Consider the following 72,089-nt stretch of genomic DNA (forward strand, 5'->3'; position numbering starts at 1 on the left):
ACTAACTTGTGACAAAAAATAAAAAATTCTAGGAACTCGCCATACCCCTCACGGAATACCTTGGGGTGTCTTCTTTCCAAAATGGGGTCACTTGCGGGGTAGTTATACTGCCCTGGCATTCTAGGGGCCCAAATGTGTGGTAAGGAGTTTGAAATCAAATTCTGTAAAAAATGACGAGTGAAATCCGAAAGGTGCTCTTTGGAATATAGGCCCCTTTGCCCACCTAGGCTGCAAAAAAGTGTCACACATCTGGTATCTCCGTACTCAGTAGAAGTTGGGGAATGTGTTTTGGGGTGTCATTTTACATATACCCATGCTGGGTGAGAGAAATATCTTGGCAAAAGACAACTTTTCCCATTTTTTTATACAAAGTTGGCATTTGACCAAGATATTTATCTCACCCAGCATGGGTATATGTAAAAAGACACCCCAAAACACATTCCCCAACTTCTACTGAATAAGGAGATACCAGATGTGTGACACTTTTTTGCAGCCTAGGTGGGCAAAGGGGCCCATATTCCAAAGAGCACCTTTCGGATTTCACTCGTCATTTTTTACAGAATTTGATTTCAAACTCCTTACCACACATTTGGGCCCCTAGAATGCCAGGGCAGTATAACTACCCCACAAGTGACCCCATTTTGGAAAGAAGACACCCCAAGGTATTTCGTGAGGGGCATGGCGAGTTCCTAGAATTTTTTATTTTTTGTCACAAGTTAGTGGAAAATGATGATTTTTTTTTTTTTTTTTTTTCGTACAAAGTCTCATATTCCACTAACTTGTGACAAAAAATAAAAACTTCCATGAACTCGACATGCCCATCAGTGAATACCTTGGGGTCTCTTCTTTCCGAAATGGGGTCACTTGTGGGGTAGTTATACTGCCCTGGCATTCTAGGGGCCCAAATGTGTGGTAAGGAGTTTGAAATCAAATTCTGTAAAAAATGACGAGTGAAATCCGAAAGGTGCTCTTTGGAATATGGGCCCCTTTGCCCACCTAGGCTGCAAAAAAGTGTCACACATCTGGTATCTCCGTACTCAGTAGAAGTTGGGGAATGTGTTTTGGGGTGTCTTTTTACATATACCCATGCTGGGTGAGAGAAATATCTTGGCAAAAGACAACTTTTCCCATTTTTTTATACAAAGTTGGCATTTGACCAAGATATTTCTCTCACCCAGCATGGGTATATGTAAAAAGACACCCCAAAACACATTCCCCAACTTCTACTGAATACGGAGATACCAGATGTGGGACACTTTTTTGCAGCCTAGGTGGGCAAAGGGGCCCATATTCCAAAGAGCACCTTTCGGATTTCACTCGTCATTTTTTACAGAATTTGATTTCAAACTCCTTACCACACATTTGGGCCCCTAGAATGCCAGGGCAGTATAACTACCCCACAAGTGACCCCATTTTGGAAAGAAGAGACCCCAAGGTATTCGCTGATGGGCATAGTGAGTTCATAGAACTTTTTATTTTTTGTCACAAGTTTGTGGAATATAAGACTTTGTAATTAAAAAAAAAAAAAAAAAAATCATCATTTTCCGCTAACTTGTGACAAAAAATAAAAAGTTCTATGAACTCACTATGCCCATCAGTGAATACCTTAGGGTGTGTACTTTCCGAAATGGGGTCATTTGTGGGGTGTTTGTACTGTCTGGCCATTGTAGAACCTCAGGAAACATGACAGGTGCTCAGAAAGTCAGAGCTGCTTCAAAAAGCGGAAATTCACATTTTTGTACCATAGTTTGTAAACGCTATAACTTTTACCCAAACCATTTTTTTTTTACCCAAACATTTTTTTTTTATCAAAGACATGTAGGACAATAAATTTAGAGCAAAATTTATATATGGATCTTGTTTTTTTTGCAAAATTTTACAACTGAAAGTGAAAAATGTCATTTTTTTGCAAAAAAATCGTTAAATTTCGATTAATAACAAAAAAAGTAAAAATGTCAGCAGCAATGAAATACCACCAAATGAAAGCTCTATTAGTGAGAAGAAAAGGAGGCAAAATTCATTTGGGTGGTAAGTTGCATGACCGAGCAATAAATGGTGAAAGTAGTGTAGGTCAGAAGTGTAAAAAGTGGCCTGGTCTTTCAGGGTGTTTAAGCACTGGGGGCTGAGGTGGTTAAAGTGTTTGATATGCCATCAAATACTCATTAAGGGGTTCTGTATACCTGTTTACACAAAGTACTCATAGAGCGGATAGATATACCGACTTCCACCAATTATTGATTGAGGCCTGCGATACACCAGCTTCCACCAAATATTGATTAAGGGGTTTGATATACCAGCTTCCAGCAAATACTCATTAAGGGGTTCTTTATACCTGTTTCCACAAAATACTGATAAAGGGGATTGATATACCAGCTTCCACCAAATATTGACTGAGGCCTGCGATACACCGGCTTCCACCAAATATTGATTAAGGGGTTGGATCTACCATATTAGCTTCCAGCAAATACTCATTAAGGGGTTCTATATACCTGTTTCCACAAAATACTAAAAGAGGGAATTGATATACCGTCTTTCACCAAATATTGATTGAGGCCTGCTATATACCTGATTCCACAAATACTGCTCTTCTATAGGGACTTTGTCACAGGGTCATTTTGAAAATAACAGGCAGAGGAAGAGGCAGGCCATTCCACAGGGGTAGTAGGGGTCGGGAATATGCAGGCTGGAGCCTAAGTGGGAAGTTGGAGAAGGTTGCGCGATTACGTCAAAGGACGCACCAGAGTTGGTTGAATGGTTCACTCAGCCATTCGCTTCTGCACCCTCCTCCTCCTCTGTATCTGAACCCTCCTCATTCTCTGCTGTGTTCACCCCAAAAGACACTTATGTACAAAAATATTATACCTCAATGCACCAGGTACGTGTGTGCAGAGATATGTCGTACCTCCTATAAATTTATTTACCATATGTAGACTGATTATATCGTGGTCTTATTAGGTGGCATAGTAAGTGTTTATATGTATGTAAGTCTATTGTTTTTGTCTCACTGCTACCACCAACGTATTTTAAGTGAAATCATAGTAAAAGTTAAATTTTATATATACTCAGTCTACACCCCAAAAGACACCACCACCACCACCACAGCCCCTCCACTCGAGACACAGGAATTATTTTGCCATCCATTCACAGACATTACCGATGCGCAGCCATTCTTGGCATCGGAACAGGAAGAGGAGATAGCAACAGCCGCCACCCAGCGGTCTGACGACAGTACCCAGATCAGCCCAAGGACGGAGGTCCCCACTGTTGCTGCCTAGTCCAAGATCTCTAATGTCAGTGGTGGTAAAGGTGACAATGATGACGTGTCGATGGATGGCACGTGGGTGCCTACAAGAGAGGAAGAGTAGGGGAGTTCAGAGGGAGAGATGGAGCAGCAGATAGGAAGGAGAAGGAGGAGAATCAGGCAGAATTCGCAGTGCACAGGAGGCAAAAAGCAGACTGCAAATGTATCTGGAGCGAGCCATCCGCCACGCACGTTCACATCTGGCGCTCCCAAGACGCCGGCACATGGTTCCGCAGTGTATGCTTTTTTAAACTTGTCAGCTGCTGATAATAGTGTTGCCATCTGCAGCCAGTGCTGTCAACGCATAAGTCGCGGTAATCCCAACACCGTCAGAACCCACAAAGCCACACACCCGGCGCTCCATGTCCTGCCTCTTCTCCTTCTCCTCTCTCCTCCCATTTGTCCTCCACTCCACTCCTTTAAACTTTTCGGGGATCCCTGGTGTTGTCCGTGGCTGGGGGGAGGAGACCGAGGAAGACATTCTCCTGGGCGATAAGCAGGAGCCAGGGCGCTTCACCGCTTCCAATTTGGTGCAAATGGGGGCCTTCATGCTCAAGTGTTTGAAGAGGGACCCCGTATAAAAAGCATAAAGGTCAAGGGCCTGTACTGGGTGGCAACATACTTAGACCCCCGGTACAAACACAAAATGGCTGACATGTTACCAGCATCACAGAGGGCTGTCAGAATGCAGCATTTCCAGGCTTTGCTGCGAGAGATGCTGCATTCTGCTGTTGTGGGCACTGGCAGAGGAATTTCCTCCCACAGCGAAACAGGTGCGGGTACCAATCCTACCGCGCCTGCAAAAAGAGGACGGTTTGAAGATGTGATGGTCACTTCGGATATGAGATCATTCTTACAGCTAACCTATCTGCTGCCGCCCTCCGGATCCAGCCTCAGGGAATGCCTAGACCGACAGGTGTCTAACTACATCGGGTTAACGGCCGATGTGGACGTTCTAAAAAGCGAGGAACCCCTGGACTACTGGGTGTGCAGGTTGACCTTTGGTCAGAGCTGGCACAATTTGCCATGAAACTCTTGGCTTGCCCCTTGTCGAGTGTCCTGTCCGAAAGGACGTTCAGCGTAGCAGGGGGGATCGTGACAGATAAGCGCACTCGCCTAGCTCACGACAGTGTGGACTACCTCACATTTCTAAAAATAAATGAGGCATAGATCTCAGAGAAATTCAACAAATGTGACGACCACGTTTAATTGAATTTCCTCATCCCAGCCCACACATATCTGCCACCACCCAGAACAAAGAATGGTCCCTGTCTTATGTAAATACAGCTGCATAAAATGCCTTTTCTGTCCGGTGAATGCCCAATGATTGGGGCCTGTACTCCACTAGCCTGCAGTAAAATTGTTATCCATTGACCGTCTAAAATACCTCCAGCCACATAATCACTTGATTTTTTCTGTACGGTGAATGCCTAATTGTTGGGGCCTCGGAGGAATTCAACACCTATGACGACGACGTGTTATCGATTTTCACCTATTATCATTTGGGGTTTATTCAAGAGGGGGGATTTCATTAGTAATGTTTTTAATCCAATTTTATATTTTTAGTTCTTTTAAACATTTTAATTTGACATTTATTTGTACTGGCCTACATTAAAATTGTTATCCAATGACCGTCTAATATACCTCCAGCCACATATTCACTTGATCTTTTCTGTCCGGTGAATGCCTAATGTTTGGGGCCTGTACTCCACAGGCCTGCAGTAAAATTGATATCCAATGACTGTCAAATTTAAATCCAGCTAAATAATCACTTGATGTTTTCTGTCCGGTAAATGTCTAATGTTTGGGGCCTATACTCCACTGGCCTGCAGTAAAATTAATATCCAATGACCATCTAATATACCTCCAGCCACATAATCACTTGATCTTTACTGTATGGTGAATGCATAGTTTTTGGGACCTGTAATCTAACTGGCCAATAGAGTTCAACGGACACCTGGATGTTCGGGTTCGACGGGTTCGGCCGAACTTCGGAAAAAAGTTTGAGTTCGGGACCCAAACTTGACCACGAACCTGAACCCTATTGAAGTCAATGGGGACCCGAACTTTTGAGCACTAAAATGGCTGTAAAAATGTAATGGAAAGGGGCTGCAAATGGCGTCAAAATGTGGTTAAGAGCATGGCAAGTGCTCTGCAAACAAATGTGGATAGGGAAATTACTTTAACATAAAATACGTAAAAATAAAAAATAATAATCTTGATCTAGGAGGACCAGGTCCAAATGGAGTAGGAGGTTGAGGAGGCGGTGGATGTGGCGGTGTAGGTGAAAGTGGCGGTGGAGGAGGAGGAGGTAGCCTACACTGCTTTTTGGTTTCAAATTTATTTTTATTTTTTTAAATTAGGGTACACCCCAAAACATTGGGAAATATAACCCTCCAGTCGTGCTAAACACACGTTCAGACAATAAACTGGCTGCAGGGCAGGCCAGCACCTCCAAAGCGTAAAGGTCAAGCTCAGGCCATGTGCCCAATTTGGAGACCCAGAAGTTGCAGGGGCTGACCCCTGTCAGTCAGTTCGTGTAGGCATGTGCACACTTACTGCCCCACCATGTCGCACGGCCCCGTGATGTTCACGACCCAAAAATTTGTGAATTTCATCAGAAAATGTAACAGACAATTTTTTTTTTTTTCGGTCTACTAGTTATAGGAGTGTTACATCACACCAAAAATTTTTAGAAATTCACCTGAATATATAACTGACAATTTTTTTTTTGTTTAACCTGTCTACTAGGTACAGCAGTGGTACTATACACCCAAAAATTGGTAAATTTCACCAGAAAATGTAAATGACAAAGTAGTGAAATGATATAAAATAAAACACGTACTAAACGAGATAGACAAGGCGGCAAATCATAATGAGGTGGTTATTATGGGGGACTTCAACTACCCAGATATAGACTGGGAAACTGAATCTTGTATATCTCAATAGGGAAACAGGTTCTTGGCAATAACCAAAGACAATTACCTCTCCCAACTGGTTCAGGACCCGACTAGAGGGACGGCCATACTGGACTTAGTATTAACCAATAGGCCTGACAGAACAACAGACGTGCAGGTTGGTGGACACCTGGGAAATAGTGACCATAAAGTAATAACCTTCCAATTATCATTCAAAAGAGCGTTTCTACAGGGAGGAACAAAAATACCAAACTTAAAAAAAGCTAAATTTAGCCAACTAAGAGAGGCCATAGGCCTAACTAACTGGGACAAAGTCCTCAAAAATAAAAATACAGCCACAAAATGGGATATCTTTAAAAGCATCCTAAAATCTCACTGTGAGAGGTACATACCGTATGGGAATAAAAGGTAAAGGAACAAAAAAGAAACCAATGTGGATAAATAGAACTGTAAAGAAAGCAATAAATGACAAAAAGAAAGCATATAAATCACTAAAACAGGAGGGTGGCACGGAAGCACTGAAAAACTATAAGGAAAAAAATAGAACATGTAAAAAACAAATAAAAGCGGCCAAACTAGAGACCGAGAGATTAATTGCCAAAGAGAGTAAAACTAACCCTAAAATGTTCTTCAATTATATAAATGTTAAAAAGTATAAATCTGAAGGTGTCGGCCCTTTAAAGAGTAATGAGGGGGGAGTCGCAGAGAGCGACGAGGAGAAAGCAAAACTGTTAAATATTTTTTTCTCCATTTTCACTGAGGAAAATAAACTGTCAGATGACATGCAGAATGTAAAAATAAATTCCCCATTAAAAGTGTCCTGTCTGACCCAGGAAGAAGTACATCAGCGACTTAAAAAGATTAGAAAAGAAAAATCGCCAGCACCGGATGACATACACCCCCGTATCCTAAGGGAATTAAGTAATGTCATAGCCAGACCCTTATTTCTGATATTTGCGGACTCTATACTGACAGGGAATGTTCCACAGGATTGGGGCATGGCAAATGTGGTGCCAATATTCAAAAAGGGTCCAAAAACAGAGCCTGGAAACTATAGGCCGGTAAGTTTAACATCTGTTGTGGGTAAACTGTTTGAAGGTTTTCTGAGAGATGCTATCTTAGAGCATCTCAACGGAAATAAGCAAAAAACGCCATATCAGCATGGCTTTGTGAGGGATCGGTCATGCCAAACTAATTTAATCAGTTTCTATGAGGAGGTAAGTTCTAGACTTGACAGCGGCGAATCAATGGATGTCGTATATCTGGACTTCTCCAAAGCATTTGACACTGTACCACATAAAAGGTTAGTATATAAAATGAGAATGCTCGGACTGGGAGAAAACGTCTGTATGTGGGTAAGTAACTGGCTCAATGATAGAAAGCAGAGGGTGGTTATTAACAGTACACACTCAGATTGTGTCCCTGTCACTAGTGGGGTACCTCAGGGGTCAGTATTGGGCCCTATTCTCTTCAATATATTTATTAATGATCTCGTAGAAGGCTTGCATAGTAAAGTATCAATTTTCGCAGATGACACTAAACTGTGTAAAGTAATTTAGAGGACAGTATACTACTACAGAGGGATCTGGATAGATTGGATGCTTGGGCAGATAAGTGGCAGATGAGGTTTAACCAGGGGCGTAACTAGAAGTGACTGGGCCCCACAGCAAATATTTGTAAGGGCCCCCTCCAGCGCGCTTCGCACCTCCATCCTCCTGTGTAAACCCCACTCCTTTGGCACAGTGTAGCGGTATACTGTATATTGTGTGGCACAGTGGATGCTATATGTGTATAACATAAACATATTTCACATGAAAACTTACAGTTACTTGGCCCTTGGGGATCTCGGACGCCACTTCAACCACTTCAACACTTTGGCCGGGGACTCGGCGGAGCTGATGTGCTTTATCCTAATGAGAAAGATTTCATAATAAGGATTTGGAGAAGGGGCAGAGGGATAGCAGAGCAGGGAGAGGCTGGTGCTGCTACTAGGGGTCATACCATGGGGGAGTAATAAAGCCCACCATAATGCCCCCCCCAGTAGTAATAATTCTCCTTATAATGTGACAGTGCAAAAATACCCTCTTGTAATGCCCCCAGTTGAGCTAATGTCCCCATAGTGCCCCCATAATGTCCCAGTATAAAATACCCCTATATAGTGCCCCCAGTAAATTCCCCCATAGTGCTCCTCTCCCCCCTTCCTGCTAGTGCCCCCCATAATGTACCAGTATAAAATGCCCCATATATAGTGCCCCAGTAGATGCCCCTCTGTGTCCGGCCTCTGATAGGCTGCCGGCCTAATGTCCCCCATAATGCCCCCCAATAATGTGCCAGTAAGTGTCCCCATAGATGCCCCCCAACATGTGCCAGTATCAAGTGCCTCTCTCCTCCCCCCCACATGTCCCAGTATCATAGTGCCATCTCCCCCCCCCACAAAAAAGTGCCAGTATCAAGTGTCTCTCTCCCTCACCCCCCCATGTGCCAGTATCAGGTGCCAACCCCCCCTCCCCCCAGGTGCCAGTATCAGGTGCCAACCCCTCTCCCCCCCATGTGCCAGTATCAGGTGCCTCCCCCCCCCCAGGTGCCAGTATCAGGTGCCTCCCCCCATGTGCCAGTATCAGGTGCCTCTCTCCCCCCCATGTGCCAGTATCAGGTGCCAACCCCCCCTCCCCCCCAGATGCCAGTATCAGGTGCCTCCCCCCATGTGCCAGTATAAGGTGCCTCTCTCCCCCCCATGTGCCAGTATCAGGTGCCAACCCCCCCTTCCCCCAGGTGCCAGTATCAGGTGCCAACCCCTCTCCCCCCCATGTGCCAGTATCAGGTGCCCCCCCCCCCCCCATGTGCCAGTATCAGGTGCCAACTCCCCTATCCCCCCAGGTGCCAGTATCAGGTGCCTCCCCCCATGTGCCAGTATCAGGTGCCTCTCTCCCCCCATGTGCCAGTATCAGGTGCCAACCCCCCCTCCCCCCCCAGATGCCAGTATCAGGTGCCTCCCCCCATGTGCCAGTATAATGTGCCTCTCTCCCCCCCATGTGCCAGTATCAGGTGCCAACCCCCCCTTCCCCCCTAGGTGCCAGTATCAGGTGCCACCCCCCATGTGCCAGTATCAGGTGCCTCTCTCCCCCCCATGTGACAGTATCAGGTGCCAACCCCCCTCCCCCAGGTGCCAGTATCAGGTGCCAACCCCTCTCCCCCCATGTGCCAGTATCAGGTGCCTCTCTCCCCCCCATGTGCCAGTATCAGGTGCCAACTCCCCCCTCCCCCCAGGTGCCAGTATCAGGTGCCTCCCCCCATGTGCCAGTATCAGGTGCCTCTCTCCCCCCCATTTGCCAGTATCAGGTGCCAACCCCCCTCCCCCCCAGGTGCCAGTATCAGGTGCCACGCCCCATGTGCCAGTATCAGGTGCCTCTCTCTTCCCCCCATGTGCCAGTATCAGGTGCCCACCCTCCCCCCCAGGTGCCAGTATCAGGTGCCTCCCCCCATGTGCCAGTTTCAGGTGCCAACCCCCCCATGTGCCAGTATCAAGTGTTCCCCGCTCCCCCCATGGCAGTAACAGTCGGGTATTAAAAAAAATAAAATAAACACTTCTACTTACCTCCATGTCAGCGATGCGATGCAGCCTCTTCCTGTGTCCCGCCCTGTATGTCCATATATGGAGTCAGTGCTTGTATTTCAGAAAAGTTGCTGCTGGGATTCGAACCCACAACGTTCTGTATCAGAGGCAAAGCATTTAACCACAAGACCATAACAGCTGCCTTGCTGATGACTGAAAAAAATATGAGACTTCTACTGTTATAGCTGGCTAAGTGTACATCTATACACATGACAGCTGCTCATATATAGAGATATAGCAGAGCTGAGTGTGCTGGGACAGCTGTCATATAGAGATATAGCAGGGCTGGGTGTGTTGGGCAGCTGTCATGTGTATAGATGTACACTTAGCCAGCTATAACAGTAGAAGTCTCATATTTTTTCAATCAGTTATATTGCAGCCTTTATGGTTGTGAGGGTAAATGATTTGCCTCTGATACACTGATACATTAGGAAGACTTTAGGAGACAGTAAGATTAGATGACATTAGCGAGGGGGCCTGGTCAGCCGCCGCTGCTGCTGTGAAGGGGCCCTGAATAGTAAGACATCGATATTTAACGAACTTGAAAATAAACTGTCACACACGCTGCCGGGGTGCCGGGCCCCCTTGGCAACCCGGGCCCCGAATCAGCTGCTTCCCTGGTAGTTACGCCACTGGATTTAACAGTGACAAATGTAAAGTTATGCACATGGGAAGGAATAATGCAAGTCACCAGTACATACTAAATGATAAAACACTCGGTAACACTGACATGGAAAAGGATCTAGGAATTTTAATAAACAGCAAACTAAGCTGCAAAAAACTGTCAGGCAGCTGCTGCCAAGGCCAATAAGATAATGGGTTGCATCAGAAGGGGCATAGATGCCCGTAATAAGAACATAGTCCTACCACTTTAAAAAACACTAGTCAGACCACACATGGAGTACTGTGTACAGTTCTTGGCTCCTGTAAACAAGGCAGACATAGCAGAGCTAGAGAGGGTCCAGAGGAGGGTAACTAAAGTAATAACTAAAATGGGGCAACTACAGTACCCTGAAAGATTATCAAAATTAGGGTTATTCACTTTAGAAAAAAGACGACTGAGGGGAGATCTAATTAATATGTATAAATATATCAGGGGTCAGTATAGAGATCTATCCCATCATCTATTTATCCCCAGGACTGTGACTGTGACGAGGGGACATCCTCTGCGTCTGGAGGAAAGAAGGTTTGTACACAAACATAGAAAAGGATTCTTTACGGTAAGAACAGTGAGACTATGGAACTCTCTGCCTGAGGAGGTGGTGATGGTGGCTCTGCGCGACCATCGCCTCTTCCTCCGAATTACATAGGTCACTCGCATGACCTTGATTCCATGTGGGATCGAGTACCTCATCGTCCTCCACATCATCTTCCACCCAGTCTTCAATTCTGCCTTCCTTGTCGGTCTGCACACTTTCGAAAGCCCCAGCAGTTGGCACCTGTGTTTCGTCATCATCCGAGACGTGCTGCGATGGTCCTCCCATGTACTCGTCTTGAAAGATAAGTGGTTGGGCATCGGTGCACTCAATCTCTTCCACTTCTGGGGCAGGGCTAGGTGGATGTCACTGGGAAACCCTGCTAACAGAGTCATCAAAAAGCAGAAGAGACTGCTGCATGACTTGGGGCTCAGACTGCTTGGCTGATTTGCAAGGGGGTGAGCTGAAAGACTGATGGACATGGGCTGCAGGTGCCATCTGTGGTCTTTAAGCAGGAAACTGGGTAGGAGACAATGTGAAGGAACTGGATCCACTGTCAGCAACCCAATCTACTATCGCCCGTACTTGTTCAGGCCTCACCATTCGTAGAGCAGCATTAGGCCTGATCAAATACCGCTGCAGGTTTTGTCGCCTACTCGCACCTGAGGAAGGGGTTTCACTTGTGCGTGTAGCTGGCACAGATCAACCATGTCCTCTCCCTGCAACAGGAGCTCTACCAGCAGCACCACGACCTGGGCCACGTCCCTTATTTGACGCTGTCCTCATATTTTTCGAATTTAGGATCTTTAATAGTAGAATAGAACGACAGTATGTAAGGGTGTATCTCACACGGTCTGAACCAGTGTACGCCTGAAGTAAATATTTCTTTGCCCAAAATGGCTGTATTTAGAATGGCTGTATTTTAAATGCCTGATTCAAACCCCTGTATGTAGAGGGAGTATCTCATAGGACCTGAACCAGTGTAGGCCTAAATTCGAAATTTCTTTGCCCAAAATGGCTGTATTTCAAATCCCTGAATCAAACCCCTGTATGTAGAGTGAGTATTTCACAGGGCCTAAACCAGTGTAGGCCTAAATTAAATATTTCTTTGCACAAAATTGCTGTATTTCAAATGGCTGTATTTCAAATCCCTGAATCAAACCCCTGTATGTAGAGGGAGTATCCCACAGGGTCTGAACCAGTGTAGGCCTTAATTCAATATTTCTTTGCCCAAAATGGCTGTATTTAGAATGCTGTATATTAAATCCCTGAATCAAACCCCTGTAAGTAGAGGGAGTATCTCACAGGGCCTGAACCAGTGTAGGCATAAATTAAATATTTATTTGCACAAAATGGCTGTATTTCAAATGGCTGTATTTCAAATCCCTGACTTAAAACCTCTGTATGTAGAGGGTGTATCTCACACGGTCTGAACCAGTGTAGGCCTAAAGTAATTATTTCTTTGCCCAAAATGGCTGTATTTCAAATGGCTGTCTTTCAAATCCCTGAATCAAACCCCTGTTTGTAGAGGGATAATCTCAAAGGGCCTGAACCAGTGTAGGCCTAAATTAAATATTTATTTGCACAAAATAGCTGTATTTCAAATGGCTGTATTTCAAATCCCTGAATCAAAACCCTGTATGTAGAGGGGGCATCTTACAGGGCCTGAACCAGTGTAGAACTGAATTCAATATTGGTGCACCAAATGGCGGTATTTAAAATCTCTGTATGTAACCCAAATGTATTAAGGGGGTATCTCACAATGACATTTGCATCAAAGGCTGCGAGCTAAAGTGTTTATTTAACAACTGAATTTGACAGCTGATGCTGCAAGGCCTGAAAATAGTGTTTTTGTCAAAAAAGTGTGTTTTTTAAACCCCCGAAAATGATGGGTGTATTTCTACCTTAAATTGCACACTGACTAATCAAGATGTTGTACAGTATATTGCCAAAAAAGTATTTTTTTGGTAACAGAATATGAAAGCTGTATATATTAAACTTGAATTTAACAATTGCACATATGGAAAATACAGTTTTTTGAAGAAAAAAAAAAAGTGTGTTTTTCAAACCCCCGAAAATGATGGGTGTATTTCTAGCTTAAATTGCACACTGACTAATCAAGATGTTGTATATTGCCAAAAAAGTGTTTTTTTGGTAACTGAATATGAAAGCCTTATATATTAAACTTGAATTTAACACTTGCAGATCTGGAAAATACTGTTTTTTGGCAAAAAAGTGTGTTTGTATGTTTCAAATGCTTTATTGAAAATTATTTTCATCATCATAAAAGCATCTTGGTATATTAAAGAATAATTGTTGAAATACGTACAATTTGTTCATACAGTAAGTATAGACATACAAGGAAATAAGAAATAAGAAATAATATGAATAAAACAATAACAATTGTCACATGGAGATCCTCTAATAATCCTTAGATGGAGAATAGCAAGTGATTTTAGATGGCATCATGAATATGAACAGGCTGCTCATTTCTAGTTTGAGGTAATATCACACAGGATAATGCACATTACAGTGATAAACTATGTTGTATTCTGGCGGAGTAGGTTGAGGTGACCCAGGGTTCCCATAATTTTTCGAACGCTTCAAAAGTGTCTGCTCGAATTGCCGAGAGCTTTTCATAAAGAAGTATCCTATTAACTCTATCCAAAACTGCTTGGAAGCTTAAGACACTTGTTTTCCACTTAAACGCTATATGAATTCTGGCTGCCATTAAAATGTGTTGTGATAATTTGAATTTGGCAAAAGTTAGTTCAGGAGGCTTATCCCCCAAGAGGCATAAAGCTGGTGTAATTTGGTAGGGACATCCTAATATTGTAGTAAGCAATTTGCCAATTTTGGACCAGAATAGTTGAACATGAGGGCAGGCCCACCAAATATGATAGACCGTACCATCTTCAGTACAACCTCTAAAGCATAATGGAGATACATCTGGGTACATACGGTGCAGCCGAAATGGTACTAAATGAGTTCTATGAAGGACCTTCACAGAGGTCTCGGCTAGTGTGGTCTGCCAGGAAGTCTTGGTCAAAGTCTGGGAACGAAGAAACCACTCAGATAGTGGACATTCTTCCTGGGTGTCCTTCTCCCACTCCACCATGTACGGAAGACGAACCCCCTCAGGTGTGAAGTCCAGCATACTATATAGTCTAGATAATAAACCCCGTCTACACAAAGAGAAGTTAACAAATCTTTCAAAGGAAGAAAAGTCTAATATTCGATTATCAATCTTCAGGGAAAGAAGGAATGAGAAAACTTGATTAGCCCTGAATGATTCACCGCTAGGGAGGTCAACTTTATCTCTAAAATCGCTCAGGGCAATCAATTTCCCCCTAACCAGGAATCTGTGCAGGGTTGTATAATTGTTGTCAATCCACCACTTAAAATTGGAGTATCTCAATCCCGGTGGGAAGGCAGAATTGCCTATTAATTGGAGGAGCGGAGAAGGCTTTGACTGTAATAAAAACTTAAATCTAACCGACCTCCATAACAGTATGGCCTGGTATGATAGCGGTGAGTCGGAACAAATTCTTTTTGGAATGGGAAGTGTAGACCAGATTAAAGCTTTCCATGACCAAGGAGACAAAAGGGACTGCTCCAACGAGATCCATAGTGGATGAGTTTCATATTTGGTGTGTGTCAAAAAAAGCTGGGCTTATCTAGCCGCTTTGTAATATTTTATGAAATCAGGGACTGATAGACCACCTTGTGTTTTGTGTCGGCACATGGTAGCCTTAGCTATACGGGCCCTTTTATTGCCCCATATGAACTTCATTACATCCCTTTGTAGACCTTGAAGATCTCCACTCGGGACTGGGACTGGTATAGTCCTGAATAAGTAAAGGAGTTTGGGTAAGACAACCATCCTGATAACATGTATTCTTCCTATCCAAAAAGTGTGTTTTTAAAACCCCAGAAAATGATGGGTGTATTTCTACCTTAAATTGCACACTGACTAATACAGATGTTGTAGTTTGCCCAAAAAAATTGTGATTTGCAATGTCCCAAAAGCTTAGATGCAGTGCTGGTGCACTGAACATGCATAAAATGGCCACCACTGCCACCAACCTAACTAACAGAATTCTAAAAGTTAGGATTTTTGGTCAATGAGCTCAGGGCAGGGTAAAACGATTGTGCCCTGCACCCACACAACTATTTCTCTGTAGATCGCTGATTTAGATTCTCTCCTATTCTCTCCCTGAAATCACAAGTCCAGCAGCATCCTCTCCCTACACTTGTAACAGCAGAGTCATGTGCAGCACTACATGACTCAAGCTTATATAGAGCCTGGGTCACATGCTGCTCTGGCAAATCACAGCCATGCTATTAGTAGGCATAACTGTGATGGTTTCTAAAGTCAGACAGTTAACCGCTTGTTAATTGGCTGCTGTGCAGCCTTTCAAAAAGCGCAAAGAAAGCGCCGAACACCAAACCCAAACTTTTACGGAAATGTCCGGGTCCGGGGTCCAAAAATCCTAAAGTTCGGTACGAACCCGAACTTTACAGTTCGGGTTCGATTAACCCTACTGGCGAACAGTAAAATTGTTATACTGTGACCGCCTAATGCACCTCCAGCCACATAATCACTTGTTCTTTTCTGTACGGTGAATGCCTAATGTTTGGGGCCTATACTCCACTGGGCTGCAGTAAAATTGATATCCATTGACCGGCTAATATAGCTCCAGCCACCTAATCACTTGTTCTTTTCTGTACAGTGAATGCATAATTATTGGGGCCTATACTACTGGCCTGCACTAAAATTGTTATCCAATGACCGTCTAATATACCTCCAGCCACATAATCACTTGATGTTTTCTGTCCTGTGAATGCCTAATGTTTGGGACCTATACTCCACTGGCCTGCAGTAAAATTGATAACCATTGACGTCTAATATACCTTCAGCTACATACTCACTTGATCTTTACTGTACGGTGAATGCATAATTTGTGGGGCCTGTTATTTAACTGGCCAACAGAAAAATTGTAATACGGTGACCGCCTAATGTACTTCCAGCCACATAATCACTTGTTCTTTTTTGTACGGTGAATGCCTAATAGTTGGGGCCTGTACTCCACTTGCCTGCAGTAAAATTGATATCCATGGACCGTCTAATATACCTCCATCCACTTAATCATTTGATCTTTTCTGTACGGTGAATGCATCATTTTTGGTGCCTGTAATACATTGGCCTGCTGGAAAATTGATATCCAATGTCTGTGCAATCTACCTCCAGCCACATACTTACTTCTTCTTTTATGTAAGCTGAATGAATAATTGTTGTGGCCTCGGAGGAATTGAACACCAGTGACAACCACGTCTTATCGAATTTCAACTATTATCATTAGTTTTTTTTTCAAGAGGGTGGATTTCGTTAGCCATCTTTTTAATCCAATTTTATATTTTTAGTTCTTTTAAACATATGTATTTGACCTGTATTTGTACTGGCCTGCAGTAAAATTGATATCCATTGATTGTGTAATATATCTCCGGCCACATTATCACTTGATCTTTTCTGTCCGGTGAATGCCTAATGTTTGGGGCCTGTAGTTCATTGGCCTACAGTAAAAATTTTATCCATTGACCGCAAAAAGTACCTCGAGCCACATAATCAGAATTTCTTTTATGTCAGGTGAATGCCTAATTTTTAAGGCCCGTACTCCAGTGCCCTAAAATAAAATTAAAATTCGGCTCCAACAGGGCACATTTCAGAGAATTTCCCTTTAAGATGCATAAAAATGTCCCTTGATTAAGACACATATTTTTTGTTGAAATTTTTTTCATTGATCCCCCTCTAGTATTTCACTGTCCATGTTGTGGGACTATTTGTACACTTCTACTAAGTATTTGGGGGCTGAAAATATGAGCTGAAGGTTTTTCAGGTTCGCCTGCCATTAAAGTGAATGTGGCCCGCCGCAAACTTGCGGTTCGCGAACATTTGAGCGCTTTCACTATCGTGTTTGCGAACCGTCCCGGTCGATATTCGTCTATCACTAATTGTAATTACTATTTGTTCTTGGTCTTAAAATGTGTGGAAATGAAACAACATGGATTTCAGCCTATTATTTCACGTTATTACTCAGCCTGAGATAAATATGAATCCCTAGTCCGCTACCCTTTGCATTGTAAGACACACAAATATGCTATTTTCCCAAAACTGAAACAAAATAAAATAGAAATATTAAATATCGGGAGATGAAAAAACACAGATTTCATTCTATTATTTCACATTAGCACTCAAACTGGTAAAAATAAACCTTTAGTTTTGTAAGAAAAAAATAATATTCTATTTCCCAAAACTTAAACCAAAAATAAATAAATTAGAAGTGCTTGCAGATTAGAGTTGAGCGAACCCGAACTGTAAAGTTTGGGTTCGTACTGAACTTTAGGTTTTCGGCACCCGGACCCGAACCCGAACATTTACGTAAAAGTTCGGGTTCGGTGTTCGGCGCTTTCTTGGCGCTTTTTGAAAGGCTGCACAGAAGCCAATCAACAAGCGTCATACTACTTGCCCCAAAAGGCCATCACAGCCATGCCTACTATTGGCATGGATATGATTGGCCAACTGCAGCATGTGACCCAGCCTCTATTTAAGCTGGAGTCACGTAGCGCCGCCCGTCACTCTGCTCGGATTAGTGTAGGGAGAGGCTGCAGCTGCTGTGAGGGAGAGATCAGGGAGAAATCTTATGAAGAACTGCTTTTTTACTCAGCGATCTACAGCAAATGTTTTTTGTGGGTGCAGTGCACAATTTTTTTAAGCCTGCCCTGAGCCAACTACTGCTGAAAACGAACTTTTTTTTACTTCAGTTTGTCAATATCAATACATAATCGGCAGCCACTTTATGCAAAGATAGTGCACCAGCACAGGATATCTGCATGTCTGCAAGTCCAGAAATACAGCTTTTTGCTTATTGGGGTTAAAAAACCCTCTGATATACTGAACATCTGGGATTAGACATGCATAAGTGACTGTGAAATTTAGGCCACAAATATGGCTTCCTCATACTGGGGTATACTGGAGTGAAAAAAAACCCATCTGTTTCATTTAGTGCACATCTAGGATTAGACGTGCATAAGAGCGTGTCACATTTTGGCCAGAAATACAGCTTTTTGCTTACTGGGGTGAAAAAAAAACCCATATGTTTCATATACAGGGAGTGCAGAATTATTAGGCAAGTTGTATTTTTGAGGATTAATTTTATTATTGAACAACAACCATGTTCTCAATGAACCCAAAAAACTCATTAATATCAAAGCTGAATATTTTTGGAAGTAGTTTTTAGTTTGTTTTTAGTTTTAGCTATTTTAGGGGGATATCTGTGTGTGAAGGTGACTATTACTGTGCATAATTATTAGGCAACTTAACAAAAAACAAATATATACCCATTTCAATTATTTATTTTTACCAGTGAAACCAATATAACATCTCAACGTTCACAAATATTTCTGACATTCAAAAACAAAACAAAAACAAATCAGTGACCAATATAGCCACCTTTCTTTGCAAGGACACTCAAAAGCCTGCCATCCATGGATTCTGTCAGTGTTTTGATCTGTTCACCATCAACATTGCGTGCAGCAGCAACCACAGCCTCCCAGACACTGTTCAGAGAGGTGTACTGTTTTCCCTCCTTGTAAATCTCACATTTGATGATGGACCACAGGTTCTCAATGGGGTTCAGATCAGGTGAACAAGGAGGCCATGTCATTAGATTTTCTTCTTTTATACCCTTTCTTGCCAGCCACGCTGTGGAGTACTTGGATGCGTGTGATGGAGCATTGTCCTGCATGAAAATCATGTTTTTCTTGAAGGATGCAGACTTCTTCCTGTACCATTGCTTGAAGAAGGTGTCTTCCAGAAACTGGCAGTAGGACTGGGAGTTGAGCTTGACTCCATCCTCAACCCAAAAAGGCCCCACAAGCTCATCTTTGATGATACCAGCCCAAACCAGTACTCCACCTCCACCTTGCTGGCGTCTGAGTCGGACTGGAGCTCTCTGCCATTTACCAATCCAGCCACGGGCCCATCCATCTGGCCCATCAAGACTCACTCTCATTTCATCAGTTCATAAAACCTTAGAAAAATCAGTCTTGAGATATTTCTTGGCCCAGTCTTGACGTTTCAGCTTGTGTGTCTTGTTCAGTGGTGGTCGTCTTTTAGCCTTTCTTACCTTGGCCATGTCTCTGAGTATTGCACACCTTGTGCTTTTGGGCACTCCAGTGATGTTGCAGCTCTGAAATATGGCCAAACTGCTGGCAGGTGGCATCTTGGCAGCTGCACGCTTGACTTTTCTCAGTTCATGGGCAGTTATTTTGCGCCTTGGTCTTTCCACACGCTTCTTGCGACCCTGTTGACTATTTTGAATGAAACGCTTGATTGTTCGATGATCACGCTTCAGAAGCTTTGCAATTTTAAGAGTGCTGCATCCCTCTGCAAGATATCTCACTATTTTTGACTTTTCTGAGCCTGTCAAGTCCTTCTTTTGACCCATTTTGCCAAAGGAAAGGAAGTTGCCTAATAATTATGCACACCTGATATAGGGTGTTGATGTCATTAGACCACACCCCTTCTCATTACAGAGATGCACATCACCTAATATGCTTAATTGGTAGTAGGCTTTCGAGCCTATACAGCTTGGAGTAAGACAACATGCATAAAGAGGATGATGTGGTCAAAATACTAATTTGCCTAATAATTCTGCACTCCCTGTAGTGCACATCTGGGATTAGACGTGCATAAGTGAGTGTCACATTTAGGCCAGAAATCCAGCTTTTTGCTTACTGGGGTGAAAAAACCCTCTGATATACTGCACATCTGGGATTAGACATGCATAAGTGACTGTGAAATTTAGGCCACAAATATGGCTTTCTCATACTGGGGCATACTGGAGTGAAAAAAAACATCTGTTTTATTTAGTGCACATCTAGGATTAGATGTGCATAAGTGAATGTCACATTTAGGCCAGAAATACAGCTTTTTGCTTACTGTGTTGAAAAAAATCCATCTGTTTCATATACTGCACATATGGGATTAGACGTGCATAAGTGAGTGTCACATTTAGGCCAAAAGTACGGCTTTTTGCTTACTGGGGTGAAAAAACCCTCTGATATACTGCACATCTGGGATTAAGTGCATAAGTGAGTGTCACAATTAGGCCACAAATACCGCTGTCATATAGAGTTAAAAAAAATAATAATTTGAGTGCAATACCCTACATCAGGGATTTTATTGGCGGTTAATTATTTTTAACAGATTTAACCACTTTTTACTTTGCTTTGTGAATGCTAACTATGAGGCAAACATCTAATAATGGACGCGGTCATGGTCGTGGTGTTGGTGGAGCCACTGGTGCAGGGAGAGGACGTGGCCGTTCTGCCACAGCTACACATCCTACTGAACCTACTACCTCAGGTCCCAGTAGCCGCCAGAATTTACAGCGATATTTGGTCGGGCCTAATGCCGTTCTAAGGATCGTAAGGCCTGAGCAAGTACAGGCGCTAGTCAATTGGGTGGCCGACAGTGGATCCAGCTCGTTCACATTATCTCCCACCCAGTCTTCTGCAGAAAGCGCACAGGTGGCGCCTGAAACCCATGCCCATCAGTCTGTCACATCACCCCCGTGCATATGGGGGAACCTGTCTGAGCCTCAAGTCATGCAGCAGTCTCTTATGCTGTTTGAAGACTCTGCTGGCAGGGTTTCCCAAGGGCATCCACCTAGCCCTTCCCCAGCGGTGGAAGACATAGAATGCACTGACGCACAACCACTTATGTTTCCTGATAAAGACATGGAAATACCACCTCAGCATGTCTCTGATGATGACGAAACACAGGTGAAAAGTGCTGCGTCTTTCTGCAGTGTGCAGACCGAAAAGGAGGTCAGGGAGGAAGACTGGGTGGAAGATGATGCAAGGGACAATGAGGTCCTAGACCCCACATGGAATGAAGGTCGTGCCACTGACTTTCAGAGTTTGGAGGAAGAGGCAGTGGTGAGACCGAGCCAATAGCGTAGCAAAAGCGGGAGCAGGGTGCAAAAGCAGAGCAGCCGTCGCCAAAACAGTTCGCTGGCTGCTGGCCACTGTCACCAGAGACCGAGCACACCAAAGGCAGCTTCAAGGAGTTCCCTGGCATGGCACTTCTTCACACAATGTGCTGACTACAAGACCCGAGTGGTTTGCACGCTGTGCCATCAGAGCCTGAAGCGAGGCATTAACGTTCTGAACCTTAGCACAACCTGCATGACCAGGCATCTACATGCGAGACATGGGCTGCAGTGGTGTAAGCACGGTCAAAACCAAGAAAGGGCTCAGGCCCCTCCTGCTCCCTCTTCTGCTGCTGCCTCGGCCTCTTCCTCCACCTCTGGAGGAACGTTGGAACCTGCTGGAAACAGAGGATGTGCCACCAACAACACCACCTTCGTCACCAAGCATCTCCACCATGTCACACGGTAGCGTTCAGATCTCCATCTCACAAACCTTTGATAGAAAGTGTAAATTCCCACCTAGCCACCCTCGATCCCTGGCCCTGAATAACAGCATTTCTAAACTACTGGCCTTTGAAATGCTGTCATTCAGGCTGGTGGAGAAGGACAGCTTCAAACAGCTCATGACGCTTGCTGTCCCACAGTACGTCGTTCCCAGCCGCCACCCTCCCTGCACAACCAAGTATCGGATAAAATCAAGTGTGCACTGCGCAAAGCCATCTTTGCCAAGGTCCACCTAACCACAGATACGTGGACCAGTAAGCACAGCCAAGGACGCTATATCTCTCTAACTGCACACTGGGTAAATGTAGTGGCAGCTGGGCCCCAGGCGGAGAGCTGTTTGGCGCACGTCCTTCCGCCGCCAAGGATCGCAGGGCATCATTCTTTGCCTCCTGTTGCCTCCTCTTCCTACTCGGCTTCCTCCTCCTCTTCTACCACCTCCTCATCCGGTCAGCGACAAACCTTAACCACCAACTTCAGCACAGCCAGGGGTAAACGTCAGCAGGCCCTTCTGAAACTGATGTGTTTGGGGGACAGGCCCCACACTGCGCAGGAGTTGTGGGGGGGTATAGAACAACAGACCGACGAGTGGTTGCTGCCAGTGAGCCTCAAGCCCGGCCTTGTGGTGTGCGATAATGGGCGAAATCTCGTTGCAGCTCTGGGACTAGCCGGTTTGACGCACATCCCTTGCCTGGCGCATGTGCTGAATTTGGTGGTGCAGAAATTCATTCACAACTACCCCGACATGTCTGAGCTGCTGCATAAAGTGCGGGCCGTCTGTGCGCGCTTCCGCTGCTCGGCTGTCTGCTCTACAGTGTAACTTCGGCCTTCCCGCTCACCGCCTCATATGTGACGTGCCCACCAGGTGGAACTCCACCTTGCACATGCTGGAGAGACTGTGCGAGCAGCAGCAGGCCATAGTGGAGTTTCAGCTGCAGCACGCAGGGGTGAGTCGCACTGCGGAACAGCACCACTTCACCACCAAAGACTGGGCCTCCATGCGAGACCTGTGTGCCCTGTTGCGCTGCTTCGAGTACTCCACCAACATGGCCAGTGGCGATGACGTCGTTATCAGTGTTACAATACCACTTCTATGTCTCCTTGAGAAAACACTTAGGGCGATGATGGAAGAGGATGTTGCCCAGGACGAGGAGGAGGAAGAGGGGTCATCTCTAACACTTTCAGGCCAGTCTTTAAGAATCTTCAACATTTTTGCAACAGCAGAGGCCAGGTACAAATTTGGCCAGCCAGGGCCCACTACTGGAGGACGAGGATGAGGAAGAGGACGAGGATGGGGATGAAGCATGTTCCCCCGCGGGGTGGCATCCAACGCAGCTCTGGCCCATCACTGGTGCGTGGCTGGGGGGATACGGAGGACGCAGACGATACGCCTCCCACAGAGGAAGCTTGTCCTTACCTCTGGGAAGCCTGGCACACATGAGCGACTACATGCTGCAGTGCCTGCGCAACGACAGCAGAGTTGCACACATTTTAACGTGTTCTGACTACTGGGTGACCACCCTGCTGGATCCCCGTTACAAAGACAATGTGCCGTCCTTAATTCCCTCACTGGAGCGTGATCGGAAGATGCGCGACTACAGGCGCACGCTGGTAGACGCGCTTCTGAGAGCATTCCCGACTGACGCCGGGGGACAAGTGGAAGCACAAGGCGAAGGCAGGGGAGGAGGAAGAGGTCGTCAACGCAGCTGTGTCAGTGCCAGCACCTCAGATGGCAGGTTTAGCATGGCCGATATGTGGAAAAGCTTTGTCACCTCCCCGCAACAACCGGCCCCAACTGCTGATATGGAGCGTGTTAGCAGGAGGCAGCATTTGAACAACATGGTGGAATAGTACCTGTGCACACGCCTACACGTACTGACTGATGGTTCTGTCCCATTCAACTTCTGGGTCTACAAATTGTCCACATGTCCAGAGCTTGCCCTGTATGCCTTGGAGGTGCTGGCCTGTCCTGCAGCCAGTGTACTCTCTGAACGTGTATTTAGCACGGCAGGAGGCGTCATTTCAGACAGACGCAGCCGCCTGTCCACAGCCAATGTGGACAAGCTCACGTTCATTAAAATGAACCAAGCTTGGATCTCTCAGGACTTGTCTGTACCTTGTGCAGAATAGACAGTTCTAACAGCCTCAACCATCCATCCTTGTACTCAAGTGCACTTATTCCTTTTTTTTTTTATACGTCCCAATATTTTGGGGGATACCCCTATGTAAAAATGCAAAATAACACACATCTGTGTTGGCTACCTATTCCTCCTTCGCCGCCGCTTCCACCTAGACAGCCACGTGAGCCTACATGGCCCATCCACCCATTCACCGCCTCCTCAACCTCTTCCTCCTATATCATTAAAAAATATATATTTTTTTAAGGTCTTTTATGTTTTTTTAATTAATTTCCCTATCCACATTTGCTTGCAGAGCGTTTGCCATGCTCTTATGCACATTTTGCTGCCTTTTGCAGCCCTCTAGCTCTTTCCATGACATTTTTACAGCCATTTTAGTGCTCAAAAGTTTGGGTTCCCATTGACTTCAATGGGATTCGGGTTCGGGTTTAAGTTCAGGTCTTGAACCCACATTTTTTTTTTCAAGTTCGGCCAAACCTGCCGAACCTGAACATTCAGGTGTCCGCTCAACTCAAATGCAGATGCAATGACACAGATTTTGGCCTACTATTTCACGTCATCACTCAGACTGGGATAAATAGCAACCGCTAGTCCGTTACCCTTTGTATTGTAAGACACATTAATACATTATTTCCCAAAACTTAAACCAAAAATAGATAAATTGGAAGTGCTTGCAGATGCACTGACATGTATTTCTGATAATTATCTCACGTTATCACACAGATTGAGATTAATATGAACTGCTAGACCGCTACCCTTTGTGCTGTAAGACACACTAAGACTACTTTCACACTTGCGTTTCACGGATCCGTTTGAAATGCATTTGAAACGGATCCATCAAAAAACTGACTAAACAGAGACAAACGGAAGCCATTCAGACGGATCCGTTCAAACGGATCCGTCTGTATTGCGGATCCGTTTGTCACGTTCGTTTCAGTTTTGCCATCCGTTTAGCGGATCCGTTTTGGAATGAGTAGCATCTCTAGGTTCCATCTTCATATATTCAGATCCCCAGGGTTGACATGCTCCTATATTTCTCCAGGGCTATCTTGTTGAAATTCAAAGTTGGTCCGGCTTTGATAATGGACCACACCTTTCAAACTCTTGTACATGACTACATGCACTTAAAGATGTATAGTGTTCGTTAGCGGGCCATATGTCCCTGATCGTCATTGATCGTGCGTACTGGAGTACAGAGCATCATGATGCTAACCATGTTGTGCCGCAAACTGGGCTATTGTCCCGCACTCATATGATCTATTAGTGCAAGACTATATCCCGCGGGCAGCTCAACTTGCACAGAATCATTGTACACTATGATGCTGTGTACTCTCGTGCACACGATCAATGCCACTACGGGACATATGGCCCGCTCACGGACCGTATGTCTCTGGGGGCATACAGTCGTGTGCAAGAGGCCTTAAAGGGGTTTTCTCATGTCATACAATGGGGGCATACCACTAATATATGCCTACATTGTCTTATAGGTGCGGGTCCCACCGCTGGTACCCTCACATATATTGAGAACAGAGCCAAGAAAGTGGATGAGGTCGCACTGCACTGCCGCCCTCCATTCATATCTATTGGAGAGGCGGGGATTAGCGCTTGGTGGTGGACGTACCACGGGAAATTTCTTGTCCTCCAGCAACAGTGCTCTCTGCTCCGTTCTCGATATAGGTGCGGGTCCTACCAATGTTACCCACACCTATCAGACAATGGGGGCATATTCAAGCGAAATCCCCCCATTGTCTATGTGAATACCCCTTTAAAAACTGTATGTCCCTTGCGTGTACCTTGTGGTAATCACACTAGTTATATTAGAGCGTCATCGGGAAATCATTAAACGGTAAAATTACAATTTATTAATGAATTCCTGATGATGCTGATGGATGATGCTGATGGACTCCCACAAGGGCTCATATGAAAGGGCACAAGATTGAAAAATGAACAAGCATTTGCTTTTTCATGTGCCAATCATAGGGTCTATGATCAATAAAGAGCCAAAAGATAGCTCATTATTGATGGTCATGTTAATGGTTCTTACAACATTGGCACTAATGCTGTTTTGAAATAAAAACTACCAAGGGTGTTATAATAAACACACAGTAGTGAGACTAGGGTAATTTTAATTTCAACACAGCTGTAGTGCCAAGGTTATCCTGTACAGGACAATAAAAACACAGACACAGTGAAGTAAACTATAATTTATTTTTTATTTTTTAAACAATAAAAAAAAATATATATATAAGGCCTCATGCACACGACCGTATTTTTTCACGGTCCGCAAAACGGGGTTCCGTTGGTCCGTGATCCGTGACTGTTTTTTCGTCCGTGGGTCTTTCTTGATTTTTGGAGGATCCACGGACATGAAAAAAAAGTCGTTGTCCGTCTGGCCGTGTGGAGCCAAACGGATCCGTCCTGATTTACAATGCAAGTCAATGGGGTCGGATCCGTTTGACGTTGACACAATATGGTGCAATTTCAAACGGATCCGTCCCCCATTGACTTTCAATGTAAAGTCAGGAGTTAATATACCATAGGATCGGAGTTTTCTCCAATCCGATGGTATATTTTAACTTGAAGCGTCCCCATCACCATGGGAACGCCTCTATGTTAGAATAAACCATCGGATTTGAGTTACATCGTGAAACTAAGATCCGACAGTATATTCAAACACAGAGGTGTTCCCATGGTGATGGGGACGCTTCTAGTTAGAATATACTACGAACTGTGTACATGACTGCCCCCTGCTGCCTGGCAGCACCCGATCTTTTACAGGGGGCTGTGATCAGCACAATTAACCCTTCAGGTGCCGCACCTGAAGGGGTTAATTGTGCATATCATAGCCCCCTGTGAGAGATCAGGGGCTGCCAGGCAGCAGGGGGCAGACCCCCCTCCCTCCCCAGTTTGAATATCATTGGTGGCCAGTGTGCGGCCCCCCCTCTATTGTAATTTCATTGGTGGCCAGTGTGCGGCCTCCGTCGGCCCCCCTCTATTGTAATTTCATTGGTGGCCACCAATGATATTAATACAATAGAGGGGGGGGGCCGGGGGGGCCGCACACTGGCCACCAATGATATTACAATAGAGGGAGGGGGGGGGGCGGGGGAGGCCGCACACTGGCCACCAATGATATTCAAACTGGGGAGGGAGGGGGGTCTGCCCCCTCCTGCCTGGCAACCCCTGATCTCTTATAGGGGGCTATGATATGCACAATTAACCCCTCAGGTGCAGCACCTGAGGGGTTAATTGTGCGGATCACAGCCCCCTGTAAGAGATCGGGTGCTGCCAGGCAGCAGTCATGTACACAGTTCTCAGTATATTCTGAGTAGAAGCGTCCCCATCACTATGGGAACGCCTCTGTGTTAGAATATACTGTCGGATTTGAGTTTTCACAAAGTGAAAACTCATCTCTGAAAAAGCTTTTATGCAGACGGGTCTTCGAATCCGTCTGTATGAAAGTAACCTACGGCCACGGATCACGGACGCGGATGCCAATCTTGTGTGCATCCGTGTTCTTTCACGGACCCATTGACTTGAATGGGTCCGTGAACCGTTGTCCGTCCAAAAATTAGGACAGGTCATATTTTTTTGACAGACAGGAAACACGGATCACGGATGCGGCTGCAAAAAGGTGCATTTTCCGATTTTTTTCACGGACCCATTGAAAGTCAATGGGTCCGCGAAAAAAAAACGGAAAACGGCACAACGGCCACGGATGCACACAACGGTCGTGTGCAGGAGGCCTAAACATAATTTTTATTTATAATTGTTCATAACGGTGAGGGGAGGTGGACTGTCGTGGGCTTGATGGTCTGGAGCTGGCAATGGTAGCCCCCTTGTCCTGGTGATCTACTGAGATGAAACTACGGGCCACAGGAAAGGATGCAGGGCGTAATTGTGGGGTGTGGAAAAGGAAGGGTCGGAGGAGGAGGGGACCCGCGTGTGTAGAGGTGGAGGGAGTTTGAAAAGAAGTAGTAGGAAAATACTGGGCAGGAGAAGAATAAGAGACAGAAGGTAACACATGCTCGGGGGGGGGTGGGAAGGGAAAGGTTGGCGGTACTGGCCACTGGTGTAGTATGGGGGGTAGGTGTGGGATGGGGGATAGGTGTGGGATGGGGGGGGTTGGGGGCGGTGCATAATTTCCCATGACCCGTTCTCTAGCATGATCTTAAACTCATGCAACTGCTCGGGCGTCATTGAGTCCATCAAACTGATCATGCTTAGCCCATAATGGTAGTTTGGGCTGCATTGAATCATCGACTCCGCCCCCTCCCAGCGGCGAATCAAGTCAGCACTAAACTCCTTCTGATGTTCGGCAAAACCTTCTAGAGCGTCGAACAAGGTTCGCATAATTAATTCGATTTGGCCTACCGGATCTCTGCCTGCTCACCAGGGCTCTCAAATTTTGGCGAAAACGGAAGAGCCTCTGTTGAGCGGAGGGATCCGGTAGGGGACCCGTATTATCCTGAGCCAATACATTAGGGACAGGAGGGCTGGCGCAGGGGATCTGTTACGGTTCCGCCTCAGGAGGTTGTTCAGGCTCCCGAGTGCTGCTGGCACTTCTGTAGGAAAAAAATAAGGAAAGTTAGGAATTTTTCTTTAAATAAAACATCCATGTTCTATGCTATGTCTACCATATACCATAGGGGGCTGAATGGAAAATCCCAGCAGACGTGACTTGGATGCTCATAGAATTTTATTGTCATATAGCAATATGTCCCATATTTTAGGACGCGTTTCGGCTAGACTGCCTTTTTCAACAAGTAGATGTACATTGTGGGTAACAGATATATATACACACATCAATGATTGAGGATAGGAAACCTCCCAGTGACGTCGACGCCCAAAGAAGGCGGTACATTCATGGTAACATAGTAACATAGACAATCCAGAATCAATCAATCAAGAAGACGGCACAGGTATCAGAACACATATTAATAGTTATTAAATGTTATTAAATACCAGCACAGCAGAGAAAATCCTTCATTAGGTGGTCGATGTCTAAAAAATAATGATACATAAATTAATATTTGGTGGTAAACAGAAAATGCACAGGTAAACAGAACCAGACCTCATATATGCATAATTTCATAATCTTTATTGAGACCCCTTGAATGTAGGGTATCTAGGGTATGGATCCAGTAGGCCTCCCTACGCAGTAATAGTTTTTTAATGTCACCTCCCCGCCTGGGTCTGGTGACCCGCTCTATGACCTGAAACTTCAATTGAGCAATTGTATGGTTATATTTCTCAAAATGGGAGGGGATTGGTAAAAGTAAATTCTTGGTCCTGATAGTGGACTTATGCTTTCCAATGCGATCTCTAATGCTCTGCATTGTTTCCCCAATATATAGCAACCCACATGGACATTTTATCAAATATATAACATTGGCTGATTCACACGTGAAGAAGCCATCCACTGGGTATGTAGGTCCAGTGTGTGGGTGATAGATATTGGGCCCTTTACATAGAAACATAGAAACATAGAAACATAGAATGTGTCGGCAGATAAGAACCATTTGGCCCATCTAGTCTGCCCAATATACTGAATACTATGGATAGCCCCCGGCCCTATCTTATATGAAGGATGGCCTTATGCCTATCCCATGCATGCTTAAACCCCTTCACTGTATTTGCAGCTACCACTTCTGCAGGAAGGCTATTCCATGCATCCACTACTCTCTCAGTAAAGTAATACTTCCTTATATTACTTTTAAACCTTTGCCCCTCTAATTTAAAACTGTGTCCTCTTGTGGTAGTTTTTCTTCTTTTAAATATGCTCTCTTCCTTTACCGAGTTGATTCCCTTTATGTATTTAAAAGTTTCTATCATATCCCCTCTGTCTCTTCTTTCTTCCAAGCTATACATATTAAGGTCCTTTAACCTTTCCTGGTAAGTTTTATCCTGCAATCCATGTACTAGTTTAGTAGCTCTTCTCTGAACTCTCTCTAGAGTATCTATATCCTTCTGGAGATATGGCCTCCAGTACTGCACACAATACTCCAAGTGAGGTCTCACCAGTGTTCTGTACAGCGGCATAAGCACTTCACTCTTTCTACTGCTTATACCTCTCCCTATACATCCAAGCATTCTGCTGGCATTTCGTGCTGCTCTATTACATTGTCTTCCCACCTTTAAGTCTTCTGAAATAATTACTCCTAAATCCCTTTCCTCAGATACTGAGGTCAGGACTGTGTCAAATATTCTATATTCTGCCCTTGGGTTTTTACGCCCCAGGTGCATTATCTTGCACTTATCCACATTAAATTTCAGTTTCCAGAGTTCTGACCATTCTTCTAGTTTTCCTAAATCCTTTTCCATTTGGCGTTTCCCTCCAGGAACATCAACCCTGTTACATATCTTTGTGTCATCAGCAAAAAGACAAACCTTACCAGCGAGGCCTTTTGCAATATCACTTATGAAGATATTAAACAAAATCGGTCCCAGTACAGATCCCTGTGAAACTCCACTGGTAACATGACCTTGTTTTGAATGTTCTCCATTGACTACAACCCTCTGTTGTCTGTCACTCAGCCACTGCCTAATCCACTCAACAATATGGGAGTCCATGCTCAATGACTGCAGTTTATTGATAAGTCTTCTATGTGGGACAGTGTCAAAAGCCTTACTAAAATCTAGATATGCGATGTCTACTGCACCTCCACCGTCTATTATTTTATTCACCCAGTCAAAAAAATCTATAAGATTTGTTTGACATGATCTCCCTGAAGTAAACCCATGTTGTTTTTCATCTTGCAATCCATGGGATTTTAGATGTTCCACAATCCTATCCTTTAATAGGGTTTCCATTAATTTGCCTACTATTGATGTCAGACTCACTGGTCTATAGTTGCTCGATTCCTCCCTACTACCTTTCTTGTGAATGGGCACGACATTTGCCAATTTCCAATCTTCCGGGACGACTCCTGTTACTAATGATTGGTTAAATAAATCTGTTAACGGTTTTGCCAGCTCACCACTAAGCTCTTTTAATAATTTTGGGTGTATCTCATCAGGCCCCTGTGACTTATCTGTCTTCACCTTAGACAGCAAACTTAGAACATCTTCCTCTGTAAAGATACATGCATCAAACGATTTAATAGTCATTCTTTCTAGTGGAGGTCCTTCTCCTTTTTCTTTTGTAAAAACTGAACAGAAGTATTCATTAAGGCAGTCGGCTAGCCCTTTATTCTCTTCTACATACCTTCCGTCCTTTGTTTTTAATTTAGTTATTCCTTGTTTTAATTTCCTTTTTTCATTTATATATCTGAAGAATGTCTTATCCCCTTTTTTCATAGACTGAGCTAGTTTTTCTTCTGCCTGCGTGTCATGGTCTTACCTGCTTGCTGCTCTCCTTCATTTGACATGTGCTGGCGGCCATCTTGGTTTCTTGTAGCCTTCCACCCTGCGGCTCCTCCTTCCCCTGGGAGGAGCTGGATGCCTAGCTCATATATATAGGAGGTCTGTGGCTTCAGTTCCTTGCTTGGTCCTCTTGTGTTCACATGCTTCTAAGACTGCTGCTGCTTCTGGTTCCTGATCCTGGCTTCGTCTGACTACCCTGCTGGTTCCTGATCCTGGCTTCGTCTGACTACCCTGCTGGTTCCTGATCCTGGCTTCGTCTGACTACCCTGCTGGTTCCTGATCCTGGCTTCGTCTGACTACCCTTCTGGTTCCTGACCTCTGGCTTCGCAAAGACTCTGCTCGGTTTCACCATCTGTTTGGACTTTTGCTTTACAGCTTTATTTTCAATAAAGCCTTCTTATTTTCATTTATCTCTTGTTGTACGTCTGGTTCATGGTTCCGTGACATTAGGACCAAGCCATGAATTCTGACGGTACAGGGCCATCCTCGCTACCCACGCTGGTTGCCAGACTTGATCAGCAGGATCACCTGTTGGGTCGGTTCGCTGTGGCGTTGCAAACCCTGCTTGAACGCACGGCTCATTTCGCTCCCGTTGCCGATGGGTCGGTTGTCGCTCCTGGGCTCGCTCCTACTGCCGCTCCGGTTGTTGCGCCAGAGTCTACCCCGACACCTGTTGTTGCGCCTGCGGTATTTCGGGGTATGACCGGTTCTGCCCCTCTTCCACAGCGCTTTGGGGGAGAGCCAACTCAGTGCCGAGGTTTCCTTAACCAGGTGGGCATTTATTTCGAGTTGCTGCCACATGCCTTTCCTACTGAGAGATCAAAGGTGGGCTTCTTGATCTCGCTGCTCTCGGACAAGGCCTTGGCCTGGGCCAGCCCTTTATGGGAGAACAACAATCCGGTGGTTGCCGAGTTTTCCGGTTTTGTTGTTTCTCTTCGGAAGGTATTCGATGTGCCGGCTCGTGCTGCCTCTGCTGCGAAGCTCCTTATGTCCATCAGACAGGGTTCACGATCCGTAGCTGAATACGCCATTGAGTTTCGTACCCTGGCAGCAGAGGTGGGCTGGAATAATGAGGCTCTGGTCGCTGCTTTCTCTCATGGTCTCTCGGATGCCTTGAAGGATGAGGTTGCAGCTAAGGACCTACCAGTTGAGCTCGAGTCTCTTACTTCTTTCCTGATTTTGATTGACACCAGACTCAGGGAGAGACCTTCCTTTAAGGAGAACCTGCGGAGGTCTTCTAACAGATTGGTGCCTACGTTTGCTGTCCCACCCGTGCCTCCCTCTCCTCCCACGCCTCCTGGGGATGAACCCATGCAGCTGGGGTTTGCTCGCCTGTCCGAGGGGGAGAGGGCACTCCGGAGACGCGAGGGCCGATGCATGTACTGTGGTCTCGGTGGGCATTTTCGGTTGGCATGTCCGAACCGTCCGGGAAACGCTCGTACCCTGAGATCCTGTCGGGGGCAGATCTTGGGTGGAGTCTCCTCGTCCCCGGTTTCCCGTGTTGACAAACCACTGATCACTGTTGTCCTCTCCTGGGTCGGGGGCTCGGTGACGACCCAGGCGTTGGTGGACTCTGGTGCTGGTGGTTTGTTCATTGATAGTGTGTTCGCTGCCGCCAATTCCATTCCTCTGCAGGCTCGAGGTTCCCCACTGGCTCTTGAGGCGATAGACGGCAGACCCCTTCTGCCGCCACACGTGACTCATGAGACCCTTCCAGTGGGGATAGCCATTGGTGCCGTTCACAGAGAGTCGGTCTGCCTCCAGGTTATTTCGTCTCCACACTACTCGGTGGTCTTGGGGTACCCCTGGCTCCAGAAGCATAATCCGACTTTCGATTGGAGATCGGTCGAGATCCTCTCGTGGTCACCGCAGTGTGGGGCTAGTTGCATCCATGGGTCTGTCAAGTTGCTGTGTACTTCCTCGGACTCTCTGTTGCCTCCTGAATACGAGGAGTACCGGGATGTATTCGATAAGGTGCGCGCGGTTGCCCTACCTCCGCACCGCCCATACGATTGTGCCATAGAGTTACAATCTGGTGCCGTTCCTCCTCGTGGCAAAGTCTATCCACTGTCGGTAGCGGAGAATGAGGCCATGGAGGAGTACGTGAGGGAGGCGCTTTCACGCGGACACATTCGCAAATCTTCGTCCCCGGCAGGGGCTGGATTTTTCTTTGTGAAAAAGAAGGGCGGTGAGTTGAGGCCTTGCATCGATTACAGGGGTCTCAATCGCATCACGATCAAGAACGCTTACCCGATACCCTTGATTTCCGAGCTGTTCGATCGCCTTAAAGGGGCCACGGTCTTTACCAAACTCGACCTGAGGGCGGCATATAACCTGGTAAGGATCAAGGCGGGCGATGAGTGGAAGACCGCGTTTAACACCAGGACCGGTCATTACGAATCCTTGGTTATGCCCTTTGGGTTGTGCAATGCGCCCGCAGTCTTTCAGGAATTCATCAACGATGTTTTCCGTGACCTGTTGCAGCAGTGTGTGGTAGTCTATTTGGATGACATCTTGGTATATTCTGAATCCATGGAGGCCCACATTCTGGATGTCAGACGAGTGTTGCAACGGTTACGAGAGAACAAGCTGTTCGGTAAGCTTGAGAAATGCGAATTTCACCGATCCCAGGTAACCTTCTTAGGTTACATCATTTCCGCTGAGGGGTTCTCCATGGATCCTGAGAAGGTTTCGGCTGTCTTACAGTGGCCCCAGCCCAGTGGTCTTCGTTCCCTGCAGCGCTTTTTGGGCTTCGCCAATTATTATCGGAAGTTCATCAGGGACTTTTCCATGCTGGCCAAGCCTCTCACGGATCTGACCAGGAAGGGCAGTAATTCCCAGGTCTGGCCGCTCGAGGCCATCCGAGCTTTTGAGGCCCTAAAGTCCGCCTTTGTGTCGGCTCCGATTCTGTCGCATCCCAACCCTGGGTTGCCCTTTGTCCTCGAGGTGGACGCGTCTGAGACGGGAGTAGGCGCCCTTCTGTCTCAGCGTAGAACACCAGAGGGTCCTCTGCTTCCTTGTGGGTTTTACTCCCGGAAACTGTCTTCCGCGGAGTGCAACTATCAGATTGGTGACAGGGAGTTATTGGCCATCGTGCAGGCCCTTAAAGAATGGAGGCACTTGCTCGAGGGTTCGGTGGTTCCGGTTCTCATCCTGACGGACCACAAGAATCTGACCTACCTTTCTGAGGCCAAGAGATTGACACCACGTCAGGCCAGATGGGCTCTGTTCTTGTCACGTTTTAATTACGTGGTCTCCTACCTACCCGGTTCCAAGAACATCAGGGCGGATGCCTTATCACGGCAGTACTCCGAGCTGTCCAGGGAGGAGTCGATTCCGACTTCGGTCATACCTCCGAATCAGATCCTGGCCGCCATTCGCACCAGCCTGACCTCTCCCCTGGGTGAGCAGATTTTGGCGGCTCAATCTGGTGCTCCCTCTGGGAGACCCAACGGCAGATGTTTTGTGCCTGAGGAGTTGCGCACTCGGTTGTTGCGAACCTACCATAACTCCAAGACCGCGGGGCATCCTGGAAAGAATCAGCTGTCCTGGGCTGTTTCACGTCTGTTCTGGTGGCCTTCCCTACGTTCCGACATCGCCGCATATGTAGCGGCATGCTCCGTTTGTGCTCAGAGTAAGTCCCCTCGGCACCTTCCGTTGGGCCTTCTGCAACCCATAGCCACCGGGGAGCGCCCATGGTCACACCTGGGGATGGATTTCATTGTGGACCTCCCTGCATCCCGAGGCCATACGGTCATTCTCATGATTGTGGATCGGTTTTCCAAAATGTGCCACTGTGTTCCTCTCAAGAAGTTACCCTCTGCACAAGAGTTGGCCACGATTTTTGCCAGGGAGGTCTTCCGGTTGCACGGTTTGCCTAAGGAGATTGTGTCGGATCGGGGGAGTCAGTTTGTTTCCAGGTTCTGGCGCGCCTTTTGCTCCCAGTTGGGGATTCATCTCTCCTTCTCCTCGGCCTACCACCCTCAGTCCAATGGGGCCGCAGAACGATCCAATCAGGCCTTGGAGCAATTCCTTCGTTGCTATGTCTCCGATCACCAAGACAATTGGGTTGACCTCCTGCCTTGGGCTGAGTTTGCCAGGAACACGGCGGTGAACTCTTCCTCTGGGACGTCTCCCTTCATGGCCAATTATGGGTTCCAACCTCCCGTGTTACCGGAGGTATTCTCTCCCCAGGATATTCCGGCTGTGGAGGATCACCTTTCCGTCCTACGTGCTTCTTGGGTACAGATCCAGAAGTCCCTTGAGGTCTCTGCGCAGCGCCAGAGACTCCAGGCTGATCGCAGACGAGCGCCTGCTCCTTCCTACCAGGTCGGAGACCGTGTATGGTTGTCCACCCGCAACCTCAACCTTCGAGTGCCCACTCCCAAGCTGGCGCCTCGCTTTGTTGGTCCCTTCCGAGTGCTTCGCAGGGTAAACCCGGTAGCCTATGCCCTTGCGCTTCCTCCTGGCATGCGGATCTCCAACGTGTTTCATGTCTCCCTGTTGAAGCCACTGGTGTGTAATCGTTTCACTTCCTCGGTTCCTCGGCCTCGTCCGGTCCAAGTGGGCAATCGTGAGGAATATGAGGTGAGCAATATCCTGGACTCACGCCTGGTCCGCGGTCGGTTGCAGTTTTTGGTCCATTGGCGTGGTTATGGTCCAGAGGAGCGTTCCTGGGTTCCCTCCGCAGATGTCCATGCTCCTGCCTTGCTCCGAGCCTTCCACGCACGCTTCCCTCAGAAACCGTTTTGTGCTCCGCGGAGGAGGGGCCCTTGAGGGGGAGGTACTGTCATGGTCTTACCTGCTTGCTGCTCTCCTTCGTTTGACATGTGCTGGCGGCCATCTTGGTTTCTTGTAGCCTTCCACCCTGCGGCTCCTCCTTCCCCTGGGAGGAGCTGGATGCCTAGCTCATATATATAGGAGGTCTGTGGCTTCAGTTCCTTGCTTGGTCCTCTTGTGTTCACATGCTTCTAAGACTGCTGCTGCTTCTGGTTCCTGATCCTGGCTTCGTCTGACTACCCTGCTGGTTCCTGATCCTGGCTTCGTCTGACTACCCTGCTGGTTCCTGATCCTGGCTTCGTCTGACTACCCTTCTGGTTCCTGACCTCTGGCTTCGCAAAGACTCTGCTCGGTTTCACCATCTGTTTGGACTTTTGCTTTACAGCTTTATTTTCAATAAAGCCTTCTTATTTTCATTTATCTCTTGTTGTACGTCTGGTTCATGGTTCCGTGACACTGCGCTTTAGAAGTTCTTATAACTTGCTTGGCCTCTCTCTGCCTAATCTTGTAGATTTCCTTATCTTCATTGCTCTGGGTTTTTTTATAATTACAAAATGCTAGCTTTTTATTTTTAATGATTTGGGCCACTTCTGCTGAGTACCACATTGGTCTCCTCCTTTTTTTGCTTTTACTGACGAGTCTAATGCAATTTTCTGTTGCCTTCAATAATGCACCTTTTAAGTAGTCCCATTTCTCCTGGACTCCATGTAATCCGTTCCAGTCTGATAAGGACTCATTTATGACTAATTTCATTTTTGAAAAGTCTGTTTTTCTAAAATCTAAAACTTTTGTTTTTGTGTGGTGGGACCTTTTTGTGTGGTGGGACCTTTGATTATGTTAGAGCACTGGAAGCAATGCAGACACGGAAAAGTGCCCTTCCGCTGTGTAGCCAGTACACTCTGTTTGAGGGTACCACGAGTACTCCCAATATCCGCACGTACTAGCTTGTCCCTGTAACTTTTCTTTTTTTTATTACAAATAAGGGGCGGATTTTTGAATTCATCAATCTGGGGGTATGCTTTTTCTAACAAATGCCAGTGTTTAGTTACATTATTATCCAATTTTTGGTTGAAAGGATGGTATTTGTGGATCAATGCCACTCTTGGGGTTTTATCTTGTTCTTTTTCAGAACTACAAGGGGTTTTTAATTCACTTAGGGTCTTTGTTAGAATTTATAGCGGGTACCCTCTTTCTTCAAACCTCGTGGTCATTTCTTCAATTCTGAGTTCCTGCATTGAGGGATTAGAGACGATCCGTCTAACCCTCTGATACTGGGACTTCGGAATTGCTCTTTTCAAAGAAGGTAGGTGGGCACTGGTGAAGTGGAGGATACTATTCCTGTCTGTCTCTTTTCAGAATAAATCAATGGAAAGGTTAATGGTGAATTAAAAACCCCTTGTAGTTCTGAAAAAGAACAAGATAAAACCCCAAGAGTGGCATTGATCCACAAATACCATCCTTTCAACCAAAAATTGGATAATATTGTAAGGAAACACTGGCATTTGTTAGAAAAAGCATACCCCCAGATTGATGAATTCAAAAATCCGCCCCTTATTTGTAATAAAAAAAAAACAAAGTTACAGGGACAAGCTAGTACGTGCGGATATTGGGAGTACTCGTGGTTTCCTCAAACAGAGTGTACTGGCTACACAGCGGAAGGGCACTTTTCCGTGTCTGCATTGCTTCCAGTGCTCTAACATAATCAAAGGGCCCAATATCTATCACCCACACACTGGACACACATACCCAGTGGATGGCTTCTTCACGTGTGAATCAGCCAATGTTATATATTTGATAAAATGTCCATGTGGGTTGCTATATATTGGGGAAACAATGCAGAGCATTAGAGATTGCATTGGAAAGCATAAGTCCACTATCAGGACCAAGAATTTACTTTTACCAATCCCCTCCCATTTTGAGAAATATAACCATACAATTGCTCAATTGAAGTTTCAGGTCATAGAGCGGGTCACCAGACCCAGGCGGGGAGGTGACATTAAAAAACTATTACTGCGTAGGGAGGCCTACTGGATCCATACCATAGATACCCTACATCCAAGGGGTCTCAATAGAGATTATGAAATTATGCATATCTGAGGTCTGGTTCTGTTTACCTGTGCATTTTCTGTTTACCACCAAATATTAATTTATGTATCATTATTTTTTAGACATCGACCACCTAATGAATGATTTTCTCTGCTGTGCTGGTATTTAATAACATTTAATAACTATTAATATGTGTTCTGATACCTGTGCCGTCTTCTTGATTGATTGATTCTGGATTATCTATGTTACTATGTTACCATGAATGTACAGCCTCTTTTGGGCGTCGACGTCACTGGGAGGTTTCCTATCCTCAATCATTGATGTGTGTATATATATCTGTTACCCACAATGTATATCTACTTGTTGAAAAAGGCAGTCTAGCCGAAACGCGTCCTAAAATATGGGACATATTGCTACAGGGAGTGCAGAATTATTAGGCAAGTTGTATTTTTGAGGATTAATTTTATTATTGAACAACAACCATGTTCTCAATAAACCCAAAAAACTCATTAATATCAAAGCTGAATATTTTTGGAAGTAGTTTTTAGTTTGTTTTTAGTTTTAGCTATTTTAGGGGGATATCTGTGTGTGCAGGTGACTATTACTGTGCATAATTATTAGGCAACTTAACAAAAAACAAATATATACCCATTTCAATTATTTTTTTTTACCAGTGAAACCAATATAACATCTCAACATTCACAAATATACATTTCTGACATTCAAAAACAAAACAAAAACAAATCAGTGACCAATATAGCCACCTTTCTTTGCAAGGACATGCAAAAGCCTGCCATCCATGGATTCTGTCAGTGTTTTGATCTGTTCACCATCAACATTGCGTGCAGCAGCAACCACAGCCTCCCAGACACTGTTCAGAGAGGTGTACTGTTTTCCCTCCTTATAAATCTCACATTTAATGATGGACCACAGGTTCTCAATGGGGTTCAGATCAGGTGAACAAGGAGGCCATGTCATTAGATTTTCTTCTTTTATACCCTTTCTTGCCAGCCACGCTGTGGAGTACTTGGACGCGTGTGATGGAGCATTGTCCTGCATGAAAATCATGTTTTTCTTGAAGGATGCAGACTTCTTCCTGTACCACTGCTTGAAGAAGGTGTCTTCCAGAAACTGGCAGTAGGACTGGGAGTTGAGCTTGACTCCATCCTCAACCCGAAAAGGCCCCACAAGCTCATCTTTGATGATACCAGCCCAAACCAGTACTCCACCTCCACCTTGCTGGCGTCTGAGTCGGACTGGAGCTCTCTGCCCTTTACCAATCCAGCCACGGGCCCATCCATCTGGCCCATCAAGACTCACTCTCATTTCATCAGTCCATAAAACCTTAGAAAAATCAGTCTTGAGTTATTTCTTGGCCCAGTCTTGACGTTTCAGCTTGTGTGTCTTGTTCAGTGGTGGTCGTCTTTCAGCCTTTCTTACCTTGGCCATGTCTCTGAGTATTGCACACCTTGTGCTTTTGGGCACTCCAGTGATGTTGCAGCTCTGAAATATGGCCAAACTGGTGGCAAGTGGCATCTTGGCAGCTGCACTCTTGACTTTTCTCAGTTCATGGGCAGTTACTTTGCGCCTTGGTTTTTCCACACGCTTCTTGCGACCCTGTTGACTATTTTGAATGAAACGCTTGATTGTTCGATGATCACACTTCAGAAGCTTTGCAATTTTAAGAGTGTTGCATCCCTCTGCAAGATATCTCACTATTTTTGACTTTTCTGAGCCTGTCAAGTCCTTCTTTTGACCTATTTTGCCAAAGGAAAGGAAGTTGCCTAATAATTATGCACAGCTGATATACGGTGTTGATGTCACATCACCTAATATGCTTAATTGGTAGTAGGCTTTCGAGCCTATACAGCTTGGAGTAAGACAACATGCATAAAGAGGATGATGTGGTCAAAATACTCATTTGCCTAATAATTCTGCACTCCCTGTATATGACAATAAAATTCTATGAGCATCCAAGTCACATCTGCTGGGATTTTCCATTCAACTACACGTGGAACCGGTCCTATCCCGCGCGGCGTGCAATTCAGCGAGTGCTGGCCGACTCATCTTTACCATAGGGGGCTGGCCAAAACAGGGTATCCAAACGCTCCGTTGTCTCAGACAGCCCCTTACACTCAGACGGACTGTAGGGGGCTGGCCAAAACAGGGGAGCCAAACGCTCCGCTGACTCAGACAGCCCCTTACACTCAGACGGAGAGAACAGTTGTCCCTCTGACTGTAGGGGGCTGGCCAAAACAGGGGAGCCAAGCACTCCGCTGACTCAGACAGCCCCTTACACTCAGACGGAGAGAACAGTTGTCCCTCTGACTGTAGGGGGCTGGCCAAAACAGGGGAGCCAAACACTCCGCTGACTCAGACAGCCCCTTACACTCAGAAGGAGAGAACAGTTGTCCCTCTGACTGTAGGGGGCTGGCCAAAACAGGGGAGCCATACACCCCGCTGTCTCAGACAGCCCCTTTACAATTTTTTTTTTAACAGTTGTTAAAAATATTTACCTTCTTGGTGCCATCGCCTTTCGTAGGAACCCCAGGGCCGCCGTATGGATGTATGGGGTCCCTGAGGTTCCTCCGGAGCCACTTGGGGCCTGAACCTCCTTGTTAAAATCCCTTCTGAAGCGGTCCCGGATAGATCGCCAACGCGTTGTAACCAGTTTGACTATAGAAAAAAAACATAAAAAAATAAAATCAGCATGATGAAAGGAAAAGAACAATATTAATGTATTAAAATACATATTGTTTTACTTACCATATTTCTCCTGAGCCGCCGCATTTAGATCCCCCCAGAGCCGCTGGGTCCGATGATGATCAGCGTGGTGGCGGTCGGAGTGGTCCCATAATGATGGACGCGCCTCCACCAGTTGGATGAGGAGCAGGTTATCGATGGAAGGAACCCCGAACTCCTATTCTTCCCTGGTGGAGCCTACGGAACCCTGAAAAAAAGGAAATACAAAATTAAATGTAAATCCTAATACAAAATGCAAATTAAAACTACTTAATTCAAGACTTTAATGTCTACGACCGCCACGCTCATTCCCGCGGACTCTGGAGGCGACTGGGGGATCCTCGCTGGCGGCACTAGGTGCAGATTGCTGAAACAAAAACAATTTTTTTTTTACAGAATGTATTTAAATAATAAAATTTATTTTATATATATATTTATATATATATATATATACACTTACTTCTTGACAGCCCTTGTCCGGGCTTGGTCCACCTCCCCTGGACGCTGGCGATTCCAGCACTGGAGCCCCGGCAGGTGAGCCGGCCACAGCTGGAGAGCCCTCCGCTGATGAGGATGACGAAATCTATAATAAGAGCACATACTGATTAATGCAACGAATCAAATAGTACAAACTCCAAGTGTTGATTTTATACTTACCGGCCACTGAATACGCCTGCGCCTTCTGGGTGGGTTTTTCTTCTTTGATGACATCTGTACGCAACAGAATACCAGACAAAATGCAGATAAAGTTAAAGGAAGTTATTTAGAGCACTATTTCCTCATATATAAACAAAAATTTTATAATTTTAATACTTACTTTTTAAAATATAGATTGGTACTTGCCCACCGCAGAACTTTCTCAAAAAATTTTTTTATATTTTTTTGGGACGACCCAAATAAAATTATTAAAAGAATTAATCCTACAGGAGCCATAATACCCCCAAGTGCCATAATCACCCCCAGAGACAGCAGCCCTGCATAGTGCCTGCAGCCCTCCATAGTGCCAGCAGCCCCCCACAGTGACATCAGCCCCCCAGTTCCAAACAACTTTCCCACAGTGCCCTCAGCCACCCCCAATGCCAGCAGCCCCCACAGTTCCAGCTACACACACACACCCGCAGTGCCAGCAGACCCCACAGTTCCAGCCACAAAAACCCCTGCAGTGCCAGAAGCACCGCACAGTTCCAGCCACAAACACCACCGCAGTGCCAGCAGCAACCACAGTTCTAGCCACAAACACCCCCGCAGTGCCGGAAGCACCGCACAGTTCCAGCCACAAAAGAAACTGCAGTGCCAGAAGCACTGCACAGTTCCAGCCACAAACACCCCTGCAGTGCCAGAAGCACTGCACAGTTCCAGCCACAAAAACCCCTGCAGTGCCAGAAGCACTAAACAGTTCCAGCCACAAACACCCCTGCAGTGCCAGAAGCACTGCACAGTTCCAGCCACAAACACCCCCGCAGTGCCAGCAGACCCCCCAATTCCAGCCACACACATCCCCGCAGTGCGAGCAGCACCCACAGTTTAAGCCACATAAACCCTGGCAGTGCCAGAAGCACCGCACAGTTCCAGCCACAAACATCATCGCAGTGCCAGCAGACCCCCCAGTTCCAGCCACACCCCCCCCCCGCAGTGCCAGCAGCCCCCCGAGTGCCAGGAGCCCCCCATAAAGGCAGCCCCCACCACCAGTGCCAGCAGCCCCCACTGTCCCAGACACACACACCCCTTCCCAAGTGCCAGCAGACCCCCCCCTATAAATAGAGAGAGAGATAGAAAAAAAAGAAAGATAGACAAACAGACAAAACTTCATATACTTACCAGTCTTCATCAAGTCGATAATCCAAAATGGCCGACGATGAGGGGAGGGACAGGAAGTTACTGGGCATGCGCATAGACGTGAACGATTTCTAACGGATCCGTGTCAAAGTGGAGCCAGGAAAAACGGATCCTTCCCCATTGACTTAAATTGTGAGTCCGGACGGATCCGTTTGGCTCCGCATCGTCAGTCCGCCTCAAAAGTTGAACGGAGACCAAGCGCAGCCAAACTGATGCATTCTGAACGGATCCTTATCCATTCAGAATCCATTGGGGCTGTACGGATCCGTTCGGGGACGCTTGTGAGAGCATTCAAACGGAACTCACAAGCGGAACCCCGAACACAAGTGTGAAAGTAAGTTATTTTCCCAAAATGAAAACGAAAAATAAATAAACTGGAAGTGCCTGCAGATACACAGACATGGATTTCGAACTAGTATTTTACATTATCACTCAGACTGTGTTAAATGTGAATTGATGGTCTGCTACTCTTTGTATTGCACCAACATGGAATTTGGACTAGCAGTATATGTTGTTACTCAAAGATATAATATTCCGCCACCCTGTGTGTTGTTAGTTAATGAAAGTTTCCTAAACTTAAAATAAATTAAAAATGTAACTGTTTAGACTAATATTTCCCTTTTTTATACTAAGATTTTAAATTCTACCTATCCTTTGTTCTGGGTGGTAAAATGCATGTACAGTTTGAGCTTACCCCCCCTCAAATGAAAATAAATGTCTTTGTAGGTAGCTGTTTTTGATGTTCTGCAGGAGCTGCAGCTCTGTAATTGCAGCTGGAACTTACTACCAAGGACACCCAGCCTCATCTCCTCATTTCTCACTCCCTGTCTGACAGCTTTCCTTGCCTTTCCATATTCTTCACAATTATTCTTCTCTCTTATTTCCCTAATCTACACAATTTTTCATTCTAGTCATTCCTTTTAATATTCCTGACAGTAGAATAAGTATTTGATTGTGACTGAACAGTGTTCCTAAGGCTACATTCACACGTCAGTATTTTTCTATATCCCGATTTTCGGTCCGTTTTTTGTGGATCCGTTGTTCCTGAAAATGTTTCCGTATGTCATCCGTTTTTTGCGGATCCGCAAAAAACGGAAACATGTATAAATTTCAATAAGCAAATAAAGTTGTTTGAATTTCTTTGGAAAAAAAAATTAAAAAAAAATAAAAAAATTAAAATGTAATTTCCAGGAACGGAATCCGCATAAAACGGATGACATACGTAATGACATCCGAATGTCTTCCGTTTTTTGCGGATCCATTGACTTTGTATTGTACCAGGATCCGAATTTTGCGGAAAAGAATAGGACATGTTTTATATTTAAACGGACATGCGGAACGGAACAACGGAAATGTGTGCTGTCAGTTTTTTTCCACGACCCATTGAAAATGAATAGGTCCAGATCTGGTCCAGATCTGTTCCGCAAAAAACGGAACAGATCAGGAAAGAAAAAACGGACGTGTGAATGGACCCTAAGTGTCACTCCTGTGACAGGTCTTAGAAGGTCATACCGCCATTTTTGTTCTGATCTGTGCAGCTATGGATACTATGTCTGCATGGTCGAACAGCTGCAGAATCTGACTTTGGAGGTAGCAGACCTCCGCGCGACGGTCTTGCAGATTTAGAGTCCACAGGCTGCTGGTTCTGGTGGTGGGTCCCAGGCCTGCCCTGAACCAAAGGTGGCTCTCCGGGTAGTGACAATTTTATCCGGTTCAGGGAGTCATGTAAATTATACTTTAGGCTGCGTCCATACTCTTCTGGGGATGAGTGTCAACGTGTGGGTATGATTATTTCATTGCTTAAAGAGGACGCCCAATCTTGGGCTTTTTCTCTTCCGACCGGATCACCATCCCTCCGGTCGGTAGATTAATTCTTTAAAGCCTTGGGTCTTATCTACGATGACCCGGATCAGATCTCTCAGGCCGAGACCAAGTTACGGGGTTTGCGGCAGGGAGAACGTTCCATGGAGACCTATTGCTCTGAATTTAGAAGATTGGTAACCGATACAGAGTGGAACGATCCTGCTCTCCATAGCCAATTCTGTCAGGGTCTCTCTGAGAGACTGCAGGACGCATTGGCTTTTCATGAAAATCCTGAGTCATTGGAAGCAGCTATGTCCCATGCTGTACATCTTGATAGACGCCTGAGGGAGAGATCTAGGGGTCCTCACCTTCAGAAAGTACAGTCCAATAAGGGTACTGCTTCCTTTGACACCTATGGTGGAGAGACACTGGTGGTTGCTCCTTGCGAGGAGCCTATGCAGTTAGTAGGAGCTTCTCCTGGAACTTCTGGCAAAAGTTTTGGTCGTGTGAAAGGAGTCTGCTTTTGTTGTGGCAAGAAGTGACATTTTGTGAATATTTATCCGTACTTGCAGCAACAAGGTATAAACAAAAAGGGAAAAAACGTTTAATCCCCAAATTACTATTAGTGGTGTAGGTGGGGAGCAAGAAAACCTACTTTTGTCTTTTACTGGTAGTACCCGTTTTCTCCTGTCTGCTGAGGTGGCGCTAGAGTCAAAAACTGTGAAAAGCGAAGCATTTATCGACAGTGGGGCAGGAGTTAACTTGATTGATGGACAGTTTGTACACATTCACGTGTTGACTACTAATGCATTAGAGAAAAGTATTTCTGTCTTTGCAATTGACTCAGCACCTCTCACCCAAAAATGCCTGTAGCAGGTACTGAATGACATTCATTTAAGAGTGGGTGATTTGCATCATTAATCTATCCCCTGTTATGTGTTGGAGGGTCTTTCTGTTCCGTTGGTGTTGGGTTTACTATGGTTAAGCAAACATAACCCTAACATCGACTGGCAAGCGAGACAGATTCTCGATTGAAGTGATTTTTACATGGACAACTGTCTTAATGCATCATTCTCTATGGTTACCACTAAAACTGTACCCACGTTCATTTCTGAATTTTCTGATGTGTTCTCTGAGAGTGGTAATCAGGAGTTGCCTCAGCCCCTGGAGTATGAGTATGTCCTGTCAATCTTATTCCCAGAGCTAAATTGCCCAAATATCGGTTGTATAATCTCTCGGAACCCGAAAAAAAGGCCATGTAAGAGTATATTACTGAGAGTTTGGCAAAGGGACATATTAGACCATCCAAGTCCCCAGTGGCTGCTGGATTTTTCTTTGTAAAGAAAAAGGATGGTACCCTGAGACCATGTCTGGACTTCCGTGAGCTCAATCGTATTACCGTCCGTAATCCTTACCCCCTTCCATTGATTCCAGATTTGTTTAGTCAGATTGTCGGTGTTCTCTAATCTGGTAAGTATCAAGGAAGGGGATGAGTTGAATACTGCATTTAATACCCCTGAGGGTCATTTTGAAAACCTGGTCATGCCCTTTGGGTTAACCAATGATCCTGCAGTTTTTCAACACTTTGTCAATGACATCTTTTATCATCTGGTGGGGAGGTTTGTTGTTGTATACCTTGATGACATACTAATTTATTTGCCTAATATGGAGACTCATCAGGATCATGTGAGACAGGTGTTACAGATCCTAAGAGAGAATAAGTTGAATGCCAAGATGGAAAAGTGTGTATTTGCTGTACAGGAAGTGCAATTTCTGGGTTACCTGCTCTCATCCTCAGGTTTTCGTATGGATCCCGAGAAGGTCCGTGTCGTGTTGGACTGGGATCGACCTGAAAATCTGAAAGCGCTTATGTGGTTTTTAGGGTTTTCCAACTACTACCATAAATTTATCTTGAACTATTCATCGGTGGTTAAACCTTTAACAGACATGACTAGGAAGGGTGCTGATATTTCTATCTGGTCTGATGCGGCATTACAGGCCTTTTCTGCTGTGAAAGAATGTTTTTCTTCGGCCCCTATTCTGGTGCAACCGGACCTGTCTCAGCCATTTATTATTGAGGTTGACGCGTTTGAGGTAGGGGTAGGAGCAATCTTGTTGCAGGGTCCTTCACTCCGTAAATGGGGCCAATGTGCATTTTTCTCTAAAAAAAACTCTCGACTGCTGAAAGTAATTATGATGTGGGGAATAAGGAATTGCTGGCCATTAAGTTGACGTTCGAGGAATGGCGGAATTGGTTGGAAGGAGAAATTCATCCTATTATGGTAATTACGGATCACAAGAATCTGACCTACCTGGAGTCGGCTAAGCGACTGAACCCAAGGCAGGCCAGATGGTCATGTTGTTTTTCACCAGATTTAACTTCATCGCCACTTACCGCCCTGGGGTTAAGAACATCAAGGCAGATGCTTTGTCGTGTAGCTTTCCTGGGGGGGTAAGTCTAATGACCCTAGTCCCATTTTATCTGAAGGGGTAGTCATATCCGCTCTTTATCCTGATCTCGAGGCCAAGGTGTTGGAGGCACAGGAGGATGCTCTGGACTCTTGTCCTCCGGGGAAATTGTTTGTTCCCTCCGAATTGCGTCACAAGGTGTTCGAGGAACATCACTGTACGGTGCTTGCTGGGCACCCTGGGAGCAGATCGACTGTCGATCTATTCTCTCGCAGATTCTGGTGGCCGGGGTTGCGTAAGTGTGTTGAGGACTATGTGTCCGCCTGTGGTACCTGTGCACGTGCTAAGGTGACACATACTCGGCCTTCGGGATCTCTGCTTCCATTGCCCATCCCGTCCAGACCTTGGACCCATTTGTCCATGGATTTTATCACGGATTTACCGAATTTTTCGGGAAATAACGTGATTCTGGTGGTAGTTGATCATTTTAGTAAAATGGCACACTTTATTGCATTACCTAGTCTTCCTAATGCTAAAACTCTTGCACATGTGTTTGTCGACAACATCGTAAACTACATGGCATTCCCTCTGATGCGATGTTATGGGTTCCATCCACAGTTTGGTACATTTTCTGGTGCTTAAAATTCCGGCATTCCTGAGAAGGAACGATTTTCCTCTTCTTTGTCTTCTATTTGGTGGAAAATCCTAAATAACCTGAAAAAGATGGGCAACAGGTATAAGCGTGCTTCTGACAGGAGACGTATGAGTGGTCCGGACCTGAGTGTGGGTGATTCTGTGTGGTTGTCTACAAGAAACATTAAACTTAAGGTACCTTCTTGGAAGTTGGGCCCAAGATTTATTGGTCCATGTAAGATCACTGCCATTGTTAACCCTGTAGACTTCCGTCTTGAACTTCCTCAGGCATTGAAAATCCATAACGTATTTCATAAATCGTTGTTAAAGAAATGTGTCAAACCTGTTGAGCCGTCCTCCTTACCTCCCGCTCCTGTCATAGTGGACGTCAATCTAGAATTTCAGATCAGCAGGATTGTGGACTCCCGAGTTCTCCGGAGATCCCTCCAGTATCTCGTACATTGGAGAGGGTACGGACCAGAGGAGAGAATGTGCGTTCCAGCGACTGATGCTAGTTGTCTGGTGAGAGCATTCCACAGAGCTCATCCTGATAAGGTCTGTCCTGTGTGCCCAAAGGTCACCCGTAGAAGTGGGGGTACTGTCACTCCTGTGACAGGTCTTAAAAGGTCTGAAAGATTATCTGCACATTAGTGATCTGACAGCCTCTTTTGGTTTCACTTTGTCTGTGTGTTGCTGGTATGTCCACATCTCCTGTTCAGGTGTGGATCATATGACCTTTACCCATCTCTATTTAGTCTGACTTTACCCATCACTCCTTGCTCTGGATAGCTTCATTTGGTTTTGGAAGAGCTGGAGTGTGGTTCGTGTTGAAGTCCTGTTCATCCATCATTCTCAGAAGTTAAGTGTTCTGCTTGTTGTGTTTTGTATCCCCCCCGGTTGTTTACTAGGCCTCAGCGAAACGCTGGTTCCTTCACCAGGGAAGGAATGGGTTGTCTCTGCCCTGTCATTACCTTTAGGGTATCCGAGGGTCAGCAGGGTTTTCTAGGTTCCTGTGTATGGGCATCTCTACCATCGAGAGGTGCCCATATAGATAGTTAGGGCCAGGAGCAGGGTTTTATAGGTAGTGACCCTTTTCCTTCCCTAGCAATGAGGCCTGGTGTTTTTTCCCTTCCTTCTTGCTGTCTTTTGGTGTTCTCCCCTATTACATCCGTGACACTAAGTGTTTTGTAACACTGCATTACACATCAACCCTCATTCACACAATACAGAAGGACATTGTTCTAGTTCTGTGAGGTCACCTCCCTGCTTGATGCAGCACTGATTAGCGCATCCAAGCTGATTGCTGGCCTGTGAGCCAATTAGGGAAATCCCCCCCCCCCCACACACACACACACACTTCCTCTTCGGGTCATGTGAACATCCTTCTTTTTCCTCCCTAGTGCCTTTTCCCGCTGACATGTGCAGTATTCGTCTGAAACCTGAAAAGCTTCGGGTTTGGCTGCGGGATGAAATTTGCAAAGTTCGTAACAAACCCGGTACTGTGTTGTCTGCAGCCCTCTCTATATAACAGCCAAGTGGGGAACTCGTGATTTTTTTTTACAACTTTGTTCTCTTCTCATCATTGTATTGTAATTGCAACAATATTATGTAGGCAGTATCTGTTGTTTCATGTTGTATGGGTTGTACACTTTATCTGTAATTGCTAATAAAGTAAGTTAAGAAAAAATAAATTTGCTGCTACAAACATAAATGTCAGTATATCTCTTTAATTCTACAGAATTTTTCGTGTTTCCCTCCTAACTATACTGAGAGTACTCCTTAAAACAAGGATAGATAATAGTAAGTGATGCAAGGGAAGTGGAAATAATAGGTTGCTACAGGAAACCAGAAGACTGCATTAACCAGATGAATTCATGGTCTTATTTATTCTGAAGCTTTACAGGTAATGCACCAGCGACAAGAAATTGTCTACATTAGCTTAGGATTCGGACTTTCAACTTAAATAGGCTGAATTTTCCATTCATTAACCTATAAGTGTTTGCATCTTTTTTCACCAAATATTATTATTTGTTTTTATGTCGAGTAAATGTTCTATAAATACAGTCAGGTCCATAAATATTGGGACATCTACACAATTCTAACATTTTTGGCTCTATACACCACCACAATGGATTTAAAATGAAACGAACAAGATGTGCTCTAACTGCAGACTGTCAGCTTTAATTTGAGGGTATTTACATCCAGATCAGGTGAACGGTGTAGGAATTACAACAGTTTGCATATGTGCCTCCCACTTGTTAAGAAACCAAAAGTAATGGAACAGAATAATAATCATAAATCAAACTTTCACTTTTTAATACTTGGTTGCAAATCCTTTGCAGTCAATTACAGCCTGAAGTCTGGAGCGCATAGACATCACCAGACGCTGGGTTTCATCCCTGGTGATGCTCTGCCAGGCCTCTACTGCAACTGTCTTCAGTTCCTGCTTGTTCTTGGGGCATTTTCCATTCAGTTTTGTCTTCAGCAAGTGAAATGCATGCTCAATCGGATTCAGGTCAGGTCATTGACTTGGCCATTGCATAGCATTCCACTTCTTTCCCTTAAAAAACTCTTTGGTTGCTTTTGCAGTATGCTTTGGGTCATTGTCCATCTGCATTGTGAAGCGACGTCCAATGAGTTCTGAAGCATTTGGCTGAATATGAGCAGATAATATTGCCCGAAACACTTCTGAATTCATCCTGCTGCTTTTGTCAGCAGTCACATCATCAATAAATACAAGAGAACCAGTTCCATTGGCAGCCATACATGCCCACGCCATCACACTACCACCACCATGCTTCACTGATGAGGTGGTATGCTTAGGATCATGGGCAGTTCCTTTCCTTCTCCATACTCTTCTCTTCCCATCACTCTGGTACAAGTTGATCTTGGTCTCATCTGTCCATAGGATGTTGTTCCAGAACTGTCAAGGCTTTTTTAGATGTCGTTTAGCAAACTCTAATCTGGCCTTCCTGTTTTTGAGGCTCACCAATGGTTTACATCTTGTGGTGAACCCTCTGTATTCACTCTGGTGAAGTCTTCTCTTGATTGTTGACTTTGACACACATACACCTACCTCCTGGAGAATGTTTTTGATCTGGCCAACTTTTGTGAAGGGTGTTTTCTTCAACAGGGAAATAATTATTTGGTCATCCACTACATTGTTTTCCGTGGTCTTTCGGGTCTTTTGGTGTTGCTGAGCTCACTGGTGCGTTCCTTCTTTTTAAGAATGTTCCATAAACAGTTTTTTGGGCCACGCCTAATGTTTTTGCTATCTCTCTGATGGGTTTGTTTTGTTTTTTCAGCCTAATGAAGGCTTGCTTCACTGATAGTGACAGCTCTTTGGATCTCATCTTGAGAGTTGACAGCAACAGATTCCAAATGCAAATAGCACACTTGAAATGAACTCTGGACCTTTAATCTGCTCATTGTAATTGGGATAATGAGGGAATGACACACACCTGGCCATGGAACAGATGAGAAGCTAATTGTCCCATTACTTTTGGTCCCTTAACAAATGGGAGGCACAGATGCAAACTGCTGTAATTCCTACACAGTTCACCTGATTTGGATGCAAATACCCTTAAATTAAAGCTGGCAGTCTGCAGTTAAAGCACATCTTGTTTGTTTAATTTCAAATCCATTGTGGTGGTATATAGAGCCAAAAATGTTAGAATTGTGTCGATGTCCCAATATTTATGGACCTGACTGTAAATTGTATTTTCAAGATGCAGTTAATGTGTGCTGTGCTTTTATACATGAATACAATTTTAAAAATTAGTAAAATTAATAATAATAATTAGTAATGAGCAAAGTTATGAAAATTTTTATTTGACTGCTTTCACAAAGAAATTAGATTCTTGAATTGCTTTGTCATGAAACGTATTCCTTTGTATGCGCCGGGCACAATGATGAGGAATGGCGATCGCGCAGCACCCCATCATTGAACCCCTCAGATGCCACATTCATTGCTATTCACGGCTAGAAAAAATGTAATTCACTGGTTCGACAAATTTTCTAGGAAAATTTTTGCATCGAACCGAATAATTTGCGACAAATTATGTTACAAAACGGCTCTTTCCTGGCTGCAGAGAGCCTTTATAGTGGTGTAGAACACTGTGCCTTGCAGTAACACGCATAGGGAGTCTGCTTTGTTAGTGAAATAATACTGTGAGTCCTTATGGCATGCAGATTACAGGTGTCGCACTTAGAATCACTGCATACATCACTTATTTGGGCAGTCACGGCCAAAACTGACCGAATGACTGAAATATCAACTCAGCCTTATTGGTCGATGTTAGCGTCAAGAAGAAGCGCAGTCCTTTTACACCCTAGTCAGCTTATTCCATATAGATATCTATAGAATCTGTTCTATTAAACGCTTATACAAGTAGAGCTCCCCTGACAGAGTGGAGAGGGTGTCAGCAGTAAGTTTGTGTTGACGCCACTGATTAATTTGCCCTTCCTCTGATCCGTCAGAATAATAACCCACAAAAAACTGATCCTGTGTGTGGAGCATGCGCCTTCACTCGGTCAGCATTTGCTCAATAATCCATCAGTATTGCTAATGTAAAAAAAAAGGAGTGGATCTAAAACAGAGATATCATGTGAATGGAATATTTGCGTTTTGTACCCACGCCTTATAGCTGTTGCACAGACAGGATCCGATGTGCGTCTCATTTTTCCTTCCTTCTGACAGATCAAAAGAAAGGTCAAATAAATGATGATGTCAGCCAGACCGAAAGGCAAAATAGTGGCCCAGTCATGAAGTGGGAAGGGTGGGAACAGCATGTGAAGTCCACAGAGTGGCCCTATGACATATTGATGAGGTGTAAGCAGCATGAGGAGACCACTGAGTGGCCCAATTACAGAGTGTGGAGGTGGCGACAACAGCAGCAAAATCAGGAGTATACCCCAGAGTGGCAAGGTGACAAAGCGTGGAGATGGCAGCAGCAGGATACCACAGAGTGGCAAGGTGAGATAGTGTGGAGATGGCAATAGCAGCAGCATCAGAAGACCACAGGGTGGCAAGCGGCCATAGTGTGGAGATGGCAGCAGCAGCATCAGCAGGAGGATACCACAGAGTGGCAAGGTGACACAGTGTGGAGATGGCAACAGCAGCATAAGGAGGATACCACAGAGTGGCAAGGTGCAGGGGCGGACATACCGCCTGTGCAGCCGGTTCAGCTGCACAGGGGCCCAGCGGGGGAGGGGGCCCTCCACAGGACGCACAGACAGCTGATTATTTTAATGGTGAAGCAGAGAGCCGCCCGCTCCCAGCTTCACCATTCATAACTCCATCCAGCATGTAGAAGGGGCCCCCCCTGGCAAACTGCGGCTCACTGTCTTGAGTCTGAGGACGTGCTGTGCCGTCCACAGCTCTGAGCAGCAGGGCCTGGGCAGCCCGTCCTGAGCTGTATCTGTGATCGCCCAGCCTCCTGTGGCAGGCCTGTGCTGCTGAGCCACTTTACGGTGTCGGTAGCTCCGCCCCGTCTAGTGATGGCGGTAGCTCCGCCCCCGTCTAGTGATGATGGTAGCTCCGCCCCCATCTAATGATGGCGGTAGCTCCGCCCTTTCTAGTGATGGCGGTAGCTCCGCCCTGTCTAGTGATGGCGGTAGCTCCGCCCCCATCTAGTGATGGTGGTACCCCCCATCGGTAGCTTCACCCACATCTGGCCCTCTCCTAGCTTTTCAGCACCTCAGAGTTGGTGCTTAATATGTGCGGCCTGCAGCAAACCAGCAACTCAGGAGAAAGCGAGTAAGAACTGGAGGTGGCCCCTGTGCCCACTGTCCCTGCCAGACACTGAACTTGACACTTGGTATGTTATTTTTTTTACTCCACCCATCACCCCTGTCCCCCTCTGACCCTCCTGTGACTGGCCCTGGCCCACACTCATGTATTTTGCGGGCCGTGGATCAGCAAGATATGGATGTGGTCTGCATTTTGTAGAGAAGTATAGGACGTGTCACATTTTCTGTTTTGTGCAGAAAGGACATACGGATATGGAAAGCATATAGAAGTAATTTGCTTTCTGCATCCTTATGTCTGTTCCCCAAAGGATAGAAAATGTGACATGTCCTATACTGGTCCTCAACATGCAGGCTAGTTAATGGGTCTGCAAAAAAAAGGTGGATGGCACATGGACGTCATCCGTAATTTGCAGATCACAAAATGCATATGGTTAGTGTTGTGTAAATTGGTTAAAAGTGTTGCTCAGACGCTCAGGGGGTCATTTATTAAGACCAGCTTTTTAGACCCCGATCTTAATAACCCCTATATCTGGCGGTGCTTCCGTCGAAGTTATGGAGAGGCGCCGGCCTCTTCATAACTTTGGCGGATCCTCCGCCAGTTCTACATGTTATAGATGTTCCAGTTCTAGATGTAGATCATTTTCTACCCCTAAACCAGGCGTAGAAAATGGTGAATGAGACGGACCTGTCGGCCCCTCCCCTTCCCCGTCTACTCATTTAGACATGGCGTGAGCGGGGCAAAGTCGCAGATTGCGGCGACTGCACCTGAAATATAGGCGTATTTCGGGATAATAAATGACCCCCTCAGGTTCTTCTGATCAGACACGGAGAAAGAGCAAAAACATTTCCGACACCCAACATTTATCAAATCAGAAGGTTCCATGTACGATACCTGCTGAGCGTCGCATGGTTGCTTTGTCTGGTGTCGGCAGATGGCATGCACCGGTGTCCCTCCACGTGTGATGTCAGATTAAATCCTCTTTCAATAGCGAATTTTCCTACTGGATGCGATGTGTGCAGCAAATGCATATCCTCCAGATTGAATCCAGACCCATTCATTTCAATGGGTCTGTGTGAGGGGGCACATATCAGGGCATAGTACTGTGAGGGGCACATATCTGGTATAACTACTGTGAGGGGCACATATCTGGGCATAGCTACTGTGAAGGGGCACATATCTGGCATAACTACTGTGAGGGGCACATATCTTGATATAACTACTGTGATAGGGGGCACATATCTGGGCATAAGTGCTGTGAAGGGGGCATAGTGTGGGCGTTACTACTATGTGCTGGCCTTAGGAGTTAGAGGCGTGACCTAGTATGAAAAAAATATATAAACATATTGACCCATATTAACAAGATTTTTTTTTATTTTGCACGTATATATTTATATATCTGTATGTTTTTTGTTTTTTTTTGGGGGGGAGGCCCAGGTACATACTTTGCACAGGGGCCCTCTGCTGTCTGTGTCCGCCCCTGGCAAGGTGACATAGTGTGGAGATGGTAGCAGCTTTCGGAAACCACAGAGTGGCAAGGTGACATAATGTGAAGATGGCAGCAGCAGCAGGAGGATACCACAGAGTGGCAAGGTGGCATAGTGTAGAGATGGCAGCAGGAGGATGCCACAGAGTGGCAAGGTGACATAGTGTGGAGATGGCAGTAGAAGCAGCAGCATCAGGAGACCACAGAGTGGCAAGGTGACATAGTGTGGAGATGGGTGGACAGGCGAGTTCTCCTTGGGGTAACTATGGCCCCCTGTAACTATGGCCCCTGCTGCACTAAACACCCGCTATGATGCCACACTACTGGCAGGGCAGGACAGCTTTTCCAGTGCAAACTCTGCTAGTTGCGACCACAAAATCCAGTTTGCTTACCCAGTAGTCCAGCGGATATTCAATGTGGGGTGGCAGGGTGCTGTCCAAGTATGCCACCACCTGCTGGTTCAGGTCCTGCTCCAGGTCTACCTGCTGCTGCAGAGTAGTTTCTTCACTATGCAGGTGAAGAAAGCTACTCATCAGCAACTATAGACTCAGGCTGCTCCTGATGGAGCTGCTTCTGCCACCCCACCCTTCCCCAGCAGCCATGGCAGTGGAACGTGAGGGCAGAGGGCCCCTTCGGTCAGACCTGCGAGAGAATGGACAATGGCGCAGATAGACAGCGGCCAACTGACTACATAGGATGTCTCTGTAGTAGTTCAGTTTGTACTCACTCTTGGTGGGTGTAAAAGGGAGGGACTGAAGCACCAGCAACTTGGACAGGAGCACGTTCAGCTTCTGTGCCGTTGGATGCATGCACGCATGCTGTCGTTTCTTGTCAATCGCTTCAGTGATCGATTGCTGATGGAATTACTGATGAGGAGTAAGAGCAGGAGCATCTGGACCAGCAGAAGATCGGAATGACAGACAGCTCCCTGTCGGCTGAAGCGGTGGAGCCTTGACTGGCTAAAACCGGGTGCATGCCAATGGATGCAGCAGTAGCTGCGGCAGGCTGGACCACCACATCGGAGCCACAGTTCTCCCAGGCCACTTTATGATGATGCTGCATATGTTGACGCAGGGCCGTGGTGCCAACATTGGAACTCTAGTCACGCTTCAACCTACATATGGCCATGTTGACCTCCTCCGGCGGCTTCACAAAAAACTGCCACACCGCCGAGTACCTGATTTTCCCCCTAACACTACTCACTGGTGGACTGGTACCACCACTGCTTCCATGAAACCGTGCACCACTCCTTTCTGGGCAGGTAGGCTTCTGCAAAGAGGGTGGCCTACCCCATGCCCGTTTGGCTCCCGACCTCCCACTGTTGCCACCCTGCTGATTCCTGGCCACACTAGCGACTTTCTGGCTCAGCAGCTGCCTGACGGGCAAGCTGTCACCCTCTTCTCCTGATGACGAAGCCCCTTCTTCACTCAGCTTCCGAGTAGCGTCTACACTTGAGTCCCCTTCCCGCGCGTTTGTTGGCTGCTACGCAGCCAATAAACGTGCAGATAGGTACTGCCACTCACTGTAATGCCGTAGCCATGTTGGTTACTGGCATAACAGTGATTTGCTGGCCGGAACACGTCATCGGGTGCTATAAAGCACCCTATGACACGTGGTTCTGCCAGTCTTAGTCTTAGTCAGGGAGAGCTATGCTGTAGAAGGGACAGATAGTGTAGAGAATTGAATAGAATTTTTTGGTTAGGCAGGGTTGTTGTTAGAGACCCAAAAGTCCTCTTAAGGACTATTGTTGTATCTGGCAGCAATATATATTTTTAGCGCAACCTGCGCTAAATAGCTTGCAATTGTTTGGCCGCTGCAGACAGCGACATTATCTGCGATACATCTCCTGTGTAATGTGTGCACAGCCTAAAAATATCTGACATCAGGTGTTCTTTTTCCGTAGACAGTGTCCGCTGCGGACAGTTACATTACCTGCGCTACATCTCTTGTATAACGTTTGCACATCCTAAAAATATCTGTGACATCCAGTGTATTTTCTCCATAGACGGTGCGGACAGTGAAATGACCTTCCCTACATCTCCTGTATAACGTGTACACATCCTAAAAATATCTGTGACATCCAGTGTACTTTTTCCGTAGACGCTGCGGACAGCGACATTATCTGCGCTACATCTCCTGTTTAATGTGTGCGCATACTAAAAATATCTGTGACATCAAGTGTACTTTTTCCGTAGACGCTGCGGACAGCGACATTATCTGCGCTATATCTCCTGTGTAACGTGTGCGCATACTAAAAATATGTGTGACATCCAGTGTACTTTTTATGTAGACGGTGTCCGCTGCAGACAGTTACATTACCTGCGCTACATCTGCTATATAACGTTTGCGCATCCTAAATATCAGTGACATTCAGTCTAATTTTTTTGCTGCGGATGGCAGCGACATTACGTACCTGGACTACATCTCTTGTATAACGCTTCATAATTATCAGTGATATTCCCTGTAATTTTTTATTAGCCGCTGGTGACAGCAACATTACCTGCGCTACATCTCCTGTATAGTGTTGATCACGAATATTCGAATTGCGAATTTTAATCGCGAATATCGGCACTTCGAGAATTCGCGAATATTTAGAATATCACAAAATATATTCGTAATCGCGAATATTCGATTTTTTTTTAAATACCAGTTCATGCGAATATTTTAGGTGAATTTTTTTGCAAATTTTTGCAATCAAGTAAATAATGCCTGGAGATCATGAATTCGCGAATTCTCGAATATATGGCGAATATTCGCCCAAATATTCGCAAAATATTGCAAATTCGAATATTGCCCCTGCCACTCATCACTACTCCTGTATAACGTTTGCGCATCCTAAATATCAGTGACATTAAGTCAAATTTTTTTGCTGCTTGTGGCAGGGACATTACCTGGGCCACATCTCCTGTATAACGTTTGCACATCATAAAAATATTAGTGATATTCCCTGTAATTTTTTATTAGCCGCTGGTGACAGCGAGATTACCTGCTCTACATCTCCTGTATAATGTGTCACGACAAGGTGTGGGAGGGAACACCACAACAAACACAAGAGGGGGGGTGTCTGGCCTAGAAGTTAGGGAGAGGAAAAGGTCACCACCTAATGAATCCTAACCCTAGCCCTGACTGCTAACCGAATGAACGGACCTCAGTGGTAGAACTGTTTATTCACTGGAACCTAAAGCCTGACTTACCTTGTAATGTCCTGAGGTAGTGATAGGGCCCAAAGACGACCCATTCCTTAAGCAGAAGGAACAGGGGTCTTGACTCAGACCAGATACCAGAAGGCAGGGGAAACAACACAAAACCAATACAAAGGAATGAGACACTTAACTTCTGAAGTAGAAGAAAGAACAGCAGCACCAGAGGAGACAACACACACCAGCTCTTCCACTTGCGAGTGAAGCTATACACCGCAAGGAGTGAAGAGAGTAGCCAGACTTAAATAGTAATGACCACTATGCTGCACCTGACTAAACGTGTGGTCATTACCATCAACAACATAGTGAAATTAAAAGAGGCTGTCATCACGTGCAGACAGCCTCTCCGACCTTCTAACACCTAGCCTGGGAGTGACCGTGACAGTACCCCCCCTTCTATGGGTGGCCTCCGGATGCCCAGTACTGACTTTCTCCGGATAAGCTCTGTGATAGGCCCTCACCAGATGAATAGCATTAATGTCGGTCGCTGGGACCCACATACTGTCCTAAGGTCAGTGCACAAGATACTGAAGGGATCTACGGAGAACTCAGGAGTCAGTTATCTTGGCAATTTCAAATTCCAAATTATCGTCCACCATGACAGGAGCGGGGGGCAAGGAGGACAACAGGTTAACATAGAATCATAGAAACATAGACTGTGTCGGCAGATAAGAACCATTTGGCCCATCTAGTCTGCCCAATATACTGAATACTATGAATAGCCTTTGGCCCTATCTTATATGAAGGATGGCCTTATGCCTATCCCATGCATGCTTAAACTCGTTGACTATTTGCAGCTACCACTTCTGCAGGAAGGCTATTCCATGCATCCACTACTCTCTCAGTAAAGTAATACTTCCTGATAGATTCTATATATCTATTCAACAACGACCTATCAAACACGTTATGAATCTTCAAAGCTTGAGGAAGCTCAAGACGAAAGGCTACAGGGTTAATAACGGCAGTGATCTTATATGGACCTATAAACCTTGGACCCAACTTCCAAGAAGGTATTTTCAACTTAATGTTTCTTGTGGACAGCCACACAGAATCACCCACTCTCAGGTCCGGAACACTCATACGTCTCTTGTCAGCCACACGTTTATACTTCTCACTCATCTTTTTCAGATTATTTTGAATTTTCCACCAGATAGATGACAAAGAGGAAAATTTTTCCTCTTCAGGTACACTAGAAGTCTCAGTCCCAGAAAAAGTGCCAAATTTTGCATTTGGAACCCATATGCCCCAAAGAACGGCAACTTATCAGTAGACTCCTGTCTAAGGTTATTTACAGCAAACTCGGCCAAAGCCAAGAACGAAAACCACTCCTGATTCTCAGAGACAAAACATCTCAAATATGTCTCCAGATTCTGGTTAGTGCGCTCAGTCTGTCCGTTCAGCTGAGGGTGAAAGGCCGAAGAGAAGGACAATTGTACCCCCAAGCGAGTGCAAAACGCCTTCCAGAATCTGGAAACAAACTGAGTCCCCCTATCAGACACCACATCAGAGGGAATACAATGTAGCTTAAGGATGTTGTCAAAAAACACTTGTGCGAGAGTTTTAGCATTAGGTAGCCCTGGTAATGCTAAAAAGTGCAGCGTCTTACTGAATCAGTCAATAACCACCAGAATCACAGTTTTTCTTGAGGAATTCGTCAAATCTTGAAGTAGAGATCCTAAAGGCCGAGTATGTGTCACCTTAGCACGTGCACAAGTACTACAGGCTGACACATAGTCCTCAACACACTTACGCAACCCTGGTCACCAGAATCTATGAGATACAGTATGAGATCAACAGTGGACCTCATAATTCAGATGGAACAAACAACTTACCCGGAGGACAAGAATCCGGTGCATCTCCCTGAGCCTCCAGCACCTCTGCCTTCAGGTCGGGACATAGGGTGGATATAACTACCCCTTTGGACAATATTGGACCAGGATCTTCCAAATCACCTCCCCCAGGAAAGCTACACGACAGAGCATCAGCCTTGACATTCTTAACCCCAGGGCCATAGGTGACAATGAAATTAAATCTGGTAAAAAACAACGACCATCTGGCCTGTCTTGGGTTCAGTCGTTTAGCCGACTCCAAGTAAGCCAGATTTTTGTGATCAGTATGCACAGTAATAGAATGGATTGCTCCTTCCAACCAATGACACCATTCTTCAAAAGCCAACTTATGGCCAGCAATTCACTATTACCCACGTCATAATTTCTTTCAGCAGTCGAGAGTTTCTTAGAGAAAAATGCACATGGGCACCGTTTACTGGGTGTGGGACCCTGCGACAAGACCGCTCCTACCCCTACCTCGGATGCCTCAAATTCCACAATGAATGGCTTTGACACATCCGGTTGCACCAGAATAGGGGCAGAAGTGAAACACTCCTTCACAGCAGAAAGGGCTTGTAATGCCGCATCAGACCAAACAGAGAGATCAGCATCCTTCCTAATCATGTCTGTTAAAGGTTTAACCACAGTTGAATAGTTCAGGATAGATTTACGGTGGTAGTTGGTAAATGGTGATGGACGAACATCTGCCGGGACGGTTCGCAAACGCGATTGCACGAACGCGATCAAATGTTCGCGAACCGCAAGTTCGTGGTGGGTCCCATTAATTTTAATGGCAGGCAAACCTGAAAAACCTTCAGCTCATATTTGCAGCCAAGAAATAATTACTAAAAGTGCACAAATAGTCCCACAACATGGACAGTGACATACCATATGTATTATTCAAATTTGCGATCTCCATTCATTATTTTTTTCAATGCAAAATATCGGCAATATAATTTTTCACGTACGCACATGCACAAAATAGGCGCAACCTACTACAGCAACTGTTTCCACCAGACCGAAGTTGGATGCAATTAGAAAAAATGGTTGCCAACAATTTTCGCGAAGTTGAGGAAGAGATGAGCGGCAGGGGTAATATTTGAATTTGCGATAATTTTTGAATATTTGATAGAATATTAAACATATATTCGTTAAATATTCTCAAATTCACGTATTTGCTATCAGTATCATGATATTCGCGCTATGCTCATTTTCTTGTGTATTATAGGTGGGGCTTAGCGTGCGTGACGTTGTTTTTCAAACATTGTAAAAGTTGGAAGATTGGAAAATGGTGGCCAACAGATTCAGCGAAAAAGAGGAGGAACTCCTGATAACTGTAATTACACCACTGTATTTGATTACATTTTTTATGCATGTTTGAACAATATCTGTTTAATAATCAAGAGTGTTATAAAATATTTGCGAGTGCGCAAATCTTAACTAATATGCTAATATATTTGCACAATGCATATAACTTCATCTTTTATCAAGTTTGATTAGATATTCATGATTGTTGAAATAAGTATTGTGCTTTGTCTGTAGCATGTATGTATGTATGTAAACACAGCAATGAAATATCAAGCAAATGCACATTCGTTTTCCTGCCACACTATATACCACACACTATATACCACACACACACACACACACACATAGTCTATAGATAACTGTTCATGTCTTGTTGGTCTGTAGATTTTTTTTTTCTCTGACCGCCAGTAATTGCTGGTTCATTTAGCGTTTCCCAGGGTGCAATATACAATTGCTCACACACCATACACATACAATAGGAATACAGTCTGATCTTATAACGGTAACATTAAATCTAATATTTCCCCTTCTGACAATTAAATAATTTTTGCTGTGTTGTTGAGGACATTTATTCTTAATACGTGTATTTAAAAAAATTGCGAATTGCCGGAAACAGGTGGAGAAGCAGAATATTGCCAATGGGGTCAATGATTTTGTAGAAAAGAAGTGTCACCGCACCCACACTGATCTGGCCATAATAAAAAAAATGGTCAGACCTGAAGAGTAGGCACCCTGACTGGATCACAGAGCTCAGGAAGACAGTATGCCCAGGTACAATTTTTTTTTCTATCGCCAACAATCTGTACTGTATATGTACACCTGTTACAAATTATTACTTAGTTATTACCTGGTGTGACACGTACAGTAGCAAATCATCCATTCACCTCATACATCACTACCGCGCTGTGTGGATAAATAGAGATGTATGATGTAACCGGCTGATTTTGTACTTTGCAAACACACAGAATAATAAATATACCTGTGTGTGTGTGTGTGTATATATATAGATAAACAGCAATCATCATTCTGTATTACAGTAAAATGCCCCGTCTATTATTACATTACATACATCCCCCACTTAGGCTAGTTTCTCACTAGCGGAATGGACCTCTGCCAGGCTGTTCCGGTGGGTGAAGAGCCTGGCGGATCCGTCCTGACGCTAGTGTACCTTTAGCCCTGTTCTTCAGCTTCGGCCCTATTGACTATCATGGGAGGGGGTGGAGTTCCGGGGCCGGCACTCTACAAAGCATGCCGACATGTCGTACTTTTATTCTGGCCACATCTGGGCATGGTTTGTCGTTCCGACCCCGGAACTCTGTCCCGCTCCCATGATAGTCAATGGGGCTGGATCGGTAGTCCTGGTCCACACATACACTAGCAGCAGGACGGATCCGACAGGCTGTTCAGGCTGTTCTGGAGGTCCATGCCGCTAGTGTGAAACTAGCTTTAAAGGGGTTGTCCGGGTTCAGAGCTAAACCCGGACATATCCCCATTTTCACCCCGGCAGCCCCCCTGACATGAGCAGCAGATCAGTTCATGCTCCGATGCTCTCCTTTGCCCTGCACTAAATCACGCAGGGAAAAGGCATTTTTAAGAGTTCCGGTGACGTACCAGGGCTCTCCATGGGGCTGCCACGAAGCCCGGTGACGTCTCCGGCATTGATGGTCGGTCTTTAGCTTCCACCCGGCAGTGTGTTATGATAAACAAAAGAGCCCTTGCCCTGAGGGATCTAGCGCAGGGCAAGGGAGCGCATCGGAGCATGAGATGCCCCGATGCTAGCTTCAGGGGGGCTGCCTGGGTGAAAATAAGGGTATGTCCGGGTTCAGCTCTGAACCCGGACAACCCCTTTAATTAGCATTTGTAATGATTTCAGAGCTGTTTGTCTAATTTTGAACGTTGTGTGATAACAGGGGTTCCCCGGTCTGATTTGGACGTGGTGGAGGTATCCACAGAGGAGGAGGAGGATGAGCAGACGGGCCTCTCCCAGAATGTGCTCGCCACTACCCCACCTGATGTGCGCAATGTTGGAGAAGAGCGCTAATCCAAATACTCCACAAAATGCAATAATTGACTCAAATTCCTAATTGTAACACATTTTATTTTATTTTTTTCCCAACAGTAATAATAAAAAAAAAACATGAAGGAGGATCACCTGAAAGGGCAATACAGGACCAGATGCAGAAAGCCACATCAAAGATGCAGAAAGCCACGGCAAAGCTGCATCAATTTGAAAGCATGCATAAGAAGGACCTGGAAGAGTTAATGGATCTGCAGGAAGACCTTCAAAAATTGCCATAGAGCAAATTTCATTATTTTTTTAACTAAATAGTTTTTTTCAGTTATAACGTTTCCTTTAGTTTTTTTATAATCTTATGTTTTGGTGTGATTTTAACAGAGAACTTAGCAGTAAGGACCCTTTAGTCCAGGGGCAAACTCAGCAGGGTCTGGACAGACAGCAGTAGTAGGTATATGTTAACAGTGTAGTATAAGGCCTACACATAAATAAGCTTGATGAGGACAGCAGCAGCAGGTAAAGGTAAGGGAGTATTTTGAGGCCTACACATAAGAAATCAGCTTGATATGGACAACAGCATCAGGTAAAGGTAATGGTGTAGTATGAGGCCTTCACATAGCTACAAAGGATCATGATGACAACAGCAGCAGATGTTACGTTTACGGTGTATTTTATATCAAACACTTAGCTCGAACTTCACTGAAGAATTGATAGCTTACGTTCCACTCTCTAAATAAAGTCACTGGAAGGAGGAATGTTGTAAAGAAAATGATGAAATCACCTCTATTAATTATGTTATTAAACTAATTGGAGGGACGACATAAACTCTACCTAAATCGCTATACTAATAATGAGTGGACGACTATCCACAAACAATAGACTGGCTCAGAATGAAATCTGATATACTGATGAGCTGTGTCGCTATAATTCAGTGTGTCTGGCCGCTCAGGTGTGGAAAAGGAGTCAACCATAAGCACCACAGAGAGCTATGACCATTCCCTGCATATTGATAAGTGGTGATTAATAAGCCTATAGTAAGCCAATGCAGCTAAAAGGTACAACACCACTGACTGGATATGGTCATAGTAATACTCATTGGTGCAAGCGGCTTGATATGCTGACAAGTGGGCGGCACGTCTGGCTACTGTTTGGTATACCAGAAAACATACACTCTGCCCTGTGTCCTACAGGGAGTTGATAAACATCTGCTCACATCCTAGCATGCACCCACATTGCAGTGACGGGGTGCATCCAGTATTGCTGATGTGAGCACGAATCAACATCCCATAAGCTGTCTAGCATAAATCACCCCCAATCCTGCTCTATGCGTTTTACCCTCATTAGGGATCTTCAGGAGCATTTAAGATCTGGGCTAAAGACATACATACAAACACGCCAACCGCCTCGTGTTCTGAGGTCGGCGGCAGCTGCACTAGAATGGCTGTACGCGGCCGCTGAAGCGCTCAGGATATGAGGAGCAGACCCCTCCCCTAGGATGGATCGAGCCCCTGGGTCAGCCAATCGCATGTGAACTTCTGCAATAACCAGGGGGTGAGGAGGGGATTTTGACAAAAAATTATTGCAGAAGGAGGCACAATGGATATTCAGACTGCGGACGGTACAACCGCAGGGTCTGAATGAACAAATCTCATATGTGTGCTTCTTATAAACCAGAAAAGGAGTATATGTATCCACCACAGTCATTTATCCCTATCATCACCTCCTGCGATATCCTAAATATCTATAAGGGTACTTTCACACTAGCGTTTTTCTTTTCCGGCATAGAGTTCCGTCAAAAGGGCTCAATGCCGGAAAATAACTGATCCGGCATATCCCCATGCATTCTGAATGGAGAGTAATCAGTTCAGGATGCATCAGGATGTCTTCAGTTCAGTCATTTTGACTGATCAGGCAAAAAAGAAAACCGTAGCATGCTACGTTTTTTTCTCCGGTGAAAAAAATTGAAGACTTGCCGGAATGACGGATCCGGCGTTTTTCTCCATAGGAATGTATTAGAGCCGGATCCGTCGAAAAGATTTCCGTTGTTTGCCTGATCGATGGATCCGGCTTTTCTTTCTGCACCTGCGCAATCAAATAGGAGGAGTAGTCCTGTAGTCTCTTCGTTCCTGCCTGCGAGGGAGAAGGGTGGACGCCATTAGAGGTGAGTATAATGTGTGTTTTTTTGTATGTTTATCAGCCATAAAGAAATATAAGCAGCTCCTATGTATTTATACATAGGAGCTATAGTACATAGGTCATGCTAGGAGTAGTAGTCTTGTGGAATACTACTCCTAGCATCCACTATGTACTTGTACCACCTGTGGGGCCCTATGTACTTTTGCATAGGGATTGCAGGTGGTGCAAGTACATAGCGGATGCTAGGGGTGGTAGTCATCTGGACTACCACCCCTAGCATCCACTATGTACTTGCACCACCTGCAGTCCCTATGCAAAAGTACATAGGAACTGCATGTGGTGAAAGTACATAGTGGATGCTAGGAGTGGTAGTCATCAGGACTACCACCCCTAGCATCCACTATGTACTTGCACCTCCTGCAGTCCCTATGCAAAAGTACATAGGGGCTGCATGTGGTGCAAGTACATAGTGGATGCTAGGGGTGGTAGTCCTGATTACTACCACTCCTAGCATCCATTATGTACTTGCACCACATGCAGTCCCTATGTACTTTTGCATAGGGACTGCAGGAGGTGCAAGTACATAGTGGATGCTAGGGGTGGTAGTCCTGATGACTACCACTCCTAGCATCCACTATGTACTTTCACCACATGCAGTTCCTATGTACTTTTGCATAGGGACTGCAGGTGGTGCAAGTACATAGTGGATGCTAGGGGTAGTAGTCCTACAACATGAATAACTCTCCTTTGTTTCTGGGACAAAACAAAAGAATTGCCCTGCCCGCAAGCCTGCTAGAGCACAGGACTTTTCTGGATTTGCCTCAAAACAGGCCAGCCAGACCAGCAATTTATTTTGAAAAATTTCCAAAATAATGTCCAGTAAGTATTATTTGTGTGGGTTTGTTGTATTAAATAATAGTTCAAATCTAATATTTTTTTTTTGTTTACCACAGGCACATCATCTTCAACTGAGCTCTCCTCCAAGACGACGTCGTCGACACGATACGGTATGCCAATTTTTGAAGCATTCCCCAGTATAATATTATGACCGGATTGTAAAAATTGCATTTTTTTATTTCACAGTCATCATCTGTGGAGGAGAGGCTTCCTGGCCAAGAGACCGCAAAGAGAGGAGGAAGTTGGTGGTGGAGGACAGCAAGCAGTATTTTTAATTTTTTTTATTTTATTTTTTATCTCACAATTATGATTTGTATGTTTGTCAATTTTTATTATTTTTACTTCTATTACAGTCAGCTCGTCCCGTTGACTCCAATAGAGGTCGTCGAGCCACAGCCAGAGGAAGTCAGGGAGCACGCGGCGGTCGTGGTCGTGTGAGTATTTTAACAAAGAGTGTTTTTAATTGGAAATCTGTCAAACATGACGTTCAATTTTATTTATATTTTTTCTATTTTTAGGGTTCCAGAGGCTCCACCTGAACGGAGGAGGAGGGCGTTGGCGGTTTTCTTATCCAGATGGTGGAGGACCGACCACCATTGTGGGACCACACCGGCCGTCGCCACGCAGACCATCATGCGACCCGGCTCCTCTGGCTCGAGATCTGTGAGGCGATAGTGCCAAATTGGGATGACCTCAATGAAAGTCAACGAGATGAGTGCTGTAAGTATACAGTATTAATTTGTATACTGCTTACGTCTGCTTTTTTCTATTTATCAGTGACCCCGCCCCCCCCCATTCTGTGTTCTGACCCATATTTATAGTAAATATTTAAAGATAACTACACAACATGAAATTCTTTGCAAACTTCGAACCTTTATTGAAGTTTTTATAACAATGGTAAATGGTCCTTCAAATAATATATTAAATGGATAAAAAAAAAAATTATTACAGGGGAAGATTTATCCAAACTAAATTAAAAGGAAAAGTGACTTGGTTACTTATAGCAAACAATCAGATTCTACCTTTCATTTCCCAAATGAGATCTGAAAAATGAAAGGTGGGATCTGATTGGTTGCTCGGGACAACTAAGTTAGTTTTCTGTACAACCAGTTTGGAAAATGTACAATAGTGCCATACTGTATACAATAGTAAGTGTCAGAGGACATACACTCTTACAGACCACATACATTTATAACATCCCCCATAATCATGTTCAGGAAATGAACAATCTAGAATCCGAAAATATTACAAAAAATATTTCAAAATCATATGTGCACTCTCCACCCAGTAACTGCCTGCAAGGTTGGCGCAAGTAAATGTGCCTTGTGTATAATGAGACCCCAGTATAAGGCTTTGTCTCACTTCAGTAAGTGGCATTTATCATGTAGAGAAAGTTAACACAAGGCACTTACTAATGTATTGCGATTGTCCATATTTCCTCCTTTGCTGGATGCATTTTTCCATCACATTATAACACTGCTCATTTTCATGCTTATTATGACCACCCTGCAATCCATAAGTGGTGGTAATGCTAGCACACTATAGGAAAGATTGTGCACTCATGTGGTCTCGGCCACCAGTGAGTCTGGAACTTTATCCTATAGTGTGCAAGCACGACCAGCGCTGCTGGATTGCAGGGTGGTCGTACCTTTGGAAACTAGCAGTGTATAATGTGATGGAAAAATGAATCAAGCCAGAAAAGGAGGCAATATGGACACAATACATTTGTAAGTGGCTCATGTTAACATCGTCTACGAGATAAATGCCATTAGCTGAAGCGAAACAACCGCTTTAGTATAGAAAATGCAGAGGGTTATACATGTATAAGTTACAAGTTTGGATGAATCTTTAACCAAAAAACGTATAAAGCTCCTTTTGCTCTATAAAAGTTTACAGTTGAGGACGAGTTGAATAAAGCCAAGTTTTATTCAATATCTGTTGATATTTTATGTCAATCCTTCATACAGCAGATTTGAACTTTACTACCTGGTGGCATTTTTTTTTTTTTTCTTTATAATGGATTATTCTGCACTATATAGGCCAAAAAATAGTACGCAGTGCTTCTTTAACTGGTTATTAAAACTGAAATATACGGTTGTTCACTTCAGTCATTAGCAGCTCTGAAAATTGCAATGTATGTCCACATGCAAACATTTCTCAATAGACCAAAGCCTTGCATTTGTTTACACTAAAGTTCCTTTTATAGGGAAGAATGTTTTAGGCAGTCAGACAAACCAAAAGTTCCCAATAACTACTTGATCAGCAGAGATGAAGGTGCATTCAAGAGGACCTTTCACCGCTCCTGACATGCCCGTTTTAATAGCTCCATGCATTCCCCATGTAATAACAATTGTGAAGCATCTATTCTTATGTCTGTATGTTGTGTCATTCCTCTATTATTCCTACTAGAAGTTATGAATGAATTGCTAGCAATCTGCAGTAAGGGTACAGAGGGGTGGTAACCAGTGGGGGGGGGGGGGTGTACCTGCACATTCTGAAAATGGCAGCACTGATTGGATAGAGTCATTCTGTGCAGGTACACCCCCCCCCCCCCCAACTGGTTACCTCCCCTCTGTCCCCTTACTGCAGACTGCTAGCAATTCATTCATAACTTCTAGTAGAAATAATAGAGGAATGGCACAACATAGAGCCATAAGAATAAATGTTCTCCAATTGTTATTACATGGGGAATGCATGGAGCTATTGAAACGGGCATGTCAGGAGTGGGGAAAGGTCGCCTAACATAAAGCAATCACCTGTGCTGTATGGGGACGAGTGATCATTCGATCGTGACTTTGGGACAAAATATTAAATTTTTTGAAAACACCATTAACAAATGAACAATATTGTTTATCAGATTATTGCTGGCAGATTTTTAAAAGGCAATTATCGGGAATCATTTTTTCTACAACAACTTTTCCCTGGTAATTTGCCTTAGGCCTAGTTCACACTTCTGTGATAATTTGCCTTAGGTCTAGTTCACACTTCTGTGATAATTTGCCTTAGGCCTAGTTCACAGTTCTTTCATTTGGTCATTGATTTCCATCAGTGAATGTGAGGCAAAACCATAAGTGAGGCCTACACAAAGATAAGGTACAATTTTAATATTTGCACCAATTTTGTGACTCACGCCTGTTTTGGCTCATAGTTACCAATGGAAATCACAGACAAAAAGACTGAAATATGAACTAGGCCTAATGATCGGTCTCTGTAAAAGGAAGTTAACATCTTAAACTTCTTAAAGAATTTTCCTTCGAGACTTTCGGTAGCTGAAATCATTGATGATTTCTGATAGGTCTAAACTTCTTAATATCTCATGTTCAATGCTCATTAAAGAGAGATTATTGAGTCTTTCTTGTCCCATTTGACTCCTTAGCTCATTTTTAATCAGTTTTAATTTTGAGAAGGATCTCTCACCTGTGCAGTTTGAAACCATCATACATAAAAATATTCTCAGAATTATCTCAGTGTTGAAAAAAGTTTGCGTGAGGCCATTTTGATGAAGAAATAAGAACATATGTAGTTCTGGTATTTTTTCACCGCAGGATGTCATTGTTTGTGACTTTGAAGTAGAGAGAAAACTTGAAAATTGAATCAATTCCGTTTCAGTCACATTTGGCATTAGGTCATCTGGATATGACTAAACCAGGTTTGCAGCGGCTTCCCGAATTTTAGAAGTGGCAAGTGTAAACAGGTTGGATAAAAATCCAAACTTGGAGCAGAGATCATTATAAGCCTCCAGTCTTTGCTGTAAACCACTATATAAGTGATCAATGACAATGGTAAAAACATCAAATTTGAATTTCTCCCTGGGTGTCAGTACAGTGCTTTCTCCTTGTCCTTCATCATAGCGTGAATTACGTGGCCGAAACCGCTTTAGAGCAGCGTTATAATCGCTGTGGCCATATAATGCAATTGCTCTCTGTTTAAAATGGTAAAAATTTTCTCTTTGGCTCTGTACAAAACTTGAAAGAGATTACAGTAAAGCAACTACAGTGTTTAAATTCAAGCCAGCTTCTTGCAGCGAAAGGTTTGTATTGTGAAACCTTTCTAAAATGGTGTTCCAAAAAACTAAAAGAATAGTAGAATCAAGTTCAAAAAACTTGTCCAGCAAAGAGCAGGCTTCATTTTTACATGAAGAATTGTCAGTGTCAGAGGACATGCACTGTAACAGACCACATATAGACTCATAACCCTTATAAAGTGCTGATACAGCATCATATCGTGCAGACCATCTGGTACCAGAAAGATGCTTAACAACTGGTAGACCTAAAGCTTTCTGTTTTTCAACAAGCTGTCTCCATCTTGGAGATGATGATGAAGAAAAAAAAACATAAAGTTATTCAAGATTGTTAAAAAATGAGTAGACAACTAGGTTGCATTCTGCACTGTTTTTACCCACTAGATTAAGAGAGTGTGCAGCACATGGAATGAATGATGCATAACAGCATCGCTCTCTTATTATAGTTTGGACACCATTGTCCTTGCCACTCATGTTGGCAGCGTTATCATAAGATTGACCCCGACAATCTTTGATATCAATTCTATGCTTATGTAGGAAATCCAAAATTAGCTGAGCTATTTTTTTGCCAGAGGGACCAAATACTGGTAAAAATGTTAAAAACCTTTCAACAGGGCCTGTTGGTAACACATATCGTACAATAAAGGTTAAATGGTCAGAGTGTGTGATGTCAGGTGTAGAATCTACAGATATGGAATAAAACTTAGCTTTCTTCAACTCATCCATAATTTTACACATAACTTTGGACCCCAAAATTAGTATAAGTTCTTCACAGACAGTGGAGGAAAGATAAGATGTGTGGCCTTTTCCTTTGTTAGCATAATGCTTGATGTGCTCTTCAAGAAATGCTTTAACATGTCCCATAACTTCTAAGATCCCTAAATAATTTCCGTTATGGGGGGGAGCCAATAATTTCATTTTTGCCTCTCAGCGGAAGGCCTCTTTCAGCAAAGTGCTGGATGACAATTATACATCTCTTAAGTACCTTGCGCCAGTACAGCGTTTCAGCTTCTTACTGTGAAATTATTTGACTGTCAACTCTCCCACAGCTTTGACCTCTTGCTACTAGTGCTAACACTGATTTTTTGTGATTATCACTACTTTCATGCCTGATGATACGACACGCTGCATGTTTCCAGTCATTAAAGCCAACAGTGAAAGGGCCACGTGTACTGGCTATCAGTTTGCAAGCAAAGCAATATAACTTTCCATTACATGGAGAATAACATAACCAACTTCTCTCTGAGATTTCGTTGGTTTTTGGGTTAACATGAATGAAGAATGATTTTTTTACAGTAACGATAATATCCATAACTGGAAAATACACCTGTTTTTTTAAAGTCAGCATCTACAAATTGGCAAACCTTACTTCCCTTGAAAACAAAGTACTCCAAAAATTCTTTGGAGATATGTTCTCCCCACATTCCTAGATCACTAGGAAATTGCACCATTTCATCATGCGCATCCAAATCTTGAGGATGTTCCACAGGATCTTCTGTATGAATGTCTAATACAGAATCAGATGACTCTAATTCAATGGATATATTATTTGGGTCACATGCTAAAATAAGTGTTACACTGGTGCTAGGCTCATGGTCTGTTCCAGGCTGAGTTTTCTTTGTGAAGAATGAAGCTATCTTTGGCATTTTAGCAAGCTGTTCTTTTTGATGTTGCTCTCTTAACTGTTGTTCTTTCCTTTTTTGAGCTCCTGATTTCTGTGTTGAATGCATCTATTAAAATATCAATTAAAGTAAAGTAAGTAAGAGTGCCGATCTTATTTATTTATAAAAATATGATGGTAGAAATTTGGTATGTATGGTATCACTCAGAGTATGGCCTCTTGCACACGACCGTATGCCCTCCGAGACATGCGGTCCATATGTTCCAGAGCGGCATTGATAGTGCGCACGGGAACACACAGCATCATAGATTACAATGACGATGTGCACGTCGGGCCGCCCGCGGGACTATTGTCCCACACTCATATGATCTTATGAGTGCAGGACAATAGTCCCGAGGGTGGCCCAACGTGCACAGCATCATTGTAATCTACTGTATGATGCTGTGTGTTCCCGTGCGCACGATCAATGCCGCTCTGTGACATATGGCTCGCTCACGGACCGTATGTCTCAGAGGGCATATGGTCGTGTGCAAGAAGCCTATAACAAATGTGA

The sequence above is a fragment of the Bufo bufo genome, chromosome 2 (assembly GCF_905171765.1).
Source record: "Bufo bufo chromosome 2, aBufBuf1.1, whole genome shotgun sequence".
Taxonomy (NCBI): domain Eukaryota; kingdom Metazoa; phylum Chordata; class Amphibia; order Anura; family Bufonidae; genus Bufo; species Bufo bufo.